Consider the following 72089-nt stretch of genomic DNA (forward strand, 5'->3'; position numbering starts at 1 on the left):
AGAAACTGTATGCTAAGTTCTCCAAATGTGATTTTTGGATTCGTGAAGTCCAATTCTTGGGTCACGTGGTCAACCAAGAAGGGATAATGGTTGATCCAGCAAAGATTGAAGCTGTGACAAAGTGGGAGCAACCGAAAAGTCCCACGAAGATTCGAAGCTTTCTAGGATTAGCCGGATATTACCGAAGGTTTATCCAAGGCTTTTCTTCGATTGCTACTCCATTGACAGCTTTGACCCACAAAGGAGCTACTTATGCTTGGAGTGATAAGCATAAAGAAGCATTCGAGAAGCTAAAGAAGAAGCTATGCGAGGCACCGATACTTTCTCTACCCGATGGAGTTGAAGACTTCGTCGTTTATAGCGATGCGTCTGGGGTTGGATTGGGTTGTGTTTTGACCCAAAGAGAAAAGGTGATAGCATATGCGTCTCGACAGCTGAAAGAGCATGAAAAGAATTACCCGACTCATTATTTGGAGTTGGGAGCGGTAGTTTTTGCTCTGAAAATATGGAGGCATTACCTCTATGGCACGAAGTGCAAACTTTTCACTGATCATAAGAGTCTCCAATATCTCTTTAATCAGAAAGAATTGAATATGAGGCAACGACGCTGGCTAGAATTACTTAAGGACTACGACTGCGAGATACTTTACCACCCCGGTAAAGCTAATGTTGTTGCTGATGCTCTCAGTCGGAAAGTCAATCTTGAAAGGAAAAGGCCAAGAGCGTTGAGAATTGAAGTTGTCTCGACCATTTTGGAAAGTATAAAGAAAGCTCAAAGCGAAGCTTCTGAGAAGAATGACCGAAAGGAGGAACGTTTGGGCAAAACGTTGGTGTTCGGTGTAAACAGTCACGGACTGAAGGTGTTCCAAGATCGGATTTGGGTACCTAAGTCCGGAGGAATTAGAGGTCTTCTGATGGAAGAAGCTCACAAAACCATGTACTTGATTCATCCGGGTAGCACTAAAATGTATAGGGACCTGAAACCCTACTACTGGTGGCCGACGATGAAGCTTGATGTTGCAAAGTATGTGGCTGAGTGTGTGACTTGCGCGAGAGTAAAGACACAACATCAGAAACCGTATGGGAGTTTAGAACCTTTGCCTGTGCCAATGGGTAAGTGGGAAAACATTGCTATGGATTTTGTCACTAAACTGCCCAGAACAAAGAATGGTCACGACATGATTTGGGTGGTCGTTGATCAATTCACTAAGAGTGCGCATTTCATAGCGGCCAAGGAGAAATGGTCTATGGAGAAGCTTGCGAATTCTTACGTGAAGGAAATTGTGAGACTTCACGGTGTTCCGTTAACGATTGTGTCGGATCGTGATAGCCGTTTCACCTCACGATTTTGGAAAAGTCTACAAGAGGAATTGGGTACCAAGTTATGTTTAAGTACAGCTTACCATCCGCAGACTGATGGTCAGAGTGAAAGAACGATACAAACACTTGAAGATATGCTAAGAGCATGTACCTTGGAATTCCTAGGTAATTGGGATGAACATTTACCATTGGTAGAATTTTCCTACAATAATAGTTTCCACTCGAGCATTAAGATGGCACCTTATCAAGCTTTGTACGGGCAGAAGTGTCGTACGCCGTCTTGTTGGCTTGAGGCTGGGGAAAAGCAGTTTATGGGACCGGAGTTGGTTCATCAAACTGTTGAAAAGTTGAAAATAATTAGGGAAAGAATGTTAGCAGCTCAGGATCGTCAAAAGAGCTATGCTGACAAGAAGCGAAGACTGGTGACTTTTGAGGTTGGGGATTCGGTTTTGCTTAAAGTCTCGCCGTGGAAGGGACTTATAAGATTTGGTAAAAGGGGAAAGTTGAGTCCAAGGTTTATTGGACCGTTTAAAGTTCTTCAGAGAATTGGGAACCAAGCTTACAAGCTCGAACTACCAGAAGAACTAAATGGAATTCATAACACTTTTCATGTGTGTTATTTGAGGAAGTTCACGGGAGAAGTTCCCGACATGATTCCACTTTCGGAGTTGAGAATCAATGAGAACAAAAGGTTGATTGAGGAACCAGAGGCAATTGTTGACCGAAAGACTAAGAAATTGCGACGCAAGATGGTTGGGTTAGTGCTTGTCCGATGGAAACACACGAATGGGCCGAATCTCACCTGGGAGACGGAGAGTGACATGATGGGTCGCTATCCGCATTTGTTTGTTGATGTGTGATTCCGGGGACGGAATCATTCTAAGGTTGAGAGAATTGTAACGCCTGTGTTTCCGGGCTTGCCATTTTTTTAGCAATGTAATAGTCTAGGTTAACCTTTGTAACCCGTTTTGAAATAATAAGAGTGTATTATTTGAGTATTATGTGTTTTGTGCTTAATTGCTTAATTATGTGGTTTGATTAATTAAGAATAAAAATAAGCGTCAAAATCTAAGTGTAAAATAAACTTAATATCTTTGGATAATGTTGTAGTAGTTGAAACGAGGTTTCCGAATATATATAGAACGCCCAAATCTGACTGCGTATGAGGAAGTTATGATTTATCGAAGTTTCGACTTAGCGGTATGCAGCCTAAAATACTCGATTTGAGATTGAGCGGTTTTTAGCCGAAGCAATCTAAACGAGGATCGAAGGTCTCGTTGTTGGTATCGAAGCGATAAAAAGTTAGGCGAGAACGAACGTCAAACGAAGAAGTTATGAATTTATAACGAAGTTTTTCTGTCGCGGCCTATTAAAAATAAATTTAAAATTAGCCGACGAAGTCTAAACGAAAGTTGTAGAGCGTAGTCTCACCTTCGCGTGGATATAAAGAACGTCGAAAACGGAGTTCGTATGAAGAAGATATGAATTTCCGAAGTTTATTAATTAATTTGTATTTATTTTTAATTGGAAAATCCGGCATTATCCGAAGAGGAGTCAGCGGTCCGATCCGACGTACGCCCCGCGTATTCCGAAGAGTGTCGACACTTCGGATGACGCATGCAGTGACGACTTCGGAGACCAGTACGCCCCGCGTACTCCGAGGCTCCATCCTCCTATAAATAAGATGCGAGGGCAGCCGGCTATTTTGCTAATTTCCTCTCTTCTCTCTCCCGTTTTGCATCGTTTTGCGTGCCAGAAATACCCCGACGCCCCGGTATCATTCTCGAGCCCCGAGGCAAGTCCCGAGATCCCTAAGATCCCAAGAAGTGCGGTTCCCGAGTCAAAGCTCTGCCCGCGAGAAGTTCGATTTTTGTGAAGATCTTCCAGATCTGTTGAGGATTACTACTTCTGCAAGCCGTAGTGCTGTCTGATCATCTTCTGATCAGGTGAGTGTATACTACCTTTCATAAACACGATAATAATACAAGTATGGTTCGAGTGTATTAAGTATGTTGTTGTTTATATGTGTGAGTGTGTAGTTACTTTCTTCTAACGCATGATTATGGAGTATTTAGAATTTGTTGTTATGTGTGTGAATGTATGTTCACCCTCTTCCATCTCATAGATCTGAATTGCTTTCTATGAAATACGTGTTATGTGGGTATGCCTTATCTGTTATGTGGAATATATATTGAATGAAAATGATATACAGGTTTTAAACTATGTATGAAAATATATATTTTATCTACTAATATGTTGGGTAGAACATGGGTAGATAGTTGGTGTGTAATAAACAGATGAGAGGCCTCGATGTTGTTGTTGTTGTTGATCTAGTTATTCAGCGGAGTATGGATAACGACCACGGGCTCTTTCTAGACAGTCCAGTGGAACGCTAGCAGGTTCATAACATGTAGGTGTTGTGAACGATGTGTTCACCGGTGTACTCTATCCCCCTCATGGTTGCCTTTAGGATATCTATTGTTGAGGAAACCCCTTAGCAGTGATGTCCGTCCCGATGAAAATCCTAGATTAGGTCCCTTGAGATAGATGTTATTTTAGGGACGTAAAGTGAGGATAACGGGAATGGGTAATCGGGATAGTGATTGGTTGGTGAAATTAAATATAATTTATTTATTATGGGTTGAAAACCCTATATGCTCACCAGGCTCCCAAGCCTGACCCACTCAGTTTTATTTGTATTACAGGTAGTGGCGCGAGGGCATAAGATGGTTGAATCATCAAGTTGTTTTGTTTATAAGTCTGTATATGTATATATTTGTTGAATGACTTGTAATGTTAACGTTTATGCTTTATGGTCTGTATCGGAACATGACATCCCGAGTTTTGATTATATAATGAAAATGCATCTCTTGATGAAATGCTTTGATAAATATTATTTTATCATGTTTTGTTTTGGGGACAAATTCCGCAACACTTTTAAATCAAAAGGATTTACTCTGAAATTATTTTAAAAAGCATAAATGAAATCGATCTTTTATGGCCGTGATTTTGGGGATGTCACACAAATAGACTAAAACGTAATAATGACAATTATTGTAATATCACACCAATTGTCATTATGACTTAAACGTAACATCACAACAATTGCCATTATTACATTTTAGTCTATTTTGGGGCTTCCAGAATGCATTAGTTTTTGGCAAGACAAAACCAATAAATGATGAACTTTTTGATAAAGATCGGAACACAATCTTATTGATGGATCCAAGATCTCCTTCTCGTCCCAAGCCTTTTTCTCCTCAATCTTCTTCCAAAAAATGCACTACAATATGCAATATTAGCCCCTCTTTCTCGCCTACAAGCATATAGCTCAATTAGGGTTTCTCTCAGAGTGTTAAGATGATAAGGGGGGCGGAAATGAAGGCTTAAGGTCCTTTAAATAGGACACAAACCCTGAAAATTAGGGTTTTCACACTCAGCTCCTACTCATCGAGTTAGGGTCCTCCAACTCGTCGAGTAGACTCTAGAAATTACGTGACCATTAACACTCTCTACTCGGCGAGTTGGGGGCTCCAACTCGTCAAGTTCATCAGACAACAAGAATATAAATTAATTAAATATTATACTTGAGAGTCGATGTTACACCTATTGTAAGGAAACAAGGGTCAAGTAAGACTTGAGCCAAGGTATTAGTGGTTAAACCATGTGGGATTCATATTTTGTTGTTGACAAAACTATGCACAATGCCATTAGTGTATGGGTTCGAAATAAGGTTCGAGTCATGGTTAGGTAATAGGAACATTCGAGTGTTGGAACCGTAGCTCGTAGGTATACCAAATTAATATTTTAATAGTTTATGATGGATAGCTTGTTGACATTTCTTTACAGTTAGAGTTAACATTCTTCATGGTTTTCAGTACATAATATCGAGTTGATTTTTTTACCTATGTTGAGTTTTTTAAGCTTAATGGTTCATTCTTCATAGTTTTCAAGCCCTATTGTAAGGAAACAAGGGCATGTAAGACTTGAGCTAAGGTATCAGTGGTTAAACCATGTGGGATTCGTATTTTGTTGTGAACAACACTATAGACAATGCGAATAGTGTATGGGTTCGAAATAGGATTCAAGTCATGGTTAGGTAACAGGAACATCCAAGTGTTGGAACTACGATTTAAGTCATGGTTAGGTAATAGGGACATCCACGTAATCAACAAGGAATTTTCTCCGTTTTTTATTTGGAGATTGAAAGATAATCATAGAGTTATGAATGGATAATTTTGGAAAATCGATGGAGTTAGCGAGGTTTGTGAGTTAGATTTTTGTTGTTGGGTTTGACGACACCGATAAAAACACATGATGAGCCTAGAAAAGCATAAGAAAGAAGACATGGAATAGTACATAGTAAATTAGATCATATAATATATATTAATTTAAAGGTAATCTTCAAAAAAATCCAAATATTTTGGTTTATTGGTAATAAATAAAGAAAAAGCCCTAAAATTTTTATTAATTAATGAAAAAGCCCCAAAATTTGGATTAATTAACGAAAAAATACGAGATACCGGCTAAATCTGTGAAACCAGCCACGAAGGGTTAATCCGAAGTTTTAGCCGATAATATGTCCTTTTTGTAAACAAAATTTAATTTATGACTAAATCGTAAACTGACTTAAAACATTGGGACTTTTTCGCAGATTTCCCATTAAAAATGAAATTTTTTGGTCTCGAATTTTTGAATTTTACAAGTTGGTATCAGAGCCTTGGTTTGAAGGATTCGGACACACATTCGTGGGTGTCTTGACTCAAATCAAGGATTTGAAAGAAAAAAAATACTCACAAAACAAAAAAACTATTCACAAAGAACCAAAATTATGATCTCAGTTAATAAGATAATAAAAGAAGCTCAAATAAGTGAGTTTCAAGTGGTATTTTTAGGACAAATTAATTGCGGTCATTAATGAGGGACATGACTTTAATAGCTTGTTGAAACGATTTAACAAGAATCATTGACCGACTCATCAAGTATCAAACAAACGATAGTAAGGATTAATGTCATTCAACTCATTAAATGAAAAACAAATAAAACTTTATTATTTGGGCTTTTACTCATGCACATGCAAAATCAAGAAATTTTACAAGATTTCCACAAGGGTGAAACTTCAAAAGGTTAAAACAGCAAACCCACCAAAACAAAACGGAGAAGTATATAAACCGATATAAAAAGTCACAACTCACATAAGTATCAAAAATATTTTTAATAGATTTGACACTAAACATCAAAAACAAAAAAAAGACAAACAAAAACAAAATTCCATCCCCAATGTATGATTAATCAGTTTAAATTAAAACCATCAATATCAACAGGCCATACGGGCAAACCTCCCAAGAGCGCCCTAATTTCAATTATTATTTTTTTTCAAAAGTAAAGTTGGGCATAGGAGAATATTACAAGGTATATATGCATTTGTAGACAGGTTCTTTCCAAAGAGACTTACCTTGTACAAAAAAGGTAAAACTTTACCCATTTACAAAAATGTGTTGTGTGGTGTTAATTCTTTCTACACTACCTTTTTCACTAACCTTCTAAGCCTTTTTTTCACAGGCCAATTAGGTACTGCATCTTCATCATTACCCACCCTTGCTTCACATCCATTACCACCACCTAAAAATGTTCATAAATTATAGAGTTAAATGCAAGAAATAACAACCTACTTTCATTCCTTTGTTAATTACAGCATCCAACTTTCATTTTTTTCCTATTACAACATTGTACTTTGAAAACTCTACCAAACTATAGAAGCATGCAATCTTCATTGATATAACTCAATAGATCTTTTAAAAGTATAATATTTATAGTAGGATGCTATAATAAATACCCAAATGAAAGTATGTTGCTATAACTGGATAGTGAATGTTACCTTTATTTGGCGATTTTTTGGCCTTATTGTTCTTTTGTGATGAATTCTCACTGCAATTATATCCGGATCTTTGAGAGGATATTGTGATAACTCCTTGTTCTAATTTTTGTTCTGGCATCTCACATTTCCCATTGACCGGCTTCATATAGCAAAACCTTTTAAAGAATTTCACAAGATGAAAATGTTAAATTATAAATAAATAGAAATATAAAGACAAAGAATTATACATGGAAGATGTTTGCACAAATGTAAAATCTCTATAAAGATCAATATTGTACACACTTGTACTATTGTTAGAGAAAATTACAAATTTGGTCCTTGGGTATGGCTGGTTTTTTTTACAATTTTGGTATTAAAAAGTTTTCTTTTTCAAGTTTGGTCCTAATTTATGGTTTTTGTAACATTTTTTGTCATGTTCAAGTAAAATGACTATCTTTTGGACCAAAAATAGTCATTTGACTTTTCATAGAGACCAAAAACGTTACGAGAACCTCAAATAAGGCCCAAGATTGCAAGAGAACTTACTGGGACCAAAATTGCAATATCTGGCTACACTCAAGGACCAAACATGTAATTTATTCATATTAAAAAGTGGAATGCAAAATACCATTCTTGAGGAAGTGTTTTGCTATCAAAGTCAGCATCCAACATTCTCCATTTCCTACATTTGTTGCACTGCACCCATTCATGATCTGGTTTATGCCTTGGCCCACTTTTTATCTACAGATAGATAGATATAAACAACAAAACCAAGATTTTCAAAACCATTGAGATACCAAATAAATATTGTTAGTTTTAACCAAGACACTACAAAGTCAATGAGTAAAAAAAGTAGGAAATTACCACATGAACTTTGTCAATAATGTTATCTAAGTAGTCATCTGCCTTTTTACTAAGCCAATCTTCAAGAAGAGCATAAGGCTCACAATCCACAAATCCTTGTTTGTTGTTATGCACCCAAACACGACCACTACCATCATCCTTCATAATTTCATAAAAACAATCCCCAAACAAACTATATATAATAACATTTTTCAAAATAAAAAGATTCAAATTTGAAATGTTAAAGCATAGAAGAGCATATACCATGACACTGGTGACATCTATGACTCCAATAATCCCATGACTCTTTTCTCCATTATGAATCATGCTCCCAACTCTTTTGTAAGCCTGTACAAATCACTAAAAACTTAGCATAAAGTTTTGGGATCAAATTAAAAAGTTGAGAATCAACTTGAGCATAAATTTTATCTTGTGAGTTCTGTTTATATTAGAAACTGAAAAAAGATCCACCAAATGATCTAAAAGCTGTCATATGTTATTTGTATCTTGTGGGCCCCTTTTATGTTAGAACTAGAAAGAAAACCCACAACATGGTAAAAAAAAAAAGTCATTTATCATTTTCATATTGCTGGTTTCTGTTTTATATTAGGAATGAAAACAGTTATGCAGATAAACTTTGAAGAAATTATAGGCTGAGATTTATCATTTTAATCTTGGAAGCCTTGTTTTATTTTAGATATTAAAACAGGGACAACAAATTAATAAATTGATGTGGTTAAACGCACAGAATAGCAACTTAGTTTCATTGATTTTCATTAAAGCATCCAACATGCATTTCTTCCTATCACGAACATTAAGACTTTTAAACATAGCAATGTTATCCACTACAAAGCAATTTGCACTACAATGCTATAACTGGGTGTAGTGACAGAAAGAAAGGAATGCATGATCAATTTATCCCCAAATCATAAGAAACTTATCATTTCAACTAAAGTAAGAATGGAACAAAATTTGGAAAATAATAAACAAACTGAAAAAATGAAAATAGTAAAGAAGATGAAAACACACCTCAATCAACCTCCCATGCCAATATAAAAAAATTCCACAATTACCCTGCTCCAAATCCAACTGAGATTGTCCAAGAATCAGCTCAACTGGTTTTCCAGCTACAGAACCACTTTCTATGCTTGTCTTGTGTAGAAATCTTGCTAAAGGCCTGCTTTTAACCTGTTGCAAGTTTCAAACTTCAAAATGGTATCGATTGCTTCATAAAAATAAAAAAATAAAAAGCAACAAGAACTCCAAAATGTACCAGTGACCCTTGAACATTGATCTTCATTCGTGGATCTAAGAAGATGACTTCTAAATAAGATCTGAGAGAATAGTCTAATGGAACCTGAAAACCATGAAACACATCATACATACAGTTATAACTTGTATGTCTTAGAAATCAAAGCAAGAAATAGCAACATACTTCCATTGATTTGTTTATTATATCAATTTTGACAAATCTACCCAACTTTACAAATAACTGTGTAGATTTTTTCAAAATGTCCTGATAAGGAAAAAATGCTATAACTGATTATTAATATCTTAAAGAACAATGCCTTAATAAGAAAAAGAGTGAAAGTATGATGCTTTAAGAGAAAGAAATGAAAGTAAGATGCTATAATAAACAAACAAATGAAAGTACATTGCTATTTCTTGCATTTAGTAATAGTTAAATAGAAAAGTCATGGATGATTAAAATTCAAACCTCTCGAGTCATTTGGCCAAGGCGAGAGCGGGGCCTACGTGAACGAATAAATATGTCACCTTGATGAAAAGAACTTCCACCACTCATCCCATTCACCCATTCTAAAGAATATTTCGATCCCCATTCATCCAAATTCCATATGTATATTTGAGTCCCAGATCCTTTTTTTTGAAACAAGCCTGCTTTTTCGCCAATAAAATATTTGTTAAATGGCGAAAATTCCATTATGGCTTTCAGATTGGCCTTTGATAGAGCTTCAGTCTGGATATTTGTATCAAGTTCCATATATTGTCCTTTCCTTGAATAGGTTACAATTGGGATCTCTATAATCTGTTGCAAGAAAGTCAGATAACAAAATATGTAAATATGACTAATACAATACTAAGTCAGTCCTCAGCAGACTAAAATTGCAATTATTCCTGATTGCTTCTTGCATGTGGAAAAGACATTAATGCCCTTCTAATCTTTGTTTTCAAAGATAGGGCCTAGAAAGCTTGTTCAAGCTTGTCTTGGACTAATGTCATAATGGACAAATTGCCATACCGAAATGAGTGGAACCATATGGGACAGAGGCTTCAATAACTCCATGCAAAAGACATAAATGCCCTTGTCAATTCTAATCCTCATCATCAAAACATAAAATTAGCCCACCCTAAAAAGTTAGTCCATTCCTGTCTAAGACTGATGTCAATGGATAAATAATGCTATTTTTCCCACACCCAAAAAAGTGGGCTAAGAGTCGCTCTTGATCACTTGTATGTGTAAAAGACATGAATGCCCTTCTCATCCTTTTCACTGAAAATAGCCTCCAACAATGGCCAGAAATGCTTTCTTTTTGCTACACCCAGAAAAAGGTATTACAAGGTGGGACAAAGTCTCGCCTCAGTCTCTAGTGTGTGCAAAAGACATAAATGTCCTTCTCATGATCATTAATTCCAAGAAGGGAATTACATACATCTTTTCCTTCATTTAGTGATTGTGAAAGAAAAGCAATTGATCTGGAGTTTGTCGTCTGTGTAAGAACCAATGCATCCTTACCAAGTCTCATTGTTCCAGTCTGAAACAAAACAATACAAGTGAAAGGGTTAAATGCAAGAAATAGCATTTCACTCTTTCATTTTCATAAAAATTAATGAAGGAAGAAATACCTTAAATCCAACACCATATCTTCCTATATAATTTGGATCATCAGTATCAGGTTGCTTCCGACCAAATGATACCATTTTCATAATCTCCTCATGACTCATTCCATTTCCATCATCTACAACTGCCAGCATTGGAATTTCTTTGCCAGCAATGCTTGAATATATCATGTCAATTGAAATATCCAACCTGATAATACAATGTTGTTATAGAAAGAAATGAAAATAAGAGAAATGGTTATCTGAAAGAAAACAAAAAGATACACAATGTTACAATGTGATAGCCAAAAGGATGATATGAAAGGCTTACATTGTTGCTTTGGCATCTCTTGAATTATCAACAAATTCAGCAATGGCACCAAAGATCCAGTCAGAATGGGTTTGACCAAGTGTTTTCAAGTAGCTTGGATGGGCAGACACGTAATTTTTCCCAGGATCAGGAACATTTTGCAATGTTGCACTCATTCCAGATCTGCTACAAGTTTCATCTCTCGACTGAGAAGCTTTGATATTTCCAAGAGTTTGACCAGAGGTACAATCAGGAGAGCCTTCATTGTCAATTTTGATATCAGGAGGGTCTTTATTGTAAAATTTGCAACCACAAGGGTCTTGTTTGTCAATTTTGTGATTAGCCAACCCATACCCATCATTTTCACTCTTGAGCTCTGTGCAGAAACAAGGCAAAAAAAGGAAATGAAAAACTAACCAAATCAAAATCCATATTTTCACCAATTATGGTGATAATGATGATGAGATTGTTCTAGCCTGATCATGATTATGCATATGTTTTCTTTATACATATTCTATGCAACCTCCTTTCATCTCATCCTTACACCTATCCTTTCCCTTTCTTGCGATGATAAGACCTTCCAAGGCTTGGGTTGACTAAAATGGGTTCCACTTTTGGGCTCAATGGGGTCTATCAAAAGGGATTGTTCTCTATCAATGTTGGATGGACAAGACAAAGGCCACCATTTCTTTCCCATAGATGATTTATCAAGAGTTTTATCAGATAATGTTATGCTAAGAATCCACGTACTCCTTGGGTTTTTTTGGAATGAGCCACTCTTTGATCGCAACGATGTTCTAAGGGTCCATAGAGAGGTTGTGTTTGTTGATGATGCGACCAAGTATTCCACAAATTGAATGCCAAATCTTCTTGTTGATTACTAACCGGTGCGTTTTAAGGACTTGGGTAAGTAGGTGAAGGTGGGATGACCAAAAGTTTTTGTATACAAGGATATCATCAAAAAAGATGGGGACAAATTTGCAAAGTAATGAACGAAACACCTCATGCATTAATGATTGGAAAGCTTATAGGAAATTTGTTTGTTAGCCCGCAAGGCATAACTAGGAATTCATAATGTTCGTTTTTGGGATTGAAAAGCATTTTTGTTAGCCACAATTTCACTCATTCTTGCTTTGATGGAACCCTGACGTTTAGATTGATCTTTGAAATATACACGGAGACATGAAATTCGTCTAACAATTCTTCAATGACGGGGATCGGGGATTGTTACCTAGTCCGTTCTCTATAAAGTCTATTCTCTATAATCAAATACATAAACACCAAGTGAAGTCTTTCTTTTTAACAAGGATAATAGGACTTAAGAATGCGCCTTAACTAATGCTAATTATCCCACTTGCGAGCATTTCATCCCGTGGGTTCTAATTTCATCCTTCTATAAATGGGGTACCAATATGGTTGAACACAACTAGAGCCATAGCCTTCATGGAGGTTAATTGTGTGTTAGATTGTTCTAGGTGGTGGTATGCCTTAAGCTTGAGGAGACTAGAAAAGTGAGGTGGATTGGTGTAAGATGGTATCCAATTCCGCTTGATGAGAAGGTTGTATAGTGTTGTTTTCCAAGTAACGCAAGGATGATGTCTAATGAACCCTATCCATAAACTAGGGCATCTACTTGGCAAGAATAGAATCCTAGTGTTATTGGAATTCCCCAGAGGAAGTACAAAGATAGTGTGAGGTAAGACATGAATGAGTTGACTTTTTCCTGAGGACATGTCCAATAGAAGGATTTAAAGGCTTGTAGTCAAGGATGTAGAGGCTTATAGCCAGTGTAGTGTAGTAAAGGTCCTAATTTCATTTCATATGTTTTTGTTTTGATGTTTTCCTTTTTATACATACATATGTGTGCATATAAATAAAGTGATGATGATAGATATAGACAATTGACATAATATACATAAAGTATACAAAGAAGGGACAACTAACCCAATTTGATATGGTTATGGCTTCTAGGAATAGTATCTTCATGCATAATATACATCACGATAGCATACCCATATTCTTCATCACGGAAGGAAGGAAGAATGTACAACTTACCATTTTCAATTCTTGCAAAAGCCGCCTTCAAAAGCATTATATGTCAGTAAGTACGTGACAAAAGAAAGAAAATAAATATCTTTTTACTACTTATTTTATGACTAAAATGCCCCCCTTAAGGAATAAATCTAACATGTGGGTTAAAAACAAAGTCATTGAAAAGGTAAATTCGGATAAAAGAACATACCAAATACAAAAACATACCAAATACAAAACATTGTAGTTATTTGTAATACAAGGAGTACTTAAAATGTCACATAACGTGCCAAGTCTAAAAAATTCCAAAATTGACCTTTTATGCATGTTCTCTACGAATTACTATATTAACCTCTATGCATGTCATGTCAACAATATATAAAGTGCTTTTCTTATAAGCTTTATAGCAAATAAAATCTAGCTTTAAAAGTCCAATAACTATCACTTCAATTTGTAAAAAATATATATAAGAATAAATTACAATGGAATGAGTTTTAAAATAAAAATCCAAGGAGATTTTAAATTTGAAAGATATAGTCAATGTTGCAAAACTCACTAGACACTACTTGGTCAGTCAACCTAAAAGTAGTAGTATTCCAGGAGTACTCGACAAAGGGTAAATTGTAAAGCAACTAATTTTAAGGAAACTATATCTATCACAAATATCATAAGCCGGTTGTGAATTTTAACCCTTTGACAAACTTTGACTAAGTTCCCCCTAGACCAATCTGATCTAAGTTTAACCAATCCGAGTAATTTGACTTAGTTTTAACAAACCTCCTCGATCAATGCCCAAGTTCCAAGTAGGCTCCGAGTACTCACAGCCAAGTAGGTTGCATTTTGCAACATGGATATAGTAAGACCATTAAAGATGGAACATAAATATAATTTTCTAACTTTAGTATTTTTACAAAAATAACAAAATAGATACTATAAAACAACTACAATATCTTATAGAAGACAATCATGACTAACAAGTTCCAAACATAGAAAGGATAGATTGAAGTCCTAATGGAAGAAATCTTGAAAGAAAATAACAATAACCCACAAGAAAAGTAAAAGATTAAAAGCCAATATATATCACCTATCACGTTATTAAATCATAATGACAATTAACCTTGGAAGGATTTTATATAACGTTTAAGAGAAAACAAATAATACACAAAAGGGAAGTTTTTTCATCATCAACATATAGTATGGTCTTCAATTGTTGATAGGTGAGAAAAAACATCTATGTGGGCAAGTATCGTTAACATTCCATAAATGCACAAAATAAACAATAATTGCAAGTCCTCACCTTTTTATATTGTTTCAAGAATCGCATGAACTTACACCACTCTTCCTTTTGATGCTTATCCTCGCCAACTGGGTGAATACGAGTGCTATATAATCCGGAAGGAAGATACTCTTGCTTTATAAAATCACTAATATCCCAATTCCTATTACTGCAAAAAATTCAATAGTCATTAACCAATAAAAATACAAGTACATGGGTATCACCATCTAGTTATATTAAGGTTTCTATAAAAAAATCTTTAAACGATTAAATAACCCTTTGGCAAAGGTTGCAACTTTTACTCGTTTATCTAAAATGGATCAATTTCGAATTATAATTTATTTCCCTTGGTAAAAAAAATTAAATAAATGGCTAAAAATGAAACTGATCAAATAGGTCAAATGTCACCAGAAATATAAAGGTTTAAAAAAATGTAGTTTGGCCAAGACAAAATAGAAGTGATAAGAGTGATAAATACATTGCTATGGATGGTTTTGAGCATTTGACTCGACAAATGATTTTTGCATCCTTCTTTAGCATAACATAACATTGAAAACCATCCATAGAGTCTGCAAAATGAATGAATTGTTAGACACAATACTAGATCTTGAAACATGTAACAACACCATGTACATATTACATAGTATAATAACAATAATTCATGTTCAATCAATAGCATAAGTAGAAACAAATAATATGCTCACTATTATGTTGTGGCTCGTGTACCAAATCTGCCATCATGAAAGCTGCAACATAGTAATTGAATAGGTCAAATATATGAGAATAGCATTTTAAGTTTTGAACTATTGTAATAATAATGATATAAATATATGAAAGTAAAACCACAATAAAAAAATATATGAAAGTAAAACAAAAGAAAACCATCCATTGTTGGGCTACTTTCGAGAGAACCCCTTTTTTATAGAAAAATCTACCCCTCTCTCGTTTATTAGTTTTTTTTTTTTTTTTTTTTTTTTTTTTTTTTGGGGGGGGGGGGGGGTTAAGTTACCCGCATCGCGAACTGTAAGACAGAATACAATTAAAAACCCTAATCCAAAAATAAAACCTAAACTCAGAATCAACACTTCCGCCAACTAGCAAAACCCACAATCCAAAATTTATGAACAATGAAGCTATCAACAATCCATTCCAACCTCGCTATGTTGATTATGTGCCGTGTTTTAATCTACTTTCAAAAAAAATAAACCATAATCTGCAAGTAGGATCGAAGTTGAAATTTTTACCAAAATAAGAGTGATACAGGATTCATAGAGGAACAACGAGACGTACATTGCGTGCAAAACCCTCGCAAAACTTACAGAGTTGAGTACTACACCATTAACGGATAAATGACATGCATAAATGTATTATATATTGATCAGAGTAAAACCGTCGCATATCGCATAAAACAGAGTATGTGAGTGTGTTTACCGTAGACTTCAAAAACGAAATGGTAATGGCGTCAAAGTCCAGTAACGTCAATACAAAATCTAACGGAAGAAGCGAAGGAACAGACACCGGCGTCAGAATGGCAAGCAACGGCTGAAATGTAGCGAAAACCGATAACTACCATTGGTAGCAAGGAGGAGGAGGAGGTCCAGTAAGAAGGTGGAGTGACTAGAGGGCATATATATAGCATGCGCATAACAGGCGGCGAGTAGACAGCCCCACTATTTTATTTTATATAAAAGTGACCTTGTAACTTGCAGAAATTACGGAAATGCCAGTCAACTTTCTTTCAATGGTAACATATTAATGAGGGTAAATTAAAAGGAAATAAATGATAAGGTGGACATGTTGTTTGTTACTTTAGCATGAGATATATGCACACTAGACACTACCATACTCTTCTCATATGCAAGGTTTTACAACTTAGAATGGAAATTGTTGTGGCTTGTCATTAGATGACAAAGTAAACTTATTTTGAATAAAATGGAATCAAATTATTGTTTTGAAAATAAATTAACAAATGTTTTATGTATAATAAAGATAAGTGAGTGTGTATATTATTAAAAAAATGAGATGAAAATGTTTAATACTATGTTTAGTGTTTACTATCAAATAACAATATCTATAAGTGTACGAATAACATCAACTTTTACATTTTGAAAGCACAAACACATACTTGAAAGAGCTTGGGCTCTTTATTTTCAATCTTGATTATAAATAGCTTATTAGGAAGAGGTTTTTAGGACGACTGTGTTTCTTATTGTTAAAGGTACTTGACAATCTAACACCTTTTGAAGCATTACACGAGTTTAAACTTGATATGCTTTATTTAAAAACATTTTGATGTTTATGCTTTATCGCTACTTCATCTGTGTGGGTAGAGACAAGTTCATGCCTCGTTCTACTCCCTGCGTATTCAAAGGTTACCCTTTTCGTGTAAAAGCTTATAAAGTCGTGAATCTTGTAGATTTTTGTATCAAGGGATATCAAGTTTTTTGAAGATATATCCCATTGCACAATTCAAACCTCTTGATATTTCCCCTCATTATCATTATTATATTACACTTTATCATTCTTACATTCCACTTAACTCAAGACATCAACATTCAGATTTCTTATTCGCATACTGATCATCTAGCTTCTTTACATCCCCCATAACATCTTCAAGGTGCCTTTAAGAAAAAATGACATAATCAGAAATCCTAAAGGCACCTCAAGGTACCTTTAGGCAGAGTCGGTCATGGACCGCCCTAGACAGTCTATGCCGGTAAAAAGTCAGATTGTCAAAAAAAAAATTAAAAATCCCCGATTAGTCAATTTTATATGACTAAAACTTTTAAAAATATCACTAATTGATCTAAAAATTATTATATATGATGATCTAAATATTTAGACGACTTAATATGCCAAAGTTTATGGTTATTTACTTATTTTGTTAAAATAGAGGTAATATTTAATTTTTAAAAAATAAATTCTATTAAAATTAAGGGTCTTTGTCTAGACGCAGATTAATCATCGCGTAGACCAATTAGTCTCTTGATCTCAGTCGACCTTCAGACCACCGTCAAGCGACTTTTACAACCTTGATCATGAGCGACTAAACACATCGAAATCGGTTGTCATTTTGTCAAGGAGAAAATTCAAAGTGGTTAATTATCTTTCACGTGTGTCCTACTGCTTACCAATTGCCTTATGACTAAAGCAAGTTGTGTCCAATATGGGGTTATACTCCCATCCACTAGATTAAAGGGGTATGTTAGACACAAGTTATTTACCAAAGGTAGTTTAGTCTTTTCTATTTCTTCTTGTGTATGTTATTAATTAGCTTAATTGCAAGGGGTATTTTAGTCTTTTGATTGTAAAAGTTATTTAGGATAGTTGCTAGCTTAGTTTTTTACTTATCATTATATCATTTCATTATATACTTATAAAGGAAGCATTTTTTTTTTCACCACGTTCATTTGAAACTCCCATGATTTTTCAGTTTATTTCTAACAATGATTATAAGTTAGTTAAATAAATACAAACCTAAAGTGTACTCATATATAAACTAAATTTCAATATTAAAAAAATATATTTACTTCTACTTATAAAGTTATGTTTTTTAACTTTTAACATATTATACTTAATTTATTAGTTTTAATATATTGTTGGATGTAAACTATTATCATTTTAAAACTACAACTTTTGAACAATTTATATAAAATACTTAAATTATTAATTTAAATATAACATTAAAGGGTTAACTAAAATATAAATTTTAGTTTAACTTAAACAACACAAATAATATTTTGTAAACAGTTAAAAGTGATAAATTGTGGTGTCTTTCTAATAATGATTGCAAGTTGGCTAATAAGGTTAAATAAATATCAAACCTAAAGTGTAATCATAAATAAACTAAATTTCAATTTTAAAAGATTATCTTTTACTTCTACTTATAAAGTTATGTCTTTAACTTTTAATATATTATACTTAATTTATTAGATTTAATATGTTGTTGTATGTAAACCATTATCAGTTTAAAACTACAACTTTTGAAAAGTTTGGCCAAAATACTTAAATTGTTAATTTAAATATAACATTATAGTGTCAACTTAAATATAAATTTCAATTCCACTTAAAAAACCCAAAGAATATTTTGTGAATAGTTAAAAGTGATAAATTGTAGTGCTAAATGCAAAAACTAAAATGTAATCTCAATTTAACTAAAATATTTCCTGAATATATATTTTTATAATCATTAAAAGTTTTCAAATAAGTAGTTTAAAATAACTTACAATAACAATAGTTAAAAATAACTTTATATAAATGATTATAGTGATACCTTTAAAATCAAAAAGTAATGTTTGATGTTTTAAATAATTATAAAGATAAAAATCAAAACATCATGCAAATAAATTTTAAAAAATTAATTAATAATTACAACAACTATAAATAACATTAAACCTTGTATTATATTTAATATTATTAATGAGTAACCTACATGTAGAAGTCATTCAAACGATTAAGATTATGCAGTTATAATAAATGTATATATTATCATATAATTCAGAATAATCAATATATTATATTAATTTTGTATACGAATTATTATATCAAATTTAACAACAACGTTACTGTTAATTAATGAGTAATTCGCGGATAGAAGTCATTCAAAAGATTGAGATTATGTAATTATAATAGATGTATATATTATCATGTAATTCAGAATAATCAATATATTATATTAATTTGGCATACAAATTATTATACCAAATTTAACAACAACGTTATTGTTATATTTAAAAAAACATATATTTGTAAAGATTTCAACTATATAAGTGTTAATGTGTTGTTGTGTAGGCATTCACATAGTCTATGTATATAAACGATGCTTGTATAGATTGAGAAGCTAATTTTATCAAATCAATATGAAAATTCCCCAATTTGTTCTTCTCTTATCTCAAATTACATGTTGACAAGCTACTCCAAGGTAATTGCACAAGCATTATGTTTTAACAGTGTTAGTTATAATTAAAAACTTTAAATACAACATTTAAACTTTAAAAGATCAATTATATTAAAAATATTTAAGAAAAAGAATTTCAATAATATATTTTGCCAACCATAAAAACAATTTATATCATTTTATCTAGGGGCATGAGAAAAAACCAAAATCGAATAACCGAATCAAACGAAATCTTATTTGGATAATTTGGTTTGGTTAATCCAATAATGATATCTTATTCAGTTTGGTTTTGATTAAATTTTTATTGTTTTGGTTAAATCGAAAAAACTTAATAAGCTATTTAATTAAAGTATATTTTTATATTTTATTTTCTACTAGTTGTGAGACCCATGTATTACATGGTTAATTTAAAAAAAAAAGTTAAATATAAAAGTCAAAATATTTGAGAAATTTGAATTTATAAGAAAATAAGAAAAATAATGAATTATTATAAGAGAAATTAAATATTCTCGTACTTTTTGTTCCTACATATCCTCCTACCCAATGAAATGATGATATGTGTAATATTTAATGCTCATTTAATGAGATTTAATGATATTTTAGGATACTAACAGGACACATGTCATCATTTAAATGAGTATGAGGATTGGTATGATTAAAAGGTAGGAGGATATTTAATTTCTCTTATTATAATATACATGTTTTTTTATCTTTTAAATTTAAACAAATAATTTAAATAAATAAACAAAATAAACTAATGGATTTTAATTTTAAAAATTTTGAAATTAAAAGGTAAGTTGATTAATGAAATTGATATCTATTTATTACCACATTTATTACAATTATTAAATTAAAATATTATGTAGAATTAATAAAATAGATTTTACTCGTAAAATGATATGGAAAAAAATTAATTCAAAATAAACATAAAATAACATTTTACAAATTGAATGAAAATATGACAAATGACAAAAAAAAAATCATTTATTAGAAATGATAAATTAATATATTATATTTAAAATATAAATTGGTTACTAAAAAATATTTATAACTCTTTATTTAAATATAAACCATTAAATCTATATTTTGTGTGATTGTGTTATATTTATCTTAGGGTAAATTACACCAATCGTCCCTCGTGCACATGTCAGAAAGCACGTTTAGTCCCTATTTTCAAAAATTAACTCAGACTGTCCCTGAGTTTCTTTTTTCTTACATGCTTGGTCCCTATTGACATGAAATGACTATTTTACCATTAGTAACTTCTTTTTCATTTTCTTTTATTTATTTATCAATTTTAAATTTAAAAAATAAAAAAAATAAATCAAATATCCCCTCTCGCGTTCCATTTCCCCATCTCTGTAACAAGGTTCTCCATAAATAACCCAGCACCCCCTATCACCGCCTACACCTCCGACACCATCACCTGTCACTGTCATCTCCTCCGGCACCACCACCTATCAACATTATCTCCTCCGGCACAACCATATATCACCTCTAATACCTCCTCCAACTAAAACATAATCTAAAAACTTTACACCTGTCGAAAATTGATATAAATATAGGTGAAGAAAGAGATCAGTCTTAGCATCATCGATCTCGAAACCCTAGCCAATGGAGATCGATGGCGGCATACAAGTGAATGAGATCCATGGTTTCATGCATCGATTTGAAATCCTAAGAGGAAGTGGTGATGGTGTTACTGAAAGCTAGATATGTCACCACCTTTCATTTGCACTTCCGGCGACGCCTAAAGCACCACCCTTCATCTGCACTCCGGCTAAACCCTTCTTCTCCGCACCACTGTCACTGTGTTCTCCTTCACCCTCACCGACAGAAAAGGAAGAACAAATCTGCTATTTTCCGCCTTCATCTTCGATTTTAAACCCGAGTTCCACATCCATCTTAGTTCCAAACCTTAGGACTGATGTACGTTCCGCCGGAATATTACCTGAGGTTTTTGTGTCGAATTTGATAGGGAGTAGCAAATTTACAAAGGGGTTGTGAGGGACCGATCAGTTGTGGAAGTGTGTGAGTGTGAAGAGTTGCAAGGTTGAGGAATGTAAGTTTCCGGTGGTGCTGCAGTCTCCCTGTGGTGGATCAAGCCGTGGTGGTGTTGATTTTCATTAATGGTGGTGATTAAGTGCTCATCAAACAATAAACAGGGAGAGAGGGTTCACTGGAGATGGTGATGGACGCAGAGAGGGTTCATCGGGGAGATTATCCACCGGCAGTGGCTTAAGGATGAATGGCTGTAGGGTTTTTTTGAAAACTTTAGAGAAGAAAGACAGGAACGGGAAGGTGGGTTGGGTGGGGAGGTGGGGTTGGAGATGAAGTAGGACCATAATTTTTTTCTTTTTATTTTTTAATTAATAATAATAACAATAACATAAAATTAATTAAAAAAGAAATACATAAAGGGCATTATGGTCATTTCAAATATGGCACGGACTAAAATCACAATAAAATCGCATATTAAGGATGAAGCATACACATTTAAAACAAACGAGTAACGATACAGGTTAATTTTTAAAAATAAAGACTAAATGTGTTTTTCGACACCCGGACAAGGGACAAAAGTGTAATTTACCAAATAATCTTATATATCAGCTACTATCCAAACGACCAAACGTCAATTGAGTTCCCATTTGACCTTCGTCCTGTCTTTTCTCTTCCTGAAACACTCAAGTCACCATACTGAAATCTGAATGACTAAATATGTACGCTATGTCGACTCTAGCCATTCCATGTCTTCTTCTCCATACCCTCCGTACTAGCCTGACACAGCCAGCCAATTCCATGATTGACAGCTTGAGGGCTAGGGTTTACGTTTCCGATCTCCCTACACACTTTCAAAATTTCACTTTAGAGTTTCATCGCAGTGTAGGAATCACCGAGTGAGGGTAGGGTTTACAACCACAAGCGCAAGTGGAACGCAGAGATATCTTGATTTTGGCTTTCCTGATTTTATCTTCCAGACTTTCACTTCAGAAGGTAAACCTTGTCTATTTGTAAATTGATTTTTGTTTGTTCTGGATGTCCAGATTCCGTGATTTCATTCGTTATCAATTAAAACTTATAATCTTAGGGTGTTTGGCTTAGCTTTTTGCTTTTCACAACCAAAAGTCCTTTTTTAAAAGAAAAAAAAACAAAAAGATGTTTGACAAACTAATAACTTTTGGAGTTTTAATACAAGAAAAAACAATTTTTTGGAAAAGTCAGGAAATCCCCTGACTTTTTGTAATTTTTTGGAAAAGTTCTTTTGAGCTTTTAAAAGCTAAGCAAAACACCCGTTAACATTATTAACTTTGATTGTAGAATTAGAGAAATGTAGTATTTCTAAAAACATCAAAAATATGGGAACGAAAGTACAAACTTGTAATGCATAAGGTATATACTTAAAACTACTATTTAATGTTTTGGGCTTTTGGCATCTCTAATTTGTTTTTTATGATATTTTTGACAGTATATTTGCTGCTGTTTTATTCTGTTTTTGACAGCATAAATATTGCAGTTTTTTTTGTTGTTTGACAGATATTGCAGTTTTTTACTGCATCAGTATTGCAATTCTTTTTGCTGTTTTGACATGGTTTTAGTTGTTTTTAACTACTAATTTTGTTATTATTATTTTTTTTTTTGTAGAATTGCAATTTTTTGTCATGAAGCTCACTGCCATGAGACTCGGAAGTTTTTTGGGTCATCAAAAGCTCTTGTATTGAAATGAAGAAAAGTTGCACCTTATTTTTTTTTTTTGGTTTGTTTTTGTTTTGATCCTTTGTGAAAGAATTTCTTGCAATTTGATCAATTCGATAGAGGTCGTTCATCAATTTCACAAATAACCGATAATTATTCAGATACGTTTTGAGCCAATTTCACAAATCAGAGGAGAACATGTCGTGTTATAATGTAGAAGAGAAGCAAGAATGATTCTAAAGTAATTACAGTCGAATTAAATTAGGGTTCGTGATGATGTATCTGTGGGGATGAAAGGACAGCAGGAGATCACTTTGAATAGTGATTTTTTTTTTCCAATTTGACATCAGTTGGCGTTGAAGTTGAAGTAAGTTGTTGATCGCTGTGGGTAATGTAATTGACTTCTACTTCTTCTTGTGGAGGAAGCAAATACACAACAGATGGAGATTTGGAGGATGTATTCGTCTATTGTATTTCCTTTAGCCAGACAATTGATTCGAAGAATGTTTGAGTCGACATTATTTTTCTAGAATGAATCGTTTAGTATTGGTTTCCGTGGAGGAAATAAAACCCCATGATTTTGTTGTAGAAGCCACCGGTTACTAAAGTTGAATGTAAATAACTAAATAAGTATATATGATATTCACATACACATAATTATGTTCTGCTTAATGATATAGTTAGGTAAAAATATTTTTTTTACTATGATATATTCACATATGAATAAAAATAACATGTCATATCGATGACATTAATTTTTATGTTAATTTATTGACATGTGAATAAATCATTTATTCACCTATGAAGGATTTTTCCTAGTATAGTTTTAACAGTTATTTTACATATAAATTCAACATTATACAAAAACAAACTACATGTATTGATTCATGAAAACTATTCACATATGAATTTAACATGATAAAAATGATGAATATATTACAACATTTGCATGCAAGTATAACAACTATATTGTATTCATCAATAATGTCATCTCTTTTTATCAAACTAAGCATCAACTCTTTGGACATGAGCCAACCATCGAGTGAAATGGTATTCTTGTGTTGAATTATTACCATTCCCTGATTAAAATGTAAATAAACATCAAAAGTGTTAATAGGCATATATTATTAGTTCATAATAATAATGATTTATTCATATGTGAATACACATGCCGAGTTTGAATCCTTTGAGAACTCAAAGATTCGTAAAAACCCAAGAACTTTTTCCAAAATCATATTCCTCGTCTTTTTTACCAATCATTAAGAGGCTTAATAAAAGCTTAATTCGCTGAAAATACGTTTTTTTAAAACCAAAAAAGGAAAAATGCTTAAAAACCCAATAACTAAGGCCCCTAAAATGTGTTGTGTGGTGTTAATTCTTTCTACACTAACCTTTTAACCTTTTTCATAGGCCAATTCGGTAGCGCATCTTCAGGGTTACTCACCATTGCAACGCTTCCTTTACCTATAGAGCCAATAGCACGTAAAATTGGTATCGTAAATTATAGTATTAAATGCAAGAAATAACAACCTACTTTCATTCCTTTGTTTATTACATCATCCTACTTTCGTTTCTTCCTATTACAACATTATACATTGAAAACTCTACCCAACTAATACACTATATAATTCAATAGATAATTTAAAAATATAATGCCATAATAAATACCCAAATGGAAGTATAATTGGGTGGATAATGTTACCTTTATTTGGCGATTTTTTGGCCTTATTGTTCTTTTGTGATGAACTTTCACTGCAATTATATCCGGATCTTTGTGAAGATATTGTAATAACTCCTTGTTCTAATTTTTGTTCTGGCATCTCACACTTCCCGTTAAATGGCTTCATATAGCAAAACCTTTTAAACAATTTCAAAATTATAAATAAATAGAAATGTGTAAACAAGACAAACGACTATGCATGGAAGATGTTGGGACAAATGTAAAACCTCTATAAAGACAAACGTTTATGTTGTGTTCGAAGATGTTTTGAACAAACCACCAACAAATTATTACTTTAGAGTAAATTACATTTTTGGTCAAATATGTACTTTATTCATATTATTATTATTATTATTATCATCATCATCATCATTTTCATTCTTTTTGTTGTTATTATCATTATTAATTATTACTATTATTATTAAAACTCCTATAAAAAACTTGAAAAGTAGAATGCAAAATACCATTCTTGAGGAAGTGTTTTGCTATCAAAATCAGCATCCAATATTCTCCATTTCCTACATTTGTTGCATTGCACCCATTCATGATCTGGTTTATGCCTTGGCCCACTTTTTATCTACAGATAGATAGATATAAACAACAAAACCACGATTTTCAAAACCATTGAGATACCAAATAAATATTGTTAGTTTTAACCAAGACACTACAAAGTCAATGAGTAAAAAAAGTAGGAAATTACCACATGAACTTTGTCAATAATGTTATCTAAGTAGTCATCTGCCTTTTTACTAAGCCAATCTTCAAGAAGAGCATAAGGCTCACAATCCACAAACCCTTGTTTGTTGTTATGCACCCAAACACGACCACTACCATCATCCTTCATAATTTCATAAAAACAACCACCCAAACAGATTATATAATTAACATTTTTCAAAATAAAAAGATTCAAATTTGAAATGTTAAAGCATAGAAGAGCATATACCATGACACTGGTGACATCTATGACTCCAATAATCCCATGACTCTTTTCTCCATTATGAATCATGCTCCCAACTCTTTTGTAAGCCTGTATGAATCAGCAAAAAGTTTTGGGATCAAATTAAAAAGTTGAGAATCAATTCGATCATAAAGTTTTTGGATCAAACCAAGAAACCATCATTTATCACTAAGAATAACAAACTGAAAAAATGAAAATAGTAAAGAAGATGAAAACACACCTCAATCAACCTCCCATGCCAATATAAAAATATCCCACAGTTTCCCTGCTCCAAATCCAACTGAGATTGTCCAAGAATCAGCTCAACTGGTTTTCCAGCTACAGAACCATTTTCTATGCTTGTCTTGTGTAGAAATCTTGCTAAAGGCCTGCTTTTAACCTGTTTCAATAACTTTTAAATGATATCGATTGCTTCATAAAAAAAAAGTAGAAAGAATAAAAAGCAACAAGAAGTCCAAAATGTACCAGTGACCCTTGAACATTGATCTTCATTCGTGGATCTAAGAAGATGACTTCTAAATAAGATCTGAGGGAATAGTCTAATGGAACCTGAAAACCATATATACAATTACAAATAGAGACTGGAAATTGTGACCCCATTATATGTCATAGGGTTTAAACTTTAAAGCAAGAAATAGCAACATACTTCCAGTGATATGTTTATTATATTATTTTTGACAAATCTACCCAATTATATCATTGCCATCCGTATACAAAGAAAATTTCACTGCTATAGTTGGGTAGATTTTTCAAAATAGGAAAAAAAAAAAAATTAAGTACAATGATATGATTGAGTTAATATCTAAAAAAGCAATGCCTTGATAAGAAAAAATTGTGAAAAAACGAAGCTTTAAGAGAAAGAAACGAAAGTAAGATGCTATAATATACAAATAAATAATAGTACATTGCTATTTCTTGCATTTAGTAGTAGTTATAAGAGTAAATTACACGAATAGTCCCTATGGTTTAGAGTAATTTGCATGTTTGGTCCCTAAATTATTTTTTTTAACTCAAAAGGTCCCTATTGTTTGTTTTTGTTACGCGCTTGGTCCCTATATTACCTTAAAAAGACTATTTTGCCCTTGATTTTTTTAATTTATTTAAATAAACACACCCCCAACCCTACCCATTCACCTTACCTAAGTACCTTACCTACCCCACCATTTTTCCATATTCAAATAATAGTATTTTTAGGTAAGATAGGGACCTAGAGTGTAACAAAAAAATAAGTCAGGGACCAAGCGCGTAAATTACCCCAAACCATAGGGACCATTCGTGTAATTTACTCTAGTTATAAAAGCAAAGGATGATTAAAATTTCAAATTCAAACCTCTCGAGTCATTTGGCCAAGGCGAGAGCGGGGCCTACGTGAACGTAAAAATATGTCACCTTGATGGAAAGAGCTTCCACCACTCATCCCATCCACCCATTCTAAAGAATATGTTGATCCCCATTCATCTAAATTCCATATGTATATTTGAGTCCCAGTTCCATTTCTTTTAAACAACCCTGCTTTTTGCCCAATAAAATATTCGTTGAATGGCGAAAATTCCTTTATGGAATTCAAATTGGCCTTTGACAGAGCTTCAGTCTGGATATTTGTATCCAGTTCCATGTATTGTCCTTTCCTTGAATAGGTTATAATTGGGATCTCTATAATCTGTTGCAAGAAAGTCAGATAACAAATTAGGTAAATATCACTAATAATACAAAACACTAATTCTTCTTCAGCAGACTAAATGAAGTCTGAAATTATCAAAGTACATACATCTTTTCCTTCATTTAGTGATTGTGAAAGAAAGGCAATTGATCTGGAGTTTGTTGTCTGTGTAAGAACCAATGCATCCCTACCAAGTCTCATTGTTCCAGTCTGAAACAAAATAATATAAATGAAAGGGTCAAATGGAAGAACTAGCATTTCACTCTTTTCATTTTCATAAAAATTAATGAAGGAAGAAATACCTTAAATCCAACACCATATCTTCCTATATAATTTGGATCATCTGTATCAGGTTGCTTCCGACCAAATGACACCATTCTCATAATCTCATCATGACTCATCCCACTTCCATCATCTACAACTGCCAGCATTGGAATTTCTTTTCCAGCAATGTTCGAATATATCATGTCAATTGAAATATCCAATCTGATCATTATAAACATTATTATATTAGAAATAGTTGAACACAAGAAATAGCAATATACTTTCATTTTATTTGTTTGTTATAACATCCCTCTTTCATTTTTTTCCCTATAACAAAAAAAAATGAAAGGCTTACATTGCTGCTTTGGCATCTCTTGAATTGTCTACAAATTCAGCAATGGCACCAAAGATCCAGTCAGAATGGGTTTGACCAAGTGTTTTCAAGTAGCTTGGATGGGCAGACACGTAATTTTTCCCAGGAACAGGAACATTTTGCAATGTTGCACTGACTCCTGATCTGCTACAAGTTTCATCTCTCAACTGAGAGCCTTTGTTATTTCCAAGACTCTGATCAGAGGTACGATCAGGAGAGCCTTCACTGTCAATTTTGCTACCAGGAGGGTCTTTATTGTAAACTTTGCTACCAGAAGGGTCTTGATTGTCAATTTTGGAATTACGAGGGTCTTGTTTGTCAACTTTGCGATTAGCCAACCCATCATTCACACTCCTGAGATCTGTGCAGAAACAAGGCAAAAAAGAAATGAAAAAAAAAAATCAAATCAAAAGCCATATTTTCACCAATTATGGTGAATAATGATGATGTATATGTTTTGTTTATGCATATGCTTTGTTTCTTATGAATATCGAGTGAAATTGCTAGTTCTTTGATAGAGATGACAACAGATAAATATAAAAATAATCAAAAGAGGGTTTGCATTAGAATGCCTCCTAAAGCATCACATTCAATTTCAAATGGTTTGGAAAAATCAAGAAGGGTGGGGAGAGGTGCAGTCATTGTAGTCTTTAGGAGATTGAACGCACGGGTCCCCAAATAACAGCGTCTTTCTTTGTTAATTCGGTTAGTGGCCGCACCATTTTACCATACCCACAAATGTATTCTCTCTAGTATCATGTGAGGCATAAGAATCCACACTCTTCTGGCATTTTTGGAATGGGCCCCTCTTGTATCCTATGAGGCCCAAGAACCACGTACTCCTTTGGCCAATCTTGTATCATGTGAAGCCCAATAATCCATGTACTGCTTTGGCATTTTTGGAATGAGCCACTCTCGTATCATGTGAACCCAAGAATCCACGTACTCCTTTGGCCTTTTTGGAATGGGCCACTCTTATATCATGTGAAGCCCAAGAACCACATACTCCTATGTTACTTTTGGAATGGGCCACTCTTGTATCCTGTGAGGCCCAAGAACCACGTACTCCTTTGGCATTTTTGGAATGAGCTATTCTTGTACCCTGTGAGACCCAAGAACCATGTACTCCTTTGGCATTTTTGGAATGAGCCCAAGAACCACGGTACTCCTTTGACATTTTTGGAATAGGCCACTCTTGTTTCATGTGAAGCCAACAATCCTCGTAGTTCTTTGGCATTTTTGGAATGGGCCACTCTTGTATCCTATGAGGCCCAAGAATCCACGTACTTCTTTGGCATTTTTGGAATGGGCCACTCTTGTATCATGTGAAGCCCAAGAATCCACGTACTCTTTTGGCATTTTTGGAATGGGCCACTCTTGTATCCTGTGAGGCCCAAGAATCTACGTACTCCTTTGGCATTTTTGGAATGGGCCACTCTTGCATCCTGTGAGGCCCAAGAATCCACGTACTCCTTTGGCATTTTTGGAATGGGCCACTCTTGTATCATGTGAAGCCCAAGAATCCACGTACTTCTTTGGCATTTTTGGAATAAGCCACACTTGTATCATGTGAAGCCTAAGAATCCACGTACTCTTTTGGCATTTTTGGAATGGGCCACTCTTGTATCCTATGAGGCCCAAGAATCCACGTACTTCTTTGGCATTTTTGGAATGGGCCACTCTTGTATCCTATGAGGCCCAAGAATCCACGTACTTCTTTGGCATTTTTGGAATGGGCCACTCTTGTATCATGTGAAGCCCAAGAATCCACGTACTTCTTTGGCATTTTTGGAATGGGCCACTCTTGTATCCTATGAGGCCCAAGAATCCACGTACTTCTTTGGCATTTTTGGAATGGGCCACTCTTGTATCATGTGAAGCCCAAGAATCCACGTACTCTTTTGGCATTTTTGGAATGGGCCACACTTGTATCATGTGAAGCCCAAGAATCCACGTACTCTTTTGGCATTTTTGGAATGGGCCACTCTTGTATCCTATGAGGCCCAAGAATCCACGTACTTTTTTGGCATTTTTGGAATGGGCCACTTTTGTATCATGTGAAGCCCAAGAATCCACGTACTCTTTTGGCATTTTTGGAATGGTCCACTCTTGTATCCTGTGAGGCCCAAGAATCCACGTACTTCTTCGGCATTTTTGGAATGGGCCACTCTTGTATCATGTGAAGCCCAAGAACCACATACTCCTTTGGAATTTGTGAGGCCCAAGAACCATGTACTCCTTGGCATTTTTGGAATGGGCCACTCTTGTATCCTGTGAGCCACAATTTCGCACATATCGACTTAATGGACCCCTAATTTTAGATTGATCCTTGAAACAATATTGGGAGAAATAAAGTGTCTAACAATTCTTCAGCGACAGGTATTGGGTATTTATCGAGGATTGTTACACGGTTCAGGGCTCTATAATCAATACACAAACGCTAAGTGGAGTCTTTCTTTTTCACAAGGATACCCAGACTTGAGAATGTACCTTGACATTACGCGAATTATTCCTCTTGTGAACATTTCATCCACTTGGTTTCTGAATTTCATTCTTCTGCAAATGGGTTGAACACGGATAGGGCCATGGCCTTCATGAAGGTTCTAGGTGGTGAAAGGCCTAGAGGGGAATTGGAGTAAGATGATATCCAACTGAACAGTTGAGCTCACTGAGAAGGTTGAAGTTGTGTGTGGGGAGGATATGCCACATAGTTGGATGGGAGACCCTTGATCCCATAAGCGCATCTTTTGACTTCTCCGGTTAAAAATCACGTCTCCTAGAGTGCCTAGCCAACCCAAGCAATGCTAAGTATGTTATCCGTAAACCATGACATCTACTTGGCAAGAATAGAAGCCTAGTGTGATTGGAATTCCTTTGCAAACTTCAAACATTTTGCCTCGGTTGTCATCGCTTAAACATAGTACAAGGGGTCGGCTTGGTGTAATGTCAAAGGAAGTAGGAAGATAGTGTGAGGTTAGACATGAATGTGTTGACGTTTTTCTAAGGACATGTCTAATTGGAGGACGTGAAGGCTTTATACTCTGGGTAGTGTAGTATACGTCCTAGTTTCGTTTCATATGTTTTGTTTTGCTCTTTATACACATATATGTATACATGTAAGTAATAGTGATGATAATGGATATAAACAATAAATATAAGATACATAAAGTACACAATGAAGGGACAACTAACCAAATTTGACATGATTATGGCTTCTAGGAATAGTATCTTCATGCATATACATCACGATAGCATGACCATATTCTTCATCATGCGAGGAAGGAATAATATACAACTTACAATTTTCAATTCTTGCTAGAGCCGCCTTCAAAAGCATCATCGGTCGGTAAGAACATGACAAAAGAAAGAAAATAAATACTTTTTACTACTTGTTTGATGACTAAAAGGCCCCCCTAAGGAATAAATCCAACTTATGGGTAAAAAACATACCAAATACAGAACATTGTAGCTACTTGTGATAAAGAGTACTTAAAATGTCGCATAATGAGCTAAGTCCAAAAAATTCCTAAAAGGGTGCTTGGGATTTGCTTATTTAAACAACTTATGTTTATTTGTAAAAGTGTTTATTAGCTTTTCCGGTGTTAAAATAGAGATTTATTAAAAGTGTTTGGATTAGATCATCCGGTATCAAAACGTAATAAGTTGATAAGTTGTTTTTTAGTGTTTGACAATTTCTGCCTATAGATGTAAAATGACCAATAAGGGTAGGATATAGATAGACATATAGTTACAATAGGGTTAATAAGGTAAATTGGTGTAAATAAGTCGAAAGCTATTTTAAATAAGTTAGAACACATTAACTTAATAAAAACTCCTTATTTAAGCCAATAAGCACTTTTATTTTTAATCCATCCAAACACTAAAAACTGCTTATTAGACGTGCCAAACCACAATAAGCTAATAAGCACCCTAAACAAGCAATCTCAAACACCCCCTAAATTAACCTCTTACGCATATTTTCTACGAATTATTATATTAACAAGTATTGATGTCATGTCAACAATATATAAAGTAATGTGCTCATAAGCTTTATAGCAAATTGAATCTATTAACTTTAAAATCCAATAATTATTACTTCAAATTTGTAGAAAGAGCCTTATGGTCAATGTTGCAATGGTGAATGCTTTTTAAAATAAATGACAATAAACATCCAAGCAAATTATTAATTTGAAAGATATGGTCAATGTTGCAAAACTCACTAGACACTAATTGATCGGTTGACTAGGGTAAATTGTAAAGTAAGTAATTTTGGAATAACAATATCTATGACAAATATCTTAAGGCAGGTAAGTTCTTGAAACTTTTGACTTTTTTGTACTTTAAGTAAATTTTGACTCTTGAACAAGTTTGACTAGGTTCCCCTTAGACCGATTTGGTCTGAATTTAACCAATCCAAGTAATTTGACTATTTGACTGAGTTTCTATAAATCGCCTCGTTTAATGACCAAGTTCCAAGTAGGCTCCGAATACTCGACCAAGTAGGATGCATTTTGCAACACAGGATATAGTAAGACAATTAAAGATGAAACATACGCAAAATATCCTAACTTTAATTTTTTTAAGAAAATAACAAAATAGAGACTATAACACAACTACAAGATCTTATAGGAGACAGTCTGGACTAACAAGTTCCAAACATAGAAAGGATAGAATGAAACATGCTTTGGTACGGGTACACGTATGTGGTACACAATTTGGTACGAGGGTGGGTAGGTTTATTTCGGTACGTTTCGAGACGTTGCGGTACGATGTACCAAATATTGTGGTACCATGTACCAAAATTCAAAACATATTAGACAAAAACTTAAAACTTGATTTTATATTTGTAATAAGTAATCAGGATTCAAAAATCAAAAAAAAAAGTATGAAATCTGATTTTTGATGTTCTGCAAGTCAAAAATATCGAAGGGAGGGAAGCAAGTCAAATTGAATGAAGAATGGCAATTGAATGAAAATATCGATGGGTCTGATTCCAAGGGTCGCTCATTACATGAGCCGTTACTGAGAAACGGCAAAGAAATCAATTGACCCTTCAAATTTCGGCTCACGTACCCAATTGATTGAAAACACGTTTTGGAATCTGGCAAATCACGATCTGAATAGCATCAAGAACGTCCGAATTGTAAATTGGGAACGCCAATTTCAGATTTCGAAACGTGATCCAGAGCGTCCCCGATACACGTTCGTACCGCGTTTTGGTACGTAGAACGCACCCCTCCTAGCGATTTATGTGACTATGGAATGAAGTCCTAGTTGAAGAAATCTTAGCAAGAAAATAATGACAACCCACAAAAAAAGAGTAAAAGAATGAAAGCTAATATATATCTCCTATAACACTATTAAATCATAATGACAATTAACCTTAAAGGTATCTATAAAATGTTGGAAGCGCAAACAACTAATAAACACACGGAAAGTGTTTTTCATTATCAACATAAAGTATAGTGTTTAATTGTTGATAGGTGAGAAAAAATATCCGCATGTAACATTCCATAAAGGCACAAAATAAACAATAATTGCAAGTTCGTACCTTTTTATATTGTTTCAAGAATCGCATGAACGTGTGCCACTCTTCCTTTTGATACATATTCTCGCTAACTGGTTGAATATGAGTGCTAGATAATCCAGTGGGAAGATACACTTGCTTGATAATTTCATTAATATCCCAAATCCCATTACTGCAAAAATAGTCATTAACCAATTAAAATACAAGTACATGGGTTGATAGTCACCAACTCACCATCTAGTTATATTAAGGTTTCCATAAAAATCTTTAAACGATTAAATAACCCTTAGCAAAGGTTGTAACTTTTACTTGTTTACCTAAAATAGATCAATTCCGATTTATATTTTAAATAAATTTAAATAGCCGGCTAAAAGATGAAACAGATCAAATAGGTCAAATGTCACCCAAAATATAAAGCTTCGAAAAAATAAACAAAAAAGTTTAGGTGGGCCAAGACAAAATAGAGGTGATAAGAGTGATAAATACATTGCTATTGATGGTTCTGAGCATCTGATTCGACAAATGATTTTCGCATCCTTCCTTAGCATAACATAACATTGAAAACCATCCATAGATTCTGTGCAAAATGAATGAATTGTTAGACACAATACTAGATCTTGAAACATGTAACAACACCATGTACATATTACATGGTATAATAACAATAATTCATGTTTAATCAATAGCATAAGCAGAAACAAATAATATGCACACTATTATGTTGTGGCTTGTGTAACAAATCTGTCATCATGGAAACTGCAACATAGTAATTGAATATGTCAAAGTACATGATAATATAGTAAAACCACAATAAAAAAATATATGAAAGTAAAACAAAAGAAATAGACTAAGTGGGGCTACTTTCGAGAGAACCCCTCTTTTAGAAAAATCTGGAATTAACCAATTCCAGTTTTTCAGTTTTGTGGGTCAAGAACACCACGTTTGCCAACCCCAATACCCCCCAAAACTAATGCAGAACAGCCGGAAAAACAAAAACAAAAAGAAAACCCTAAAGTTACCCACACCACGAACTGTAAGACAGAATACAATTACAAACCCTAACCCAAAAATACAGCCTAAACTCAGAATCAATACATTCTCCAACTAGCCAAACCCACAATCCAAACTTTATGAAGTTTGTATATACTGATCAGAGTAAAACCCTTGCAGATCGCATAAAATAGAGTATGTTAGTGTGTTTACCGTAAACTTCAAAAACGCAATGGTAATCGCATCAAAGTCCAGTAAAGTCAATGCAAAATCTAACGGAAGAAGCGGAGGAATATGCACCGGCGTCGGAATGGCGAGCGACGACAGAAATGTGGCGAAAACTGATAACTACCGAAGGACGAGGTCAAGTACTCTCGTGAAGGTGAAGGGACTAGAGACATGGGCATAAGAGGCGTTATTATATATAAAAGTGCCTTTGTAACTTTCAGAAATTACGGTAATGCCAGAAAACTTTTCTTCAACCATGAGATATATTAATGAGGTTAAATTAAGGGGTGTTTGGCTTAGCTTTTCAAATTTCAAAAGTTCTTTTTGGAAAAGTTACAAAAAGTCAGGATTTCTTGACTTTTCCAAAAAGTTCATTTTACTTATGTAAAAACTTCAAAAGTGGCTTTTAAAACTAGTTTGCCAAACATCTTTTCTTTTCCAAAAAGAACTTTTGGCTGTGAAAAGCTAAGTCAAACACCTCCTAAATGAAATAATTGATGCTCCTTGGCCATGTCCACCGACATTAGTTAACCTTCTAAAGATTTAGCAAGAAAATAAATGAAGTGGCAAGATCACAAGAAAAACTAAGAATGCTTTTCCTTAAGAAAAAATAGATCGTTTTCTGAAGAAAAAAAAATCTAAGAAAAATAAGAAGTTTGAAAACACATTTAGTTCAATAATCTTTTTAAGTTTTTCGTAGAAAATGAAAATTTTCTGTTAATTCTCATTTTATCTTAAATTTATAAATATATATATCGAATTCCCCTCGTTCGAAGAGTAGGGACCAAGTTTCGTTCAGATCTTTTAAATATGAGTTTCGTCTTTTACGTTCTTTATATACATATGTAGCTATCAACGAGATCTACAACTTTCGTTTATACTTGTCGGCTAATTTTGACTTTATTGTTAAAGTTATATTTTAACAGGCTTAGATTGTTAGTGTCCGATAAAAATTCATAGTTGTATCATCCGACGTACGTTTTCGACTGTCTTTTTATAGTTAAACTTTTATTAACGAGATCTTCAATTTTTGTTTAGATTGTTTCGACTAAAAATCAACCGATCTAAAACTCGATTTTTAAGTTGTTATACTGTTATGCTGAATCTTAGAAAAATCACAACTTCCTCTAATGAAGTTAGATTTATACGTTCTTTATATGCATACACTCGGTTTGACGACTACCACAACTTTTGTTTAGACCGCTTAGGCTAAAAAGTAATTTATCAAAATTTTACTTATTTTCGTTACGCAAAGCTTAGAGCCTCATATTCATAGTAATTGAATTTTCAAAAATCACATTTTATAGCGTGACAACCCGAAAATTTATTCTTGTAAAAGTCAAACTTAGTCAACGGAAGTTAAAACATATCAATTAAAGGTCAAATTTATTTCTTCAATTATCTCATTATAGTTAGAGTAATGAGATAGAGGTGTAAGGACCTTGTATTCAAAATGTAGTGAGTTAAGGAGGGAAAACCTTAGGAACCGAGAACCTTTGCTAAAACCGCAAACCTCATATGGACCGTAAACCTCGTAGAGCCGAACACACGCTCGCATATGTGAACTCGCTTCGGTTTGCGGCCGTGAACATACCTCGAACCGTGAACCCTTCTTCGGGCCGTACACTCCTCCATATATATGAGTTTGGCTAATTTTATCCTTCATTTTTTTTCAATTCTGGCAGTGAAATCAAGCATTCTACCTCAAGTATCATCATCCTAAAACCCTCCTCTCTCCTCAAGATCATAAGAAGCACCCTCCTTCTTGTAATTCATATGGAGTTTTCTTGATTTTCAACCTTGATTCTTCATCATTTGACAAGAATCTTGGGTCGTGATCACCCAAATCGGGCCGTGAACTCAAGAACACCAAGTGTTCTTGGGCCGTGAACAACAGGCAACCCTCCATTTTTGCTTCCAACACCCTTATTTGTAAGTTAAAGTTGCAAATTAGTTCGTTTTCCTAGCATTCTTATGAGTATATTCATTAATAATATACCTATATATTACACAAATTGTGTTTAGGATCGGTTTTGTTAGCAAGAATGATGGGTTTTATGCATAAGAACAATCCTATGTGCTCATACAAACCCTAATGTTCGGATCTAGGTTTCTCTAATGTACATGCTTTGAATCCAATACTTACAACCCTAGATCTATTATATATAATTCAAAATTAACATCATAAGGACATATCTAGGTGTTTACCTCTATCAAATAGCTTGAAATCCTTGTAGTCTTCTTGATCTTGAGCTTGGAGTCATAATTATAACTCCTCTAATGGTTCACAAACCCCACAAGCAAGAAGACAATATGAGAGAGGGTGAGAGATGCTAAAATCAGCCCTAGGGTTCTCTTGGAATCAAGTGTAGCCGATTTTCATAGTACAGGGGTCTTATTTATACTGCAGGCTGCTAGGGTTTCAACCTAAACCCTAATGGACAGCTTAGCCACCAAGCAGCCCAAGAAACCTTCTGGAATAAGGCCTTGGACGAAAATATGATGGATCCCCATCATAATTTCGTTCCTCCTATAGTCCATTAGGTTTCCTAGCCCAAAACTCAACTATCATACATTTGACAGTTTATACCCCTTTATTTAATTAATCTCTTTTAGTCACCAAATTAATTCCTAATTAATTTATGACCAATACTAATTAAATAAATATGATTTCTCCTTTAATATATTATTCTTATAATATATTAATAAACCATAATATTCTCTCTCTCTCTCTCTCTCCTCTTAAATTACCTTGTCAAGTTGTTTTGGTGAAGGCAACTCAAAAGGATCATGCACAACCGGGTCAAGTACATACCAAATATAGTTACGGGCTTAGACACTAATCCAACAATCTCCCACTTGCATAAATCTAGTAACTATATCTCACATATGACTTCAGGATCCGATTTGAAATTGTAGCTCTTATACTTCGCTGTCAACTCTGATCAGCAACTTGTCCTTCAGATAAGGGATCGTATAATCCTCTGTTCTAGATATCATGCTGACAATACTTATTTTCCAGCACTTGTTTCTTGATCTCTGATTTGTTCGACATAGAATTTAGTTGAACACATCAACTTCATTATGACCGGGCCCAGCACATAAGTCAAACCAAATCATCAAGTGGCCAAGATATCACTTTTATTCTCATAGAATAAAAGGTACAGATTAACTTCGACTCATATGCATCTATTATTTACTAATTGAATCATGCTCAACAATGTGTTTTATAACATCAAGTTACTGATGCGTTTACACTAGGGATGAGAATTTGTCCCGAAAACTCGAACCGAACCGAATTAGACCCGAATAAGCAATTTGATTCGTTTTTCAGGTATCTATATATGGCTTATTCGGTTTTCGGGTTATCCGGTTCGGTTACCCGAATAAGGGCTTATTCGGTCCAAAAGGACCGAACCAAATATGAAAAGTCATATTTTTTCCACTTGCACGATTGCTTATCCGATCGTGTGTTCTATCGATCGTTACCCAAAATACCCACGTAATGTTTAATGCTTAACTTATATACTTATAGATAGATTTTTGGGTGTTTTAGATGTTTAATGTTTAGTGTTTAATATGTTGCTTAATAACTATATCTTAAGAATGTGGTGGTTGGATTTTACATTTTATATATCAAAAATAGTTAATCCGTGTTATTTGTGTTTATCATAAGCTACAAAAGTCATACAAAATACAATATTTATAATCACATTGTAAATGTTATTTGGGTTATTCGGGTTATTCGGTTCCTTAATTATCTTGTACATGTTATTTGGGTTATTCGGGCAGGAACCGAACCGAATCGAATAATACCCGAATCCAACCGAACCCGTATTTCTTATTTGTTTCTGTTTTCGGTTCATATAATTACCCTTATTCGGTTTTCGGTTTATTCGGGTCGGTTTGGTTCAGTTCCGACCCGAATAACATCCCTAGTTTACACACCATCAATGCATAACCAACCAGCAAACAACAACCATATCTCTAAGTTTTAAGACTATATGATATTATCGCTTTGCGATCACTTTAGGTAAAGCACCACGAAGTGATACCAGCAAACGCGAGTTTATTCCAATGCTCAAATCATATTCATAAGCACTCATGAACTTTGCAGCAAACTTTTGCTATGCCCAAAACCCTTTAGACATTCTATAAACAATTCATGACAGTTTCATTCACACCTACTTCCAAAATATGAACGACTGTGGATTGTTTGAATAATCTTATTATTCAGGAAGTCAAAACATGCAAAATAGAAACAATATATAAATAACCAACACAAGATAGTAGCTTTACTCATAAATAACACAACTTTATTTATTCATCAAAATGTCAAGTACAAAATAGAATTACACGTTTCTTATGTATCTAACCCAAACTTATATCATCCTTCAGCCCAATGCTCCTAGCATGCTGCAAATGTTTGACCCTACTCGGTCCCTTCATAAGGGGATCTGCTAGGTTTTCTTCTGATGATACCCTCTTCACTATGAGGAGTCCCTCTTCTACCTGATGTCTGATAAAATGGTATTTTCTGTTGATATGTCGAGATCTATCATGATCTATTGATCCCTTAGTTAAGGCAACCGCTCCTTCATTATCACAGAAAATTCCCATCGGCTCCTTTATGGATGGCATAACTCCAAGGTCTCCAATGAAGTTCTTCAACCATATAGCCTCTTTCGATGCTTCACTTGCCGCAATGTACTCTGATTCACACGTTGAATTAGCTACGGTCTCCTGCTTGGAACTTTTCCAAGTCACTGCTCCTCCATTTAGGGTAAAAAACCAGCCCGACTGCGATCGGTAACTATCCCGATCCGTCTGAAAACTAGCGTCACTATACCCTCGTACCCTTAAGTCATCACTCCCACCGAGGACCAGGGAACCATTCATTGGTCCTTCGTAGGTACTTAAGAATATTCTTAACTGCAATCCAATGAGCTCTACCAGGTTCCCTTGATATTTACTGACCATGCTCAAAGCGAAGGCCACATCAGGGCGAGTACAAGTCAAGCGTACATGATAGAGCCTACTGCAGAAGCATAAGGTACTCGGCTCATATCTGCTATCTCTGCCTCTGTACTCGGGCTTTGAGTCTTACTCAACTTGGCATTGCTTTGGATTGGCAACTCCCCTTTCTTGGAATTTTCCATACTAAAACGCTATAGTACCTTATCCAAGTATGTATCTTGACTGAGTCCTATCAGTCTCTTTTCTCTGTTTCTTACTATCCTTATCCCCAGAATATAAGCAGCCTCTCTGAGGTCCTTCATAGCGAAACATTTCCCAAGTCATGACTTGACCTCCTGCAAGGTTGGGACATCGTTTCCTATGAGTAGTATGTTATCAACATACAATACGAGGAAGCTCACTATACTCCCACTGGCTTTGACATATAAACAAGATTCATCTTCGCTTCGCAGAAAGCCAAACTCTTTAACTTTCTCGTCAAAACAAAGATTCCATCTACAAGACGCTTGTTTCAACCCATAGATGGATTTCTCAAGCTTACACACTCTATTTGGATGCTTCGCATTGACAAAACCCTCTGGCTGATTCATATACACATCCTCAGCCAACTTCCCATTAAGGAAAGCGGTTTTCACGTCCATCTGCTAGATTTCATAATCATGAAATGCAGCTATTGCAAGCATTACCCTAATAGACTTTATCTTCGCAACTGGTGAGAAGGTCTCATCATAGTCAACTTCGGGAGTTTGAGTAAATCCCTTCGCAACCAATCGCGCTTTATAAGTGTGCACATTCCCATCCATGTCCGTCTTCTTCTTGAAGATCCACTTGCACCCGACTGTCTTACGACCCGATACATTATCAACCAAGTTCCAAACTTGGTTGTCGTACATGGACTGAATCTCGCTATCCATCGCCTCTTTCCATTTAGCAGACTCCGGGCCTGCCATGGCTTCTTTGTAGCTGCTAGGTTCATCCAAATTCATTAGTGTTTCATCACTAATAAACATATCCCCTTCAGTAGTAATATGAAAACCATAAAACTGGGGTTGAACACTAACCCTACTAAAACGTCTAAGAGGTAAGGACTCGTCAACGGGTTCAACAGGAGTTTCCTCCTCGGGTTTAGAGCCAGTGTTAGAAGTTCCTTCATCACTTTGCTCTTGAATCTCTTCAAGATCAATTTGCCTCCCACTGTCTTCTTGGATTATCAATCCCCTTTCTTAGAAAACTCCTCTTCTAGCAACGAAGACAACATTGTCATTTGGTATATAGAAAAGATAGCCAAAAGACTTCTGTGGATAGCCGATGAAATAACACTTCTCACTACGAGGTTCGAGCTTGTCGTGAGTCTCTCATCTTACGAAAGCCTCGCAACCCCAAACCTTAATATGTGCCAACAAGGGAGCTTTCCCTGTCCACATCTCGTGAGGAGTCTTGGTAACCTTCTTGGTGGGAACTAAGTTAAGGATGTGGGCAGCAGTCTCTAAGGCATACCCCCAGAAAGCTATTGGTAATAAAGTCCGACTCATCATAGAACGAACATATCCAACAAGGTTCGATTACGTCTCTCAGCCACACCATTCAATTGTGGCGTTCTCGGAGGCATCAATTGCGAAACAATTCTGCATTCTTTTAGATAGTCGTAAAACTCAAGACTTAGGTACTCTCCTCCTCGGTCTGACCGAAGCATCTTGATTTTCCTGCCCAACTGATTCTCCACTTCGTTCTTAAACTCTTTGAACTTTTCAAAGGTTTCCGAATTTTGCTTGATTAAGTAGATATATCCATATCTGCTATAATCATCCGTAAAAGTCACGTAGAAGCGGCAAGCATCCCTTGTGGTGGATCTAAAGGGCCCACACACATCGGTGTGTATGAGATCCAATGGACCCTCACCCCTTTCACAAGTGCTAGTAAAGGGTGACTTGGTCATCTTCCCAAGTAAACAAGATGCACACGTGTCATCGCCCCTAAGGTCGAATGACTCCAACACTCTGTCCGTTTGGAGTTGGGCTATGCGTTTCTTATTGACATGGCCAAGGCGACAATGCCATAAGCATGCTTTGTCTAGGCTAGTAGACGAATCAATATTCAACACATCATTTCCTAAATTATCAACAACCATCACATATTCATAAATCCCATTACAAGGTAATGTATTGAAATAAAAGACATCATTCAAATAAACATTAATAGAACCATTACTATTATCAAAAGAATATCTGAAACCTTGTCTAAACAATCCATGAAATGAAATAATGTTTCTTGCCATATCTGGCGAATAACAACAATTTTCTAAATCTAACCCTAACCCATTACTCAACACTAAAGAATAAACTCTGACTCTGGTCACAGGCGACGATCATCTGTTTCCCATAATTAAGTTTATCTTCCCATGCTCCATCTACCTACTCCTTCTTAGGCCCTGCAAATCAGAACAAATGTGGTAACCACACCCTGTATCAATAACCCATGAAGTAGCAAATGATGAGTTATTAAATTTAATAGAATACATACCTGTGAAGGTAGGCTTAATCTTCCCATCCTTTATGTCTTGCAGATACTTAGGGCAACTTCATTTCCAGTGGCCCTTCTGGTGGCAGTAATAGAACTCTGCTTCTTTGGGGTCAGAAGAGGGTTTGACCGAACCAACTTTGGTTCCATTAGAAGAGGAACCATCTTGGGTCTTACCCTTATGGTGGCCCTTACATGGAGCCTTCCTCGTATTTCCTGTTCCTTGACCAATTGCCAACACAGGAGCGGCCATAGTAGGGGATGGTGCAACTGATTTGTCTTTGAGGTTGCTCTCAGTAGTCCTCATCAGTTGATGATGGACTACGCGAGTTCATTGTGTCTGAGATCACTAGAGGCATCCTTGAGGCGACCCCGGTGATTTTCGTGTCGATCAAGGAAGGGATCATCGAGCTGATGGAGGATCACTTAAGGGAGTTCTGGAGCAACATGGCATCTGGCTAAGCAGGGACACGCACACCCTCCTTCAATAACTTCAGGGATGTAGTGCGCCAGACTTCCACGGGGTGAAGGACCCCATTGTGTCCAGGATATGGATTGCAGACAACGAGTCTGCACAGTTGACGAGCTTCTGCCCGGAGGGGTCAAAGGTCTGGTATGCTACAGGTTGTTTGAGAGACAGAGCTAGAGATTGGTGGGAGTCAGTTGGTGATTCTCTGGGAGCCCCATCCATTGAGGCTATGACTTGGTCAGATTTTGTGGCCAGGTTTAGGGCTGAGTTAGTGCTGGCTATGGAGCTTCAACAGCTGGCCAGGGAGTATCTTGACATGAGATAGACTACTAAGTCGGTGGCGGAGATTACCACCAAGTTTAGGGAGAGGGCCTTAACGGTGCCTCAGTATGTGGGGGATGAAGAGATGAGGAAGACTCGGTACCACGACATGTTGAGGGCTAACATTCGGAAACATGTCAGCTACTCGACATGCCCGACATTAGATGGCATGATCGCGAGGGTGAGGGAGTGGGGGATTGATATAGAGCACCTCAGGAAGAGGAAGGCAGGGACTAGACATGTTATTAGGGTTTCAGGAAAGAAACCCAAGGGATCCGACACTAGGTCGAAGGGCCAACAGGGTCGGGACCATTGTGGGAAGTGCGACAAGACCCATGAAGGAGTTTGTAGACTGGGATCATCGGGCTGCTATAAGTGCGGCAAGCTTGGGAACTTTGGTAGGTATTGTACTGCCCCTACCACCACTCTTCAGTCATCAGACCTAATTTACTACCATTGCAATCAGAATGGCCATAGAAAGGCCGATTGCCTGAGACTAGAACCAGCAGCGCCAGTGGCGGCGCCAGCTCCCTCGCCCTTACGGATCACAGATGGCTGACAGGGCAAGACAGATGCTCCAGTGGTAAGGAGTTGATCCTTCCAGCTGACTGCCGAAGAGGCGCGTGCCGCACCAAATGTGGTGACGGGATCGTTCCATGTGAAAGGTATCCCAGTTCAGGTGTGTAACACCGTAAATTTCAAAACAATTTTTCGCATTTTATAAAAACATAATTCATTTATTATTTACAAAAAGCATCATCGTTTAAAACTCAATTCATAACATATATCAATCCCAAGATCTCATAACATAAAAATCCTGTGTGTGTACTGATCAAGTTGGCGCCTTTTCACGATCCTCACTAGTACCTAAAAACACATAACACGAAACACTGTAAGCACAAAGCTTAGTGAGTTCCCCAAAATACCATATATAACACATATTAGCCACTCGAGGCTATAACTCTGTGGGTCCGTGCACCCAAACTCTATGAACCCTCAGGTTCTATCTCTGTGAACCTTCAGGTTCTAACTCTGTAAACATGCACAACATAAATCACATAGAATAATGCAGTGCAACACGTAACACATATATAGCATACAAACAATGTATCATATAACTCTGATTACCTACTTAAGGTAAAGTATAGTGAGAAGACTCACCTCGGATATCTCAGTAAATCTATGACTCGGTAACTTTGGTCTAGCCCCTGCCTAATCACATGAAATAAATACTCTAATTAATACAACCCTCAAGGCTAGGTTAATCTGTCTCTCTCTATACATCCTCTAGGAAGGGTAAAAGACTATCCTACCCTTCCGATGACTCTAAGGTCCAAACATTGAATAACCCTAAAAGTCAACGAAGTCAACGGTCAACCTTGACCAAACTCGTCGAGTGCACAACTGTGACTCGGCGAGTCCACATGTTTTCTTCACTCTCCTAGTCCTCCTTCGACTTACTGAGTCAATCCTCAACTCTTCAAATCATCACATATCACAATCTGTGAAATGTTCTGACCCAACTCGCCGAGTACGGCTCCTGACTCGGCGAGTACCATCGTGCACTCTGTCCTCTAGATTCCCTCTGACTCACCGAGTCACTTCCCCAACTCAGTGAGTCACCAACTATGTGATTATCGGGAAAACCCTCGTCCTACTCGCCGAGTCGGCTATTGGACTCGGCGAGTTCATGCCATGCTCAAGCTAAACTGACCTCTTGAGATCAGATCCGTTCCTCAAAACCGTAGATCCAACTTCCCAAAGCATTATAATCACGTAAAGCTAACATGTTGGTGCTCATGCAAAGGCTCAAAGGCCTTATTTGAAGATATGACCTCTAAAATGACATCCAAAGCTCATAACCCCCATTAACACTCATAAAGCTCAAGGGAAAAGGGTCTCTGGACCTCTTTGGGTCCAGATCTACAGCACCAACACGAGAGGGGACCAACTACTCCATATAACCATTCTCTAAAGGGGCTAAAAAGCCCTAACTCTAAGAATTACACCATAAACTGAAGAAGGGTCGAATGAATACCTCAAAATGAAGTCTCTGAGCCCTGGAATCACTGGATTAGCACCCTCTTCAGCCTCCTCTTGTCTTGGTCCTCTTCTATTTGCAAAAACACTAACAATGATCAACAAATGACTCCTTTCCTCTCACAAACGCTCTAGCTCACTTAGGGTTTCTCTCTGGGGTCTGGTAGCCGCAAATGACGGCCATAAGTCCCCTTAAATAGGCCCCAAACCCGAGGAATTAGGGTTTCATTAAACAGCATGGACTCGCTGAGTCCTTGGGGCGACTCGCCGAGTCCAGCCATCCACTCGGATAATGATTCGCGTCTCTACTCGGCGAGTCTACGCATCAACTCGCCGAGTTCTCCCACAAAACTTGAAATTCAACGAATAAATATAATACCTGAAATTCCGGATGTTACAAGGTGTTATTCGATTCGGGGGCTACCATATCATTTATCTCTCTTGCACTTAACAAGAGGTTTCCTGAGTCTTCGGGCATGTTGGATTGCCCTATAGAGGTCGAGATTGCTGACGACCAATCAGTACAAGCATCCGAGGTTTACAGAGATTGCGTTTTGAGGATGTATAACGAGCGTTACCTCATGGATTTGGTTCCCATACCTTGCGTGGGAACAAGATTATTATAGACATGGATTGGTTAAGCCCTAATGGGATGTGACTGACTGCGAGCAACAAATGGTACGTGTCAGGACCCTAAGTGGGGGAGATCTGGTCATTAAGGGCGAGAGGCTACAACGTGGACCAGCTTTATGCTCAGCAGCGAGGGCTAGGCGCTACCTTCAGCAGGGTTGCGCAGGGTATGTCGCCTACGTTATGGATACCCGAGAAGTGGGTAAGGCGACTGTGAGTGATGTGCCAGTTGTGCGAGAGTACCCATACGTATTTCCAGAGGAGTTGCCCGGAATACCTCCGGAGAGACAGGTAGAGTTTAGGATCGACCTGGTCCCTGGTGCACTCCGATAGCCAAGGCACCATATCGGTTGGCTCCTCCTGAGATGCAGGAGTTGTCTACACAGTTGCAGGAGCTATTAGAAAAGGGATTCATTAGGTCTAGCAGTTCACCCTGGGGAGCCCCAATTTTGTTTGTAAAGAAGAAGGACGGGTAGCATCGGTTGTGTATAGATTATCGGGATCTGAACAAGGTGACGTTGAAGAACCGTTACCCACTCCCGATGATTGATGATCTCTTCGACCAGCAACAGGGGGCATCTTGGTTTTCCAAGATAGATTTGCGTTCAGGCTACCATCAGATGAAGGTCAGAGATGAAGATGTACAAAAGACTGCTTTTCAGACTCACTATGACCACTACGAGTTCGTGGTGATGCCCTTCAGGCTCACCAATGCTCCTGCCGTGTTCATGGACCTCATGAACCGCGTATGCAGACCGATGCTAGATCGGTCTGTGATCGTTTTCATTGATGACGTCTTGGTTTATTCCAAGACACAGGAGCATCAGGAGGAGCACTTGCGAAAGGTGTTGGATACCTTGAGGAGGGAGAGCTTGTATGCCAAGTTCTCCATGTTTGAGTTCTGGTTGCACGAGGTACAATTTCTTGGGCACCTTGTCAACCAGAACGGTATTTTGGTTGACCCGACCAAAGTAGAGGCCATGATGAGATGGGAGGTTCCGAAGTCTCCATCTGAGATTCGGAGTTTCCTTGGATTGGCAGGCTATTACCAGAGATTCATTCAGGACTTTTCCAAGATAGCCGTACCCTTGACCCGGTTGACGAAGAAGGTTGTGGTCTTTTGCTGGGGGCCTGAGTAGTAGGTAACGTTTGAGACATTAAGGCAGACGTTGTGTGAGGCACCGATCCTTGCTTTGCCAGAGGGCGTGGAGGATTTTGTAGTGTACTGCAATGCATCCATTTCAGGTTTGGGTGCGCTATTGATGCAGAGAGGGCATGTTATCGGCTACGCTTCGAGGCAACTGAAGCCTCACGAGGCAAACTACCCGACGCACGATCTGGAGTGGGGGCGATTTTTTTCGCCCTCAAGATTTGGCAACATTACCTCTATGGGGTCCATGTACCATTTACACGGACCACGAGAGTCTCAGGTACCTCATGGATCAACTGAATCTAAACATGAGGCAGCGTCGGTGGCTAGATGTGGTGAAGGATTATGATTGTGAGATCCTCTACCAACCGGGGAAGGCCAACTTTATGGTCGATGCGCTTAGTCGCAAGGCAACCCCGATCAGAGATATTTTCTTGAGGATGACGGTAGTGACTCTAGTGTTGGAGCGGATCTGAGAGGCGCATGTTGAGGGTATAAAGGAGATGCATTGGAAATGTCAGCGGATCGTTGGCCAGGTGGCCTCGTTTGACTATGACAGTCGGGGGCAGCTGACCCTGCATGAGAGGGTATGGTTTTCGTACTGGGGAGGAGTACGGAAGGTTTTGATGGATGAGGCGCATAAATCAAGGTTTTCTATCCATCCTGGGGCGACGAAGATGTACAAAGATCTTCGTCATGATTATTGGTGGCCCTGCATGAAGCGGGATGTAGCCTGGTACGTTGAGAGATGCCTGACCTGCAGGAAGGTCAAGGCCAAGCACCAGAGGCCTCACGACAAGACGTAATCGTTGGACATCCCTATGTGGAAATGGGAAGATATTACTATGGATTTCATCACAAATCATCCCAGGAACGCACGGGGAATAGATTTGATTTGGATCATCGTGGATCGGTTGACCAAGAGTGCTCACTTCATTCCGATCCAGGAGAGTATTTCGGCCGAGAAGCTGGTCAACATCTACATCAGGGAGGTAGTATCTCGTCACGGAGTGCCAGTTTTCGTGATTTTCGACCGAGATGTCCGGTTCACTTCCAGTCTTCCAGATATTGGAAGAAGTTTCACGACGATTTGGGTACTCGTTTGCACTTTAGCACCGCTTTTCACCCACAGACGGATGGTCAGAGCGATCAGACCATCCAGACTTTGGAGGATATGTTGCAGGCATGCGTTTTAGACTTCGGTGGTAGCTGGGATACCTACCTTCCCTTGGCAAAGTTTTCCTACAATAATAGCTACCATACGAGTATTGGCCGTCCTCCATTCGAGATGTTATATGGGAGGAAGTGAAGAGCACTAATATGTTGGGGTGAGGTTAGACAAAGGGTCACGTGGAGTACCGAAGTGGTACTCAAGATGACAGAGAGGATCTAGCAGGTCCGGAGCAGGCTTCAGACTGCTTAGAGTCGGTATAAAAGTAATGCCGACAAGCGTCGTTCGGACCTGGAGTTCTAGGTCGGGGATATGGTCCTCCTGAAGGTGTCACCTTGGAAATGTGTCATCCGGTTCAGGAAGTAGGCCAAGTTAGGCCCCAGGTACATCGGTCCTTTTAGGGTTGCACCCCCGGGTGGGCAAGGTGGCGTATAGGTTGGATCTTCCAGCCGAGCTTAGCCAGATTCACAGTACCTTTCATGTCTCCTAGCCGAGGAAGTGCTTGGTAGATGACTATGCAGTGGTACCTCTAGAGGATATTCAAGTGGAGGACAACCTGAACTCAATCGAGCGACCAGTAGCTATCCTTGACAGGAAGTCAAAGGATCTAAGGAACAGGAGGGTTGAGCTGGTGAAGGTGCAATGGCAGCACCGCAAGGGCTCAGAATGGACTTGGGAACCTGAGGGCGAGATGAGGGAACACTATCCCGAGCATTTTCCGGATGCAGCAACAGACTTCGAGGACGAATTCTAAAATAAGCGGGGGAGATTTGTAATGCCCGATTCCTGGTACGTATTTAAATAAAAATTATTCATATTTGTTAAGGGACTCAATAAGTTGGAGGCCCCAAACTCGTCGAGTAGGAATTGAATATGTTGGACGCGAGACTTAAAGCCTACTCGACGAGTTGAAGAGCTTCGACTCGATGAGTAGGTTTGCCAGAGTGAAACCCTAATTTTCAGGGTTTGCACCCTATTTAAACACCTTATATGGCCTCCACTCCAGCCTCCATCACCTTCAAACCCTATTCATGAAACCCTAATCAACTTTTGAGTGTTCTTGAGCCATTTTGTGCCATTTTAGTGATTTGAAGCTTGAAGAAGGAAAGAAAGGCTTGGAGATTCAAGAAGAAGGCAGTAGATCCAGAGCTTAGGTTGCATTTCCAGCTTTTTTGAGGTATAAAGCTTAAACCTTGGTTTTCCATCACTTAGATCTTCTTTAGGTCTTGCATATTGTCATTTTTGGGCCATTTCTAAGTCACTTTTGGGATTTGGGTGCATAATAGAGTGATGACTTCAGATCTGGGAACATTTGAGCTCAGGAAGCTTAAAGTTTCCACCTTTATTGAGCTATGGTCGTTCCCATGCATTAGAACTCCTTTATGGATTAGTTTTGGTGTTCCAGATTCATAACGCCCAAGCACGCACGTAAAGTTTGTAACTTTACGTTTTATATCGACCCTAGGAGGTCAGATCTATGCTTTGGAAGCAATAAGCCCAACTGAAATCGACTGGATAGAATTTGACCTTGGGGGACTCGACGAGTTGGTTCATGGTTCCCCAACCTTTTTCTATTTCTGAGCAATCTGGTTGAGTCTAGAAAAGGACTCAGCAAGATGGACGTGATTATGGACTTGAAGATCAAGAACTCAACGAGTTCAAGGATGAACTCGGTGAGGTTAAAGCAAGTGTCCCGACTGATATGAAGAAGAACTCGTTGAGTTCAAGGAGAACTCGGTGAGTTAGGAGTAAAAGTCCCGACTATGTAGGAGGAAACATGATGAGTTCGTGAAAGACTCAATGAGAAGGATCGAAGTTCCAGAATTTTGTGGATTATGGAACTCGACGAGTTGGTGGACCAACTCGACGAGTTGAGTCAACCAGATGTTTGACTTTGACCAGGGTGTGGACCTTGACTTTGACTTTGATCGGAGTTGACCCTTGAAAGGGTTATGAGTATGAAAGGGTAATTAAGGAAGATTGTTATGTGTAGGAATTTGAGAGGAGTTGATCCCATCACCGAGGATAGTTCAGACACTACACGACATTGATGTGAGTTACCTTCCAGTAGAAGTGGATCTAAGGCACCAAGGTTGGCCCACTAGTAAGAGTTATAGTAGAGATGATTGTCTCAGTGATAAATATTTAGTATGTTGCTATCTGTTATGATTATGTGCTAGTATGCTTTGATGTTATGTGATATGTGATAGGAGGGGTTGGATAGTGATGGGTTTTAGCCATAAGAACTTTCCTATGTGCGCATGCAAAACCCTAATGCTTGGATCTAGGCTTTCTAATTAAACATGCTTTGAATCCAAGACTTCTAATGGCTAATTAGGTTAAATAACAACATTGAAACAGATCTAGAATCATACCTTTGAATTCCTTGTTGACCTTGTTGTCTTGGAGCTTCTAGAGTTACAGTTGTCATTCCTCTAATGGCTTACAAACACCAATAGCAAGAAAGATGATTTAGGAGAGAGGAGAAGGGATGAAATCAGCCAGGGTTTCTATGCTTTAGAAGAAGTGCCGATTTCCCTTGCCCATGGGGTCTATTTATACTTGTAGACTCCTTAAGGGTTACAACCTAAACCCTAATTGGATAATCTTCTCTTAAGGCTATCCAAATCCTTTCCATAGATAAGTCATTGGACGATTTTGAAGCTATCCTAGCTTCTAGAATCCGTCCACTATATATCTATAAGGATTTATAGTCTAAAGCTTAACTATCAAACAATTGACAGTTTATACCCCTTTATTTAATTAATCTCTTTAAGTCACCAAATTAATTCCAATTAATTCTTTGACTTGTATTAATCAAATAACAATATATTATTCTTTATATTATTCTCATAATATACTAATAATATTTACTCTCTCTTAATAAATCATCCTATCAAGTTGCTATGGTGAAGGCAACCCAAAAGGACCATGCACAACCGGGTCAAATACTTGCCTAATATAGTTGCAGCCTTAGACACTATTCCAACAGATAGACCCCAGTACTGGTCGATAGGGCAGAAGGGATATGCCAACACCCAGATAAGCTAGGCAGTATATGACTTATATGTTGATGCACTAGGATGCTATGTGGTAGAGTAGGGGGTGAAATAGTCTCCGGTACCGGTCGAAAGGACCGAAAGGGTAGGCCAACACCCTAATATGCTAGGCAAGGTACCGGTCGACAGGACCGACGGGTAGGCCAGCACCCTGATATGTTAGGCAAGGTATCGGTCGATAGGACCGAAAGGTAGGTCAACACCCTGATATGCTAGGCAAGGTACCGGTCGACAGGACCGAAGGGGTAGCTAGTACTCAGATATGTTAGACAGTATGTGTTATGTATGTTATGTGGTATGATGGGGGAACTTACTATGCTTACAATTTTCATTTTTGTTTTCAGGTACCTCTTCATTGAAGGGGAAGGAGTCGACACGGTAGTAGCGCATCACACACACATGATTTCCGTATTATGAGATTCTTGGGATTGTACTATGATATTGTTACTATTTTTTTATATGGTTTTGAGACATATGACTATGGTTTTATGAAATGAAGTGACTTGATGACATTTTCTTATAATTGCTTTTATAAATCGTTATATCAAAATGAAATTTTTGGTCTTGAAAATTGGGATGTTACAAAAGAATAAGGAGGGAAATAAAAATGTTTACAACAGATTACCTATAAAATTTGAAAATTTTCTTTTCTGTAAGTATTCAGTAGTAAATTACCTACAGAATACCTACAAAATTTGAAATAATATTGTTTTTCCCGTTTCCATAGGTATTCTATAGCAAACTACCTACATAATTACTACAAACTTATTTTTTCTAGCTATTCGGTAGGTAATCCGTTATTAAATTAGGACAACTTTATTTTGTAGGAAATATGTCGCTATTCCGTAGGTATTTTCCTACGGAGAAACTTTGTAGGTATTTTTTGTAGCAACTTACCCCCTTTTTCTAGTTGTGGGTTTCCAAAATCTTAGACTTACGCAATTTGGTTTTTGTTTTCTTGAATCTTTATTGTTAGGCACCATAAGAATAACACATATTAGCGGGGACGCTGACCATTAGCGGCGACATACAGTTTCGAGTTGTATATCGCCGCTCAAGCAGGGCGTCACCGCTAATACTTATTAACCCTTGATCCGTGTCAATACACCATATTAAACCCCCACCGTCAATTTTGTTCCCAATCCAACGACTGATAGATGAAGTCGTGCATCGCAATAGCGGCGACGCTTTTAGCGGCTATGCCTATCGTTGTTAATGCAATAGCGGCGACGCTTTTTGCTGCTAATACCCATCGCCGCTAATGCATTGACGGGATATACACGACATAAACTTTTCCTCTTCTGCCTTCATTTGATTTCTGTCGATTCCCAACAATTCCACCGCCAATTTGCGACTTCCCTCCGTCTGCTCCGTCAGATTTTACTCCTATTCATTCTATTCCGTCGAGGGCCAACTTTGCCGGCGACGGGAAGTGTACTACTGGCGACCACATGTACAATTTCTTCTCCTTTTGGCTCAATTTCACTTTCTTTTTGTCGATTCCCACTGATTTTGTTGTTTTATGCTTGAAATTTTGATGTTGGCCGAATTTGGTTGATTTCTGATAGAATTTGACCGGAAAAGTTATTGTTGGCCGGAATACCGCCACCACCACCACAGAGGGGGATCGTGTTCGTATATCAATGCATGTTTCAAAGAAGTAAGCTATGATATATTTAATTGTTTATTTAAATTATAATTAATCTAATTTTTAATGTTAAATAGGACATCACTTGAATCGAAGCATTTCGTAAGGCTAATACTGATCGTCAGAGGTATTTAGTAGTCCTGCAATCGAACAATAATACGTAAATGGTTAATTTGTATTTTCATGTAAATGTTTATATTTTATTGAATGAGTATTTTAAACGGATGTTGGATTAATATTTTGGAATGGAATGATGTAGGATTAACTCAATTAATATCATAACAATTTTTATATATTTTATATAGTTTTTTTCAATTTTAATGTGAAATAATGATAAAATATAAAAAAATACAAATATCGGCGATGTCTTTAGTGACGACAGTCAGTTATTAGCGGGGACACCCATTTAGCGGGGACATATAAGCATTAATGGCGACATTTTGATTATCAGCGGCAAAGCATCAGTGGCGGTCTTTTAGTGACGGCGTGTCGCTGCTTATACTATTAGGGTTGTATGTGCACCGTTTGTCCCCGATAATACTCTAATTGCTTTTAGGGTGGGGGAGGGGGGGGGGGACAAAGTTTGTTTGACTCCAAAAGCATACAAAATGGAGGATGAACCCACTTACCCCATAATAGGCTTAAAAGCCACGTAAGTGTTAGAATTTTTTTTCGGATGACTTCAGCTATTTGGACCATTTTTATTTTCTTAAAGGGCCCCTTAATAATTACTTTAACTTTTTTCCTAAAATAACCTGATCATTACCAAATAATTATCTTTTTATTAATTATCATTACATAATATTAGACCCTTATGATTATTTTATATTTTACTTTAAATAAAACTAATCATTACATAATAAAATGGCTCATTATAAAGATTTGTTTATAGAAAAAAATATTACTTTTATAAAAAAGTATTAAAATAAAAATATATATTTTTTTTTCAAATATATAAAATAAAATATTTTAAACAAAAAAATTTAATTTAATTTCGGTTTTTTAGTGCAATTTATTAAAATCATTTTTATATGAAAACATAATAATAAGTGACTTCAAATACGATATAATAATAATACTTAGTTTTCATTTAAATATTTAATACCATTTTATTTTTATTTTTTGGTTTATATAAATATTAAAATATAGAAAATATTAAAATATATAGAAAACGTTGACATGTATTATTATTTGATTATAAAAAAATATATATAATAAATAAAAAATTTATAGAATTAAATGATAAGTACGAGTTTCAAAAAAAAAAATAACTTTTAGTAATCATAAAAGCTATTAATATTATAGATGCACGGAAATTTATGTTTAAAAATCATTAATAAAGGGTACTCTAAAAAAATCTGAAATCTGGGGTCCAATTAGTAGAACCCTTTCCGGATATCATTTAACCCGCAGAACTAGTTACCATAGTGGAATAGAAGAAGAAAAGGTCAATTTAGATGCTAGTTTTTTAACGAAATCTTAAGTTCATCAGGAAATACTAACCGAAACTTAATTACCTTTTTAAAGTCATTTAGCCAAATGAAAATACTATAGAGTTTTAATAAACATGTAATTAAGGTTTTTAAGTTTTACTGTATACTAAAAAATAGGGATAATGACTTGAAAGGGTAACGAACTTTCGACTTTTTTTCACATTTAGTCACTAAACTTTTTTTCGTTATCTATTTGCCATTGAACTATTGAAACTGTTCACATTTTACCCTTATGACCGGCTGTTACCGGTCATAAGGGTAAAATGTGAACAGTTTCAATAGTTTAGTGGCAAATAGATAACCAAAAAAAGTTTAGTGACTAAATATGAACAAAATCGAAAGTTCGTTTCCCTCAAAAATGTTCAATGAGTAAATGTGAACAAACTTTCTATTGTATTATGTTTTAGCAAATTATTTATTTTTGTTAAATTGTAGCAACATTTGTTGATAAAGAAATCTATGAAATAATAAAAAAACCCTTGAAAATATATTTAAAAAAACAAAAAATCGAAACCGAAATAAAAAACCAATGGTTTGACATTTTCCAAAATAAAAAATCAAAATTTCCAATATGATTTATGTTTTACAAAAAAAATGAACCATTCTCACTGATGTGAGTTATGACCATAGGTTTGGCATGCGGAATTTGTGACATCCCATGAATACGTAGTTACAGCATCGTCTGAACTCGTAATTCATAGTAAGGGGTTAGAGTATCATCGCATGAATACGTAGTTACAACATCGTCTGAACTCGTAATTCATCACCTACAGGTTATGGGTCTGCTGGTGTTTCCACTGGGTTGTCTAGAATAGTCCGTGGTCGCCATTTATACTCTGGTAAATGATTACATCGCCACATTGCCGGTTAAGGTTATGGTATCTCCTTTCATCCTACATCACCTATTCATCATCATCTATTTACCTAATTATCATCACCTTTCTATCATCACCTATCTCTCATCATTTTATTTCATCACATACTAACTATTTCATCTACTTATGTTTCATCCGCAACATATTTGTAGATATAAAATAAATATACCGTTTAAATCTTTTAAAACATGTATAAAATCGTTCATCCAACATAGACAACAAGTATTCAAATAATATGCACACATAACACGTAATTTATATAAAATATTTCATATGTATGTGTAAGATGAAAGTAACTATATATACCATAAAAATCCCATAAATGCTTCCTAACTTCAAACCCCAAGGTTTACTCTACTAAAGCTTCATATTCTCGGCTCTCTGGACCTAGATGGGTCCAGATTCCTAACTTCAAACCCCAAGGTTTACTCTACTAAAGCTTCATATTCTCGGCTCTCTGGACCTAGAAGGGTTCAGATCTATAACACAAACTTGCAAGAGGGGTTTGAGGCATTCAAAACCCCAAAGATGAAGTGATTCACGCCCTAACCCAAAATGGAATCTACACAATAGGGAAGGAAAGAGGTTCATTTTTGTACCTCAGAATGAAGCTCCTTGCTTGAATAACTCAGAACAATAACCTTCCTTGGTCCCTCTTGCTGGAACTCTTCTCCTTTCTTGCAAAATCACACCAAAAAGCTCAAGATAGCTCTTCCTCTCACTCTACACACTCAAGCTCGTTAAGGTTCTCACTTATGGGAAAGGTAGTCGCAATTGAAGGCCATATGTGCCTTTAAATATGGCTCGGGCCCAAAGATTTAGGGTTTCTGCCAACAGCGTGGACTCGTCGAATCCATTCATTAATCCGAGTCATCAGTCGCGTCCTTACTTGGCGAGTTGAGACGTCAAATCGTCGAGTCTCTCTTCTTAACTCAAAAGAAAAATACTTAAATTATGATACCTGGAAATCCGGATGTTACATTTTGTTTTTTTATTTCATAGATTTCTTCATGAACAAATGTTGCTACAGTTAAACAAAAATAAATAATTTGCTAAAACATAGTACAATAGGAAGTTTGTTTACATTTAGCATTGAACTTTTTAGAGGGAAACGAACTTTCGATTTTGTTCATATTTAGTCACTAAACTTTTTTTCGTTATCTATTTGTCACTAAACTATTGAAACTGTTCACATTTTACCCTTATGACCGGTAACAGCCGGTCATAAGGGTAAAATGTGAACAGTTTCTTATGACCGGTAACAGCCGGTCATAAGGGTAAAATGTGAACAGTTTCAATAGTTCAATGGCAAATAGATAACGAAAAAAAGTTTAGTAACTAAATATGAAAAAAGTCGAAAGTCCGTTACCCTTTCAAGTCATTATCGAAAAAAAAAAATATATTCCGAACCTATAGAGTACTCCTAACCAAATTTTAAGAAATAATAAATCTCATACAATTCGAACAGTGGGAAGTTCATTTCATATCTTTTTTTCTGTAAGCTATAACTGTAGGGTCACTTTTTAATTGAAAGATGGTTGACACTTGACAGTCTTGATGTAGGTTAATGATTCCGTCGTCCTATATCTATTTTCCAAGAAACCATAATTACTATCACCATGTTCATATATTTCTATAAATAACAAAATAGATTGCATGGTAACAAAAGAAAGCTAAATAACTTGTATTTCCATTGCTTCAAAAACCCCAAGAACATTAAGGTAGCTTTCGGTTTGATGCGAATCCATAAAAATATAGGTACTAGCAAAATATTAACAAGTCATACATAATATCATATTATCATAGAGTCAAACTGAAGGAAACTAGTTCTAAGCTAATTTGACACGCTCTCGATCTCCGTGTCCTCCTCCATTGTGATCAACATAGACAGAAACTCGATATAGTTCCTGCTGCCTGTACGAAAGATTCTTTGAGACAGAGTAACCCCATTCTTGCGGTAAAACTCTTGTTTGATATTCTTCATATCAACGTCTGCCCGGGTCACAATCACACGAGCTAGATCTTCTTTTCTGGTCTCATTTGCTTCTCCTGGTACTTGCATGGCCGCTTCTATGACCTATATATATACAACAACCATAATCATATCGATAAATTATATGATACACTATAGTGTTTATCCTAAAACCATTGTTTTTAATTTTTCAATTCTTAATGATACATGAGGGTTGATATCAAACCTTGCAAAAGTAACTAGACGGTGAACACAGGCATTGTAACGTGTCCTTCATGATCGGGTAAGTTGTCCCAAGTTCCTAGAAAATGGAAGGATGATGAAACACGTGGATACATACATACGTCATGATTACAGAGCACGAAAATATGGAATCCTAGCTTCATTGCAATTAAGCTTACGTCATAAAGGGAACTTCCAGTTGTTTCTTGGTAATGCCGGAGCACAGACTTGATGTGGAGAATGCTCCTAGATGCTAGAATCATCACGACGTAGTCATCCAAAAGAGGGTTCTCAGGGACACTCAGGACAGAGTAGATTGTTAAGGCATCAGAATTGGCATGCTTTTCGTTAACGACAGAGCCTTCGTCACGATACCCACGCACCAATGCAGTGAGAAGCTGTTTATTGTTTAGAACACCACATGCACAACTAATAATCAACGGAATAGACGAATAACACCGTATGATCTAAAGTTTAGGCAGGTTTATGTTTAACTACCTTGTGTTCGATTTCAGCGCTGGTGATATAACGAGCAACATCTTCATCGAGGTTAGTTTTAAATAGGGAGTGATAAGCCTTTTTAATTGCCACTAGCTCATATGATGATCTTGTGCATGTGATTTCCATGATGACGTTATATGATGTAGGCCCAGCTAAGAATGCTTCTCTTATGTAAAATGCATCGCGTTCCCATGGATCTTGTGACCAGGCGATGTATAACTTCTGTAAACAACGAAAAAATTACGTTTATATCGTATTTATTATACATGTAATCACAACTAAGTTTGTCGAGCTGTTCAATAAAAAAATAATGAAGGAATCATGGCAAAGAGATGATACTTAGACTTACATGAAAGAGGAAGAAATCGTCCTTGTTCATCATATTGATTTTAGGCTGAACCATTTTCCGGAACCAACGACACACCTCTCCGTAGAAAAAAGTAGGTTCGAGCAAGGGATAGAACAGCAGCAATAACAACAGCATTAACCATAATATACAAACACTGGGTAAGATGGAAATCAAAAGATCAGCTGGCCGAGCTGTTTCCATAATTAACAAGAAGAAAGTAAGGTTTATTTTGGAAACGGATCTTGCTACTTGTTAGACTAACTACAAGACAGAGTAAAAGTTTAAAAGAAATTTCCGATAACAAAATTCTAATGTGACCTCACATCACCGATATGCCAGCCACTCACATGCCAACACATCACTCACTCTCACACTAATAATTTTCGTTTATATGTAGATAAATATATACAACAATATTATTTTAATATAAAATAATATTCATAATTTATACTTATAAGTTGAATGTTTTTTAAGTAATACAAAGAATGTACAGTAAAAATAAGTAGTATAATACTCATATAAGTAAAGTTAGAAAGAGTTTATAGACTATATTTATAATTTTGATTAATTTTTAATTATCCATAAAAAAAGTTGGGCAATAACTATAAAAAAAATCATACATTATATATATATATATATATATATATATATATATATATATATATATATATATATATATATATATATATATTAGCCGTAGACCCACGCAAAGCGGCGGAGAAAAATAATTTCTCATTCGTCAATAAGTTCTATACGGAAACATGTTAGAACAAAACATATGCATATTGTTATTGATCGGTTTTACGGCAACAAATAAATGTAACCCTCGCAATACAAAAGAAAATAAATATTTTGGTGTGTAGTGTACGTTTATAGTCCTTCATTTTAGAAATCAAGACACATCCATACAAAGTGACTTGCTTATACCTTTATTGGTATTGATAAAGTTAATAAAATGGAGAATCAAAGTTAATCTTAACAACCCGGTTTGCTTGATACAGATAAGTCTAAACGGATATATCCTATTATTCACTTTACTATCTAAAGTTTCAAACCGAAAAAATAAAAAAATTAATACAACCATATTTCATGGAACATGAATAACAAATGAAATACTAATTTTCTATTAGTCATAAATCATACATATATATTTTTTCTTAATATTAAACAAAGTATTTGATTTTACAACTGACTGGTCAATTTCGATTAGAGGGCATAAATAATAAATAAAACTTAAAAAAATTACAAATAAAAGGGCATATATAATGGATTATTTGTTTTATTTTAATTGGATAAGAGCTCTGGTCAAATTTTTGGAAGAGATAAGATTGCAAAGGTAATCAGATTAAAATTTAATATTATTTTATTCATGATTAGTTGTACATTACGCTTAGAGAGTTGAACGTCTTAAAAAAATATTATTATTTTATTGGATCTATTTATAGAAATAGTAGGATTTCTTTTATATATATATATATATATATATATATATATATATATATATATATATATATATATGGTTCCTCTACTTGGATTTTTATAGTTCAAACCTTAAGTCTATGAGATGCATCGAGTCCCTCTCTAGACGCGTTATGGGTCGCCAAATACCATCTTTGGTATACGCCAAGAGGGCTTGCCAAGATGCCTCATCGGTTCACCAGTGATAAGAGAGAAGAAGGAGAAAGTGATGGTGATAGTTTTTTTTTTTTTTTTTACCATTTGACCATTTTTTTTCAATTTGTTCAAACAAAATTTCTACCAATTTTAATAAGAATTATACAATACTTGGGACGAGTATGAGTAGGTGTGAATGGTAGTAGATATTTATACTACCGGAAGCACATGACTCATGCTTGGATCATGGGAAGTCGCAAGGTTACCAAGAAGCTAGTAATTGATTCCGTTTTATTCAAGTATGTCATTACCATTGTTTCGATAATGACTAGTAAGATGGTTGTTATTCCGACCCTAGCGGTCATATCAATTGAGTCCGACTACGATGAGAGGTCATCGGGATACGACCCATCGGTTAGTTACAATAGATAAATGAATGTATTTATCCTAAGAAGAAGAAAGAGTCCACAATAAGGATTTATTTTGTAACTTGAAGGTTACGATTGAAAGTCCAACAAAGTATGAAAAGCAGATGAAAGATTGAGCATCACGGTTAATAATAAAGATGGAAATTTAATGTAAGGATTGTTTCGTTGATGATTCCGGGATGTAATCATCCTAAGGGGGAGATAATTGTAACGCCCGTAGATCAGGGCTAGTCAATTTATAGACGATAAGCGTCAAAAATGAATTTTTGATAGAAGAATATTTAGAATGAATAATCTTAACTAAGTTATAGTATATGTTACAAGGATTCCGTACATATAAATAACGCCGAAATCCGAGTTATGACGAAGAAGTTATGACCTGTCGAAGTTTCGCGATAGAACTGGCACGACACAACGCGACGTAAAAAGTGAATTTACTTTAGAGAAATATTTAGCCTTAGCAATCTAAATGAAATTCGTAGAATACGTTAAACCGTGAGCATGCATAAAAAGAACGTCCAAATCTGATTTCGTATGAGGAAATTATGATTTTTCTAAGTTTTGACTTAGCAGTATGCAACCCGAATACTTGATTTGAGACCGAACGGTTTTTAGCCGAAACAATCTAAACGAGAATCGAAGATCTCATTAATTGTAGTGAAACGATAAAAAGATAGGCGAAAACGGACGTCAGATGAAGAAGTTATGAATTTATAACGGAGTTTTCCTGTCCCGACCCACTAAAAGTAAATAATAAAAAATAAATTCAAAATTAGCCGACGGAGTCTAAACGAAAGTTGTAGAGCGTAGTCTCACCTACGCGGGGATATAAAGAACGTCGAAAACGGAGTTCGTATGAGGAAGATATGAATTTTTGAAGTTTATTAAATATTTTCGAAATTAAATTTAAATATAAATTTTCGATATAATCCAAGGGGGAAGTCATCGAGCTTATCCAGGTTACGCCCAACGTAAATCGTGAATCCAGACCCTATAAAAGGGAGTCGAGTGCAGCCGATTCATTTGCTCATTTATCTTCTTTCTCTCGCGTTTTTGCATCGTTTTTCATGCAACAAATATCCCGAAGCCCCGGTATCATTCCCGAGCCCTGAAGCAAGCCCCGAGGCCCCGAAGATCCCGAGAAGTGAAATTCCCGATCCGAAGCTCTGCCCGCGAGGAGCCCGGTTTTTGTGAAGATCTTCCAGATCTACCGAAGAATACTACTTTTACAAGCCGTAGTGTTGTCCGATCATCTTCTGATCAAGTGACTGTATAGTTACTTTCTTCTAACACATAAATATAAATTATTAGCTACGAAATACGTGCTATGTGTTATATATTAATTGTCTATTTGAGATGGGCTTGGAATTGATGTTTTTATACGGGTCTTAAATGATTTAAATTGTGCTTGTATTTATATCTACAAAAATGTTTGGTAGATAGAATAGTTGGTGACGATGCGACTTCGTGCCTATTAAGTAAAGCCTTGGTGACGATGCGACTTCGTGCCTATTAAGTAAAGCCTTGGTGACGATGCGACTTCGTGCCTATTAAGTAAAGCTTTGGTGACGATGCGACTTCGTGCCTATTTGATAAACCTTGGTGACGATGTGACTTCGTGCCTGTTGTATAAACCTAGGTGACTATGAGACGTAGTGCCTATTGTGTAAACCTTGGTGACTATGAGACGTAGTGCCAATTGTATAAACCTTGGTGACTATGTGACGTAGTGCTTGTTGTATAAACCGTGGTAGCAAATGGACCTTGTGCCAATTCCTTAGGTAAATCCTTAGGAATGAATGAATGAACGATAGTGGATTCTTAGGGTAAACCCTTGAGAAAATAAAGGAGATATGGGGATGGGTATTTGGATTGATAGTTTGATAATTGAATATAATAAATGTATTATTGTGGGTTGAAAACCCAATATGCTCACTAGGCTCCAAAGCCTGACCTACTCAGTTTTCTTTGCATTACAGGTAATGACACAAGGGTATAAGTTGGTGGACTTGACGAGAGATTTTGGATTATAGATCAGTAGTTATAAATAACTGTTGTAAGGTTTATTTTATATTGTTTATGTTTTTGGTCTGTATCGAACATGACATCCCGAGGTTTTATTATTTAATGAAAATACATTATCTTTGAGAAATGTTTTGATAAATGGTTATCATATTTTTGTTTTTGGGAACAAATTCCGCAACAGTTTTCTTTAAACGATTACTCTGATTTTAAAATTAAAACATAAGCAAATCGGTCTTTTCTGGCTGTGAAATTTGGGGATATCACAATTCGTTTCCCCAATCCACCATTTACTCGTTTCCCCAGTCCTATGTCTTGTTCTTGATTAATAATCCGTAATCGGGTATCAAACAAATCTTGAAAAACATTGACTTGTTCAAATTCCTTCCATGAAGAGTGTTTTTATATTAGGGTTTTTCTTGATTCTATGCATTAGGTTAGTGAATGCAATGACTAATATTAATCCTAATGGGTTTGGGGATCTAAGATCTAAAAATGAACCCCCTATGACCTTTAAATACGATAGAATAGACGAGGTAAAATGAGAATGTTCTTCGATAATGCCTTTAGATACTAACCAAAAACCCTACGGAAAAAGAATTTACATATTTTAATGAGAAAATGTTGGTTGTTAATGGAGATTGGTAGAATGAGTTAGATAAAGCCCCATTAATGCCATTTGATGATCATCACAAACTGATTGGGTCAGATGGCTCATGAGATCTAAATTCATCATTGAACTTAGTTTCCTTCTAGTGTAACACCCAGAATCAGAAAGACCAAGAAAGGAAAAGAAACCATAAGTCAAAGGAGTCGACTCATCGAGTCCATAGATGAACTCGACAAGTTGGAGCGGGATCCGGGTTGTAGAATAAGTGATCGACTCGACGAGTCGGCGAGTGGACTCGACGAGTCTGGCCTGAACGAGAAAAGCCCTAATCCGAGGGTTGCACCCTATTTAAGGAACATTACACCCTTCCCCAGCCTCTTTACCCCTCTTCTAAGATCCAGAGACCCTAAATCGTGAAGTGAAAACCCTTGGAAGCAAATTGGAACCTAGAGAATGAGTTTGTGAAGTGATATTGAAGATCAAGAAGCTTGGAGCAAGGGGCTTTGCATAGATTTGGATTACTCTTTAGTGGGAGGTCAACTTTGAGGTAATAAGCTGGCCTTAATGCATTTAGATCTATCTTATGTATGAGATTTGGAGCATTTTGGGTATGAATGAGATCCATGTCTAGTTAGAGACCTAGATCTGAGGTTGCTACCTCAGATCTAGACTTGTAATGATCCAGAAAGTCATAAAGTTTATGTCAATGAGTTGTTGGTGAAGCCTCCTTGTCATAAACCCTAACCCTAGAGTGTTTTAAGACTATATCTCTATGGTTTCACGTAAATTTTGCAACTTTACATGAGGAATAGATTTGGGAGGAGTGGATCTATGAGTTGGAGCCCCTGCATGGCTCGAAAAGCCATTGTATGGATTAAGAACCGAAGCTACTCGGCGAGTCACATGGGTGGACTCGGCGAGTTGTATGAAGATAGGCAGGAACTCGATGAGTTGGAAGAACAACTCCGCGAGTCTGTTGAAGAATCTCATGGACTCGACGAGTTGGATCGCAGAACCTCAACCTTTTCTGGTTAAGACTTAGATCGGTGAGTTGAGTGGTGACTCAGTGAGTTGGACAGGATGGGACTCATAGATCGTTGAACTCGACGAGTCGGCGGGGTGACTCTGGGATTTGGGTCGTATTGTGAGGGTTTCAGAGCATAAGGACTCGGCGAGTAGAGTCAGTCAGGAAAGTTGACTTTGACCAGGACTCTGACTTTGACAAGAATGGACTTAGTTGGCCTCTAGAGTTCTGTTTGGATCTAAGTTATATAAGCATTGATATTGGTAGCTCGGGGAGCTAGTGGAGCAGCGGTTCAGAGAATTGTTGGACAGCAGCCAGAGGGTTATCAGCAAGTTCAGCAGTGCAGGTGAGTTTCCCTTTGTGTGAATGGGTCTACGGCCACAATGCCGGCCCATGTAGTTATGAGTAGGAAGACCCGGGGGTTAGCCCTAGGCACTGTTTGCTAGCATGATATTCAGGACCAAGGTCCGATGTCAGGAGGGTGCCCAAGGAATGGTTTGCATGATAAAGTATAATTGTTGTCTGTGTGATGCATGTATGTGCCTGGTAGGAAGGTGAGTGTGGGCGAGGTCCCGTATCTCACCAATAGTAGGGTATGGACGGTGTTCCATATCTTATTAGTAGCAGAGCAGGGGCGAGGCCCGAGATAGGTATGGAGTGAGTGTGGGAGTGGGACCGTATCTCACTTACAATAGGAGCTTGGACGGGGTTCCATGACGCACTAGTGACAGGATAGGGGCGAGGCCCAAGACAGGGGAGGCCTTAGGACAAGAATACAGTAGGGTACGTTTATTTATGTGTTATATGCTATTTGTATTATGTGGTTAGCGGGCGGGGCCCAGAGACAGGCGGGGCCTAAGAGAAACAGATCTGTATCCGAGCGGGGCTCGAAGCCAGGGGGTCATGGTAGCGGGCGAGGCCCGAGGTAGGGGGCGAGGCCCGAAATAGCGGGCGTGGCCCAGTATGTGATGTATGTGTTTGTGCAGGGTATGTGGTAGGTTGGGGAACTCGCTAAGCTTCGTGCTTACGGTTTTCAGTTTTGGTTTCAGGTGCTTCCGGTAGCAGAGGGAAGAGCTCGGGGTGATCGCATGGCACACACCATTGATTCGTCATCCTGGGATGTTTTACTATGATAATGAAAATATGTTTTTGGAATTAATACTTTGAATTATGTTATGGTTTATGACATGTTTTTATGAATATGGTTTTATTAATGATTTAAAGAAAAAAAACCGGTACGCATTTTCGGGATGTTACATCTGGTTAGTGATGTGGATCGATCCCATTAATCTAAAATCTCAGTTAGCATCAACGGGATCTTAGAGGTTACAATAACAATTCCAGGATTGTACAGAGCAAAACCTTGTATAGGTGGAGAAGTTTCAGGAAGAAGAATAAAGGGAAGGAGACGAACTAAAAGAGAGTGAAAGAGTGTGAGGTTAGGGGGATTTGTTTTCTTTTTTTACTAATAAAGTGGGGGTGATGGTGGGCTCCACTTTAGTTATTATAACATTAATATTAAAACAAAAGATTAACTATTTAAGAAAATGGAAAAAAATTATAATGGTATATTAGTCATCTTAAGTTTAACGGAGACTAAATCTACATACAAAGATGCTAAAATGGACCACCAACCCAAAAACGTTGTGGTTTGGACCAAAACCTAGAAAGAATACATAGCACAATGATCGTTTTTGTAATTTTGTCTTAAAAGAGTAGTCATTTTTTTCTACATAAAATTTAGATTTTCAAACTTTATTCCAACCACTACAAAAACACACTTAAACCTCTACATTTCACCACACACAATATCATTTTTCTCTCAAAACATTTCTAAAATTTTCAAAAACAACATGATTTCACCTAACCAACCAAAACCCCCCAAAAAATAAGAAAAAAATATTCGAACACCAACAACACATCTTCACCAAGCCTTTCTTCACCAATTTGTTAACGACCTTTATTCGATCAACTCATCTATGCACCTATAGGTTACCATTTGTGACATCCCCAATTTCACGACCCGAAAAAAAAACTTTCTTTATGCTTATTTTAAATAGAGCATTCTTTATAAATGTGTAATTTGTCCCATAACAATTATAACGTGAGATAAAATCATTTCCGAAAAATGTTTTCTCATTGATTATTAAAATCTTTGGGATATCATCATTGATACATAAATATAAGCATAAACTTAACGTTGCAAGCCTTACAATAGTTCACTATTCTAATGGCCTATACTACTTAAATCTCTCATCAGATTTAAACTCATCATCCATGGGTTTTCGTATCGCTATCTGTGATACTACGAAACTGAGTGGGTCTGAGTGGGTCAGACTGGGAGCCTGGTGAGTATAAAGGGTTTTCAACCCACAATAATATAGTTAATTTGTTTTAATTATATATTTCACATCAAATAATTAAACACATTACCCATTCCCGTTATTCTTATTCTCCGATCCAAAAATACTGATCTCTAGGGACCTGTCCTAAGGATCATCGTAAGGAACGAGTAGACAATACTGCTTCAATGATTCCTTACCAATACATATCAATAAGGCAACCATGAGGGGGATAGAGTACATCATATGAACACGTAGTTCATTACACCTACAGGTTGCGAGCTTGCAAGTGTTCTACTGGACCATCTAGAATAGTTTGTGATTGTCATCTATACTCTGTTAGATGATTACATCGTTAGTACAATAGTACTATAAAAGTCATGGCCTTTTATCATAATTTTTCATCTCTCATCACCCTTTACTACCTAATATATTATAAGTATGAAAATACGTATATGGTTAAATCAAATAAAATCATGTCATATTATTTCGTCTAACACAGAGCATCTTAATTATAGATAATAAGCACATGTAGCATTCAATTATCTAAATACTTCATATTTATTTGTAAGATGAAACTAACTATGCATACACTTGCTAAAGTAGATGACTGGTAATTTAGGTATCTCTTCGCCTAGCACCTTAGCTTTTGCTTTTGAAAGACCTAGAGATATAATTATCATTAAGTATTAGTCTTTGTTCCATAATTATTGTACTATAATGATGATAGTCTAGATTCATTAATAATCCCAACGAATACTACTCTATAGTTGATAAGGTATAACCAGGTAAGATCATATCAAAGGTAGGGTTTGTTTGGTATACAGAGCATACAATTTGGAAATCTCACGTTAAACATCTCACTAAATCTAGTGTAACATCGGATTCCTGGTACAATTTATATTTTTGTATTTTTTTCTCATTTTGCCTTGGACTCGGTGAGTTGGAGGCCCGACTCGCCGAGTAAGAGCAATTTTGGCACGGGACTTGAGCGAGGGACACGGCGAGTCGGGTCCCAGGCTCGGCGAGTCCGTGCTGGATGAGTAAAACCCTAACCCGGGTGTTTGCACCCTATTTAAACGCTCCAAATTGGCCTCCCTTGTCCCTAACACTTCCAGAGAGCTGTAGAGCGAAACCATAGCCCCCATATTGTTCTTGTGAGTGATTTTTGGCTTTGTGAAGAAGGTTGGAGTTTAGAAGGAGAAGGAGGAGGTTGAAGAGTGCAAGGAGGGGAAGTAGATCCGGATTCTACACTGTGAGAAGCTTCCATTCAGGTAGAAAAGTCCCTACCTTGATCACTAGTTCATTAGACCCCCTTTTTGTCCCTAGTTGGTGGTTTTCAAGCCCTAAAACCTCAAACTCCATGTGTTTATGCTCTATGCTCTGAAAGAACTTCAAATCTGGACCTTATGGACGTCTTAGAAGTGTAAAGTCTCTGTTGTTGAAGTGATTGAGGTCCCTATTGAGTGTATGACCTCATAAAGAGCTTGGAATTTCCTTTTGAAGCTCATAGGGCCATGCATGCATGTAAAGTTTTCAACTTTACATGATAAGCATGCCCTAGGAACCTAGATCTATGGTTTGGAGACGTTGCATGTCTCAGATTTGTTCTGTATGAGAAAAGGGCTGAAGGGACTCGGCGATTTCCAAAGTGGACTCGACGAGTTCTATGAAGATGGTCTTAGACTCGACGAGTTGGATGAACAACTCAGCGAGTCCTATGAAGATTGCTTAGAACTCGACGAGTTGTTCTTCAAACTCGGTGAGTCATATGATCTGTTACTGAGTTAAGAGGGGTTTATGTGTAGAAGGTCCAACCCTTTGTAGCTGCACGCAGAGTTAGCAATTTAATGTGTAGCAATAGTCCCAGAAACCCAAATCCTCAAGAAGGATGCTCTGGTGAGGATTTGGAAGCGAGTAGGAGATCTGCTCGTAGGAACTCGGCGAGTTGTTCTCAGACTATAATGCAATAAGTATGAGTAGTTTATGCATAAAAAAATCAAATCTTATATCCGGTCAATGACAGGTTGTACCACCTCAATAGAAGGAATAAAGTATAAAACATAAAGCATGAAATACAATTACTCACTGCACAATTAAACCTTATCTACGTTCATTTGACTGAGCCCTTGTTTGACCCAGCCCTCTTTTATCACTTACTTTCAATGTTGAATCCTGATTTTCCGCCGTATCCGCAAATATCTCTGGAATCTCGCCCACCTTCCCCTATAACTGGCGTGTTTTTTCTCTTTCTCAAAAAACCCTAGCGGCTCTTTTTTTCAAAAACCATTCCATTATTCCTCTTCTTTGTATAGTCTCTCACAGCCCCACAAACTCGAACATTGCAAAACCTTTGTATCCATGTAGAAGAATCAAGACGTGGTTTCTTCTTTTTTTGTTTTTATTTGGAATTTATTGGAAAATTCAGGGAAAGATGAAGATGCTTGCTCTATGTTTGAGAAAATTGTTGTAACTGAGACGTGAAAGATGAATCATCGGTGTTTCCATTCATACGATAGCCTCCTTGTAACTGCCGTCTCTGCCACTGCCAAATCGGTATTGTTTCCACCGTCATTGTTGGTTCATCGAATCACCCATCCCCAATTCATGATCTCGCCTCCTCCCATGTATGACTCACGGCGGTCAAGAAAATACCCATCAATTGACGAATCACTTTATGTGTGTTTTAATTTTTTTCGTTTATTTCGTTACAGGACAGAAGTTTGAAAGAACAAGGCTTTGGCGGATGATGAATCTCTCAAATCCCCTGATTTGAATTTTCAAATAACTCTCTAAACCCTACTACCTCCTTCGATCATTGTGCAGGTCCTGTATCTTCTCTTTCTCTTTTGTTTCTTATATTTCTGTTTCTATTTCTTTTATTTCCTGTATGTTTCAATCATAATCACAGTGTCGTTAACTTCTATTTTATTGGATTTTGGTTTGGTTTTTACTATGATTCATATCATGTCTCAATCCATTTCTGATGTATCTTCTGTATGCAAGGGCTCTAATTTGTTCTTATATTTTTTTTATTAGGGCTTGATGAACACGATTAGATTTTCCATCTTTGATTTTTTGTCTTTTACTTTCCATGTGCACTCTAAGATGCATAATTTACAAAGTGTTGTTGTTTAAATGCCCAGGTTTTAAATGTGCAATGTGTGAAGGGTTGACTCCTACCATGAAAGGTAAGATTTCAGCATTCATAAACCAGTAGGAAGCTGGGACAAAATAAAGAATAAAAGAAAAGAAAAACATTTGGTGGAATTATAGAGGGAGACAAAATCCAACGACTAGTAGGGTGGATGATATCATGACAATGAAGAACCAAACTATGTAGAGATGTTGAATTTTGATCATCAGCTGCATCGAAATTAATTGTAGCAACCATTGTTCTGACATGAACTTTCCTAGCCTTATGTTGTTGAGGATTGTTCTTGGGGATTACAGAAATAGCAATCTACTTGTGGCTGATATACTAAAAAGACCTTGGACTATTGAAGTATTATGGGGAGCTTATGTATAGGGTTATTGAGTTGGGTGCGCCTTACTCTTAGAGAAAGATGTTAAATTCACCCATAACAAGTAAGGTTTTTGAGATAGGGGCAAAGTCATCCAATAGGGGGAAGAGCCATCAAACTTTCGTGTAGATTATCCCAATATAACCAGAACACTGAAGATTGCTCTTTATCATCTTTCAACACCGGTAATTAGATTGTAGATTTAAGAAATTTTATATGTCCAAGTTTATGTTAATATTAAAGTATCATGTGTTAAATGCTCTTTTCATAGTTTCTTTTTTATAGGTAATATGAATGATTTTTTCAACTTTTTGGTGTGAAATAGTTGCACTTATGCTTAGCAAAATAAGTATGTTTACATTTAATAGGATAATTTATTTATATATTGTTTGTTCTTAGAGGCTCAAATGGAGACCATTAAAAAGAAACCAATTGATTCGGAATAGAATTGTTGATCTACCTATAGTTTCTGTGATGGAAGATGCTCAATGGTCTTCAAGTTCAAGAATTTTGGCTGCTAAAATGCTATATATAAGTATATTTCTATTATAGGAATAAATGTATGTATATTTACAAAGTGGTGATGTTTGTGTGAAAATCAAGAATGTTTCTTAAATTCAAAGCTTTTATGGTATCATACTTAAATCTCTCTGAAGAAACTCTATATTTATTGAAAAACATTCCAACTACTTTAACAAAAACCATGATTATGTATTGTTTGACTATGTAATAGAAAACTGAACAAAACACTAATTTATATCAATATGGTGTTTAATAAGAGTTGGTCGTCTTATTGAACCTTTTTAGCATTCTCATTCATACAAAATTTGTTCTTGAGTAAAGACAACAAAAAATGTATATTTTTTTTACATTGCAATGCCAAAAAATGGAGTAATTAATAAACATACAATATAAACAATTCTAATCACCGAAGTTTCAAACCTCTTTGTTTTATATTAGCATACATTTTAAATTTCAGCTTCAGTAAACATTTTAAATTATAGAATCAGTTTGAGCAAACGTGGAGTTTAACAAAGACATTACAACATATAAACATCGAAATACTTTAACGTTCTAATATGAAATAAAAAACAATATATATCATTGCTCTTAATATATTTCTCCAATTAAAATAATAATTTACAATATGGTTATAATATATATTTTTTCTAATTTTCATCAAGTCTACAAATAAAATTTGTCAAGGCAAGGAAAATATAAATACTATATAAAATGTATTAATCATCATGAATGCTATTTTACGGCCAATGTTATTTAATTTGATTACAATAAAATGAAATAATGTGACTTTTTATGATTATAAAAAGGATACATATATGATCAATGAATGTCTCGATAAAATTTCAAACCTAAATAATTAGATATTTTTTTGTTTTCCTAAATACTAAAATCATTCTGTAATTTTTAATTCTAAAACCTATAACAACCGATTTTCATACATTAAAAAATATTGTTTTCATCTATTATTTCTTCATTTGTTGTTTGTATAAAGTGGACAGGATTACGAAAACCGATCTTCACTCCTTGTACTAAACATTAAAGGTTGAAATTTGTTGTTTTCAACCCCCTAAATGATCCCGAATGGTCGGAAAATACCTTAGCTCATGATGTAGCCAAGATCTTTTACTTATTTGCCTTTTGTATTGTCGGACTATGTAGCCAAACCGAAGCAATAAAATTTTATACTAAAACAAGAAGTTTTAGTCTCCTAACTTTATGTGTCTTGCCCGGAAGATATCACATGCTAATATAAAAATATTGTGGAAACCTGGCGAATAATTCAACGACGGTGAAGTTTATATATTGAATGTGGACATGTGGTGTATAAAGTAATGTTATACGATTAATAATGCACGAACAATCTTGTGTTTATGTATATTTATAAAGAATTCAAACTTTTCATTTTGAATTCTTAATGATTTCGTTTCTGCTAGCATTACTTTTATTGATAATTTTGTAGACGTAAACTTTTTGTGCAAAACATTAAACGCCTCTAGAAACCAATCTTCGAAAGAAATATTTGTACCCGTCGCTTGGCGCGGGTAAACGACTAGTGTATATATATATATATATATATATATATATATATATATATATATATATATATATATATATATATATATATATATAAAGTTATTAATTTTGATATTTTTGTAATTAATTGTTTAACTTTTTGAAAGATTAACTAGTGGTTACAAATTAAATTCAGCATGTTAGTTAATTTGTTTATGCTTAAGTTTGAACATAGTAGCTTCAATTTAAAATGTTTCATCCTCAATCAAATGAGCTAGCCGGACATTATTAATTCTTTAGCATTATGGATTG

At 36.1% G+C, this 72089-nt stretch overlaps 3 protein-coding genes and 2 long non-coding RNA genes across 5 annotated transcripts; 2 read left to right on the plus strand and 3 right to left on the minus strand.

The window, feature by feature from the left end:
* Positions 1 to 6603: 6603 nt before the first annotated feature.
* On the minus strand, positions 6604 to 16054 carry LOC111911832 (uncharacterized). The gene is made up of 16 exons (XM_042897192.2): positions 15907 to 16054; positions 15180 to 15221; positions 14954 to 15044; positions 14497 to 14644; positions 13113 to 13248; positions 11190 to 11544; positions 10886 to 11069; positions 10693 to 10794; positions 9738 to 10067; positions 9294 to 9377; positions 9050 to 9208; positions 8285 to 8368; positions 8042 to 8179; positions 7806 to 7918; positions 7199 to 7353; positions 6604 to 6942 (listed from the first exon to the last, which is right to left on the minus strand). Exons 2-16 carry the CDS (start codon positions 15214 to 15216, stop codon positions 6839 to 6841), a joined length of 2220 nt encoding a protein of 739 aa, XP_042753126.1. The 5' UTR covers positions 15217 to 15221; positions 15907 to 16054; the 3' UTR covers positions 6604 to 6838.
* Positions 16055 to 21952: 5898 nt separating this feature from the next.
* LOC111911862 (uncharacterized) lies at positions 21953 to 23730 on the plus strand. The gene is made up of 2 exons (XR_002857008.3): positions 21953 to 22366; positions 23015 to 23730. It is a non-coding gene; the product is annotated as an uncharacterized LOC111911862 (long non-coding RNA).
* A 191-nt stretch (positions 23731 to 23921) lies between these two features.
* On the minus strand, positions 23922 to 34957 carry LOC111911863 (uncharacterized). The gene is made up of 16 exons (XM_023907603.3): positions 34771 to 34957; positions 34054 to 34144; positions 33592 to 33739; positions 31233 to 31365; positions 28023 to 28401; positions 27706 to 27889; positions 27512 to 27613; positions 27074 to 27403; positions 26209 to 26292; positions 25964 to 26122; positions 25729 to 25812; positions 25486 to 25623; positions 25250 to 25362; positions 24768 to 24922; positions 24457 to 24529; positions 23922 to 24144 (listed from the first exon to the last, which is right to left on the minus strand). Exons 2-16 carry the CDS (start codon positions 34137 to 34139, stop codon positions 24135 to 24137), a joined length of 2178 nt encoding a protein of 725 aa, XP_023763371.1. The 5' UTR covers positions 34140 to 34144; positions 34771 to 34957; the 3' UTR covers positions 23922 to 24134.
* A 21852-nt stretch (positions 34958 to 56809) lies between these two features.
* LOC111911833 (annexin D4) lies at positions 56810 to 58334 on the minus strand. The gene is made up of 5 exons (XM_023907577.3): positions 58180 to 58334; positions 57828 to 58052; positions 57509 to 57727; positions 57334 to 57408; positions 56810 to 57212 (listed from the first exon to the last, which is right to left on the minus strand). The coding sequence occupies exons 1-5, from the start codon at positions 58312 to 58314 to the stop codon at positions 56970 to 56972; spliced, it is 897 nt and encodes a 298-aa protein (XP_023763345.2). The 5' UTR covers positions 58315 to 58334; the 3' UTR covers positions 56810 to 56969.
* Positions 58335 to 68521: 10187 nt separating this feature from the next.
* On the plus strand, positions 68522 to 70000 carry LOC111911840 (uncharacterized). The gene is made up of 3 exons (XR_002856997.3): positions 68522 to 68846; positions 68934 to 69045; positions 69366 to 70000. It is a non-coding gene; the product is annotated as an uncharacterized LOC111911840 (long non-coding RNA).
* Positions 70001 to 72089: the final 2089 nt, after the last annotated feature.

The sequence above is a fragment of the Lactuca sativa genome, chromosome 8, assembly GCF_002870075.4.
Source record: "Lactuca sativa cultivar Salinas chromosome 8, Lsat_Salinas_v11, whole genome shotgun sequence".
NCBI classification, from domain to species: Eukaryota; Viridiplantae; Streptophyta; class Magnoliopsida; order Asterales; family Asteraceae; genus Lactuca; species Lactuca sativa.

Excerpts from the sequence above, each read along its gene's own strand:
- LOC111911833 (XM_023907577.3), bottom strand. The coding sequence starts at position 58,314 with ATGCTGTTGTTATTGCTGCTGTTCTATCCCTTGCTCGAACCTACTTTT. Across the intron at positions 57,728-57,827 it reads GCGCTGAAATCGAACACAAG|CTTCTCACTGCATTGGTGCG; the intron begins GTAGTTAAACAT and ends AACAATAAACAG. Across the intron at positions 57,409-57,508 it reads CTGGAAGTTCCCTTTATGAC|GAACTTGGGACAACTTACCC; the intron begins GTAAGCTTAATT and ends TCCATTTTCTAG.
- LOC111911832 (XM_042897192.2), bottom strand. The coding sequence starts at position 15,216 with ATGATGGCAGATTTGGTACACGAGCCACAACATAATA. Across the intron at positions 15,045-15,179 it reads ACACGAGCCACAACATAATA|ACTCTATGGATGGTTTTCAA; the intron begins GTGAGCATATTA and ends TTCATTTTGCAG. Across the intron at positions 8,180-8,284 it reads TAGATGTCACCAGTGTCATG|GATGATGGTAGTGGTCGTGT; the intron begins GTATATGCTCTT and ends GAAATTATGAAG.
- LOC111911863 (XM_023907603.3), bottom strand. The coding sequence starts at position 34,139 with ATGGATGGTTTTCAATGTTATGTTATGCTAAGGAAGGATGCGAAAATC. Across the intron at positions 33,740-34,053 it reads TCAGAACCATCAATAGCAAT|TAATGGGATTTGGGATATTA; the intron begins GTATTTATCACT and ends CTATTTTTGCAG. Across the intron at positions 25,813-25,963 it reads GGCATGGGAGGTTGATTGAG|GCTTACAAAAGAGTTGGGAG; the intron begins GTGTGTTTTCAT and ends TGATTCATACAG.